Source organism: Panulirus ornatus, chromosome 58 (genome assembly GCF_036320965.1).
Source record: "Panulirus ornatus isolate Po-2019 chromosome 58, ASM3632096v1, whole genome shotgun sequence".
Classification (NCBI taxonomy): Eukaryota; Metazoa; Arthropoda; class Malacostraca; order Decapoda; family Palinuridae; genus Panulirus; species Panulirus ornatus.
In genome coordinates, this window is record NC_092281.1 from 28,925,106 (window position 1) to 28,996,275 (window position 71,170).

Genomic DNA, 71,170 nt, shown 5'->3' on the forward strand with positions numbered 1-71,170 from the left:
CCAGCTCTGCAGATATCGCCAACCAAGCTGCAGCTCAGGCAAGTGCTGCTGCCGCAGGTCTTCAGGGAGCTTCAGGTGCAGCTGCGGGAGCCGCAGCTAACCAGGCAGCAGCAGTTGCAGCAGCTGCAGCGCAGACAGCGAAGGCCGCAGCCGCCCAGAAGCAGTCCCAGGCCGCACAGATCACACAGGCTGCCCAGGGAGCGCAGGCCGCAGCCTTCGCAGAGTCTTCACTCTCTGGACAAGCCTTCGCCGCCGAGCAGGCGGCAGAGAACGCTTACAACTTGGCCTTAAAGGTAGCCAACGACTTGGCCGCCGCCCGGCAGGAGGCTAGGGCAGTTGTCGCTCAAGCTTTCCAAGCTCTGCAGGCTTCCAGAGCAGTACGGGCTGTGCAGGCAAACATGGCCGCGCAGGCTCAACAGGCCGCCAACTCCCTCCAACAGCAGCAGGTTGTTGTTATCAGTGACCTGCGCTCGGCACAGGGAGCAGCAGCACAAGCCCAGGGAGCAGCGGCCAAGGCTCTGGCTAAGGCCAAGGGCACCGGCGGGGGCTACGGCGGCGGATACGGCCATGGCTACCACTGAGGGCGTAATGCCTGAAGTACTGTTGATCTAGAATTTCCATACGTTTGCAAACCTGTGAAGAGGACAGGTGTGTGTGGCTGCGGACGTAAGAAAGGGTGGGGAAGTTGGTGTGTGTGGCCGCTACGGATAATAACACCAGTTGGTCCCTCGTAGATGACAATGTTCTGTATATATTATGTGAGGAATAAATAAAGACATATATAAGAAATAGCCTGTACACCTATATGAATAAACAAACACGTCTTAGTACAGCATTTTCTTCCCTTCCATGAGTCTATATACTGACTGTCCCGTTGATGTGGAGAGCCCTTGCTATTAGCGTTATAAACAGATCTTCTATATACCGGTAGTTATCATGGCTGTTCTTTACCCTCTTTTTTGTTTCACTCACCCAACCTTGCTGAGAGTAACTGTCGGTGAATGGAAATTTCATTTAAAAAAATGAAAAAAAAAAAAAAACCCTGATGGGGCTCCTGAAACTCACGAGGCCTCCATGCGGGAGCAAGGTAAGGGCTCCTTTGGGGCGGAACGATCCTCACTGTTGGTCTTTTTTTTTTCCTCTCCCTGATGATGATACAAATTGAAGGTGATTTGTAGCTAGTGGTGTGACTGTCTGCAGGCAGAGTCCGGAGGGGCACGTAAAAGGAGAGAGATGAGAGTAAATGTGTACACGTAAAGTAACGAGTTATAGCAAGGCGATGAGACAGGATGGTTCGAGTGGAGAACCTGAAGAAAGTTGAGTGCTATAGATATGTGGCAGTGGACATAACAGCGGTTGGAGCCATGGTGGCTGAACTGAGCCCCAGATGGCTCCTTGAGGCTTGATATTTGTGGTCTTAATACGTTTTGCTATATGATAAACGCTTATGATAACTAAATGAATGTGATATTTCTGGATGAATGTTTTATCAATGTCTATCTGTGAAAATGCGCAAAAACAAATTTCACATAATTCATGTAATGAATAAAATGTTAACATTATTATAAAGGTCCTGAGTGCACTACGAAGCGTGTGAACGGAGCTCAGCGTTTGCTAGCAAAAAGATGAGTATGTATGACGGTATAGCAGTCCCGACATTGTTGGACCTTGAATGTGAAAGAAAGGAAGACGGTGGATGTGTTGGGATGATATGCCAGAGGATTATACGTGGTGTAAGCTAGGTTGATCGTGCAAAGAATAACTGTGTTAGACAGACGTGTGGCAGTAATGGCAGTCGGATCGAGAAAGCAGACCAGGGTTTGCTGAAATGGTTAGGACTCATGAGTAGGAAGAGGGTAAGGAAGAAAAGATTGGCTAGAAGGATTAATGTGCTATAAATGGAGGAACGAAGGGGCAGGGGGAGACCGAGGATATGGAAGGATGAAGTAATGGTGGGAATGGGAGGTTAATCTTGCCTGAGCATTCATGAGGATAAAAGGTATGCACATGAGTGAACTGGATCGACGAGGTGTATGTATGTGGGGTGACGTGCGATCAAATGGCTGAACTTGGGCGTGTGAAGTGGTCAAAGTAAAACTTGGTATAGTCTATAGGGTTTGGCTGTGAATGGTAGGCGCTTGTTTCAGTACTTACACATGATAGATAAAGAGCTGGTGTGTGCAAGCGAGGCTACTGTTTGTTTGTTCATGACATTACCTCACTAAAGTGGGAAAAGCAATCACGTTAGTGTGTGTGTGTGTGTGTGTGTGTGTGTGTGGTTTCATACATATCTGTCATTCCCCACGTTAGCGAGGTAGCATCAAAAACAGATAGCTAGGTCTCAGTGGGAAAAATTCTCATTTGGCCCGAGACTCTGTTCTTTTTTTGGAAAAGTAAAACTGGAACTGAGGATTTCCAGCCCCAGCTCCCACCCCTTTTAGTCGCCTTCTACGATACGCAGAGAAAAAGTGGGAAGTATTTTCTCCCTTATCCACTAGCGCCAGGAAACAGACGAAACCCCATCCCCTCATATACACACATATACATACTCGCACATATACATATACATGCACATACGCACATATACATATATACACATGTATATATTCATCCTTGCTCGCCTTCATCCATTCCCGACGCCAACCCGCCCAAAAGGAAACAGCATCACTACCCCTGCAACAGCGAGGTTGCGCCCAGAAACAGACGAAAAAAGGCCATATCCGCTCATACTCTCTCTACCCGTCATGTGTAATGCACCGAAACCACAGCTCCCTATCCAAATCACAACTCCCTATCCTCATTCAGGCCCTACAGGCCTTTCCATGGTTTACCCAGACGTTTCACATGGGGGCATGTGAAACTGACAGCTAGTCGACCCCAGTATACCACATCGTTCCAATTCACTCTATTCCGTGCACGTCTTTCACCCTCCTGCATGTTCAGGCCCCGATCGCTAAAAGTCTGTTTCACTCCATCCTTCCACCTCCAAGTTAGTCTTCCGCTTCTTGTTACCTCCACCACTGACATATATATCCTCTTTGTCAGCCTTTCCTCACTAATTCTCTCCATAAGTCTGAACCATTTCAACACACCCTCTTCTGTTCTCTCAACCACACTTTTTATTACCACATATCTCTCTTAGACTCTTCGTCGTATATCAACTGAGTTATATTTCTCTTTTGTGTCTCCCCCGATGATGCAATTATTACCCGAAAGTGCACCTGGGAACTTATCGTGTTTCATTTTCCCCGTGGACTCATAGGAATATATATATATATTTATATATATATATATATATATATATATATATATATATATATATTTTTTTTTTTTTTTTTTTTTTTGCTTTGTCGCCTTGAATAGCGCCTCAGTTGCTCGTGCGGTCTTAGGTAACAGAAAAAACAAAAGATCGCAGCTAGTGATTACCTTAAAGATTTTACTTTCATAATTTGAATGTCAAGTGTTTTACGCAAGATAAATCGTCAGCCTATTTCGGGGCTTGTAACTTTATACTTACAGCAAAAAACTGTTGACTAATGAAAAACAATTTATCTTAAAGTAATAATCACCATAAATCTAACAGGCTAACAAAATTTCTAGGGAAAAAATCGTTAATTTGCTTGTGACAGGGAGTCAGGTACAGAGAGATACATATTTAGCCAATTGTATACATGCAATAGCTATCGAGGCTTCCCGACTAGCCCGCTAATGACAATGAAGCCTAGAATAATATTTCACAAAACAGCTGCCTCGCAAACGCGGGAGACAGCGACAAAGCAAAAAAAAAAAAAAAAAAAAAAAAAAAAAAAAACAGCTGCTGTAACTTTAGGGTGGCTGGGCTTCGCCATTAGTACGAGTGACTTGGCGGAAGAAAGGCACCTGAGGCCTCCCAGCCAGCTTGCTAAAGACGGGGGCTACGTTTTTCAAATAACTACTGTAACTTCAGGGTGGCCAGTCCTTCGCCGCGCATACAAGAGACTCCCGAATGGACTCTAAAGAAGAAAAGGTGATTGTGTAAAAGTGAAAGAGAAACACTCAGTTTCTTTGGTTGACAATGGTGACTAAATAGGTGCTATTGTATGAGGTGGGATTGTAGAATATGCCCAGTTTGGGCATCTATACGTGTCTCTTCGCCACATAGGAAACTAGTACAGTAGAGAACCTAAGATAAATGGGTAAGGGAAACATGTATATGGCATCTTGTCAGCAAAAATAAATCGAAAGGTAAACAAGAGGCTGTCAAAGAAACAAAACGGTTGCAAAGGACCCGGTGTGTTGGCATGGGAAAATCAAAGTTATGACATACTAGCATGACGAAACAAGCTCTAACTGCGGAAAACGAAAAATGACAACTCAATACAAAGTTAAAAAACTAACTTTCCTATAACAGCAAAATCAAGGTAATATTGCAGGGAACACGAGAATCTTACTACAAAAGCATAGCAAATCTGACATCCTAAAAGTCATCTGGCATTCAATCCAAGGGAAAATGAGCAAGAATATAATCTGACAAGTGAAATAAATTGTATTGCAACTTGACGGAAAATGTTGGTTAATGCAGACTGCATAAAGGAAATCAAGAATGTCCACCTGAGGAATAAAACAAGATACTATCTTAGTGAGAGACGGGGAAAAAAAAGAAAAAGGGAAACTTCAAAAGGGAAGCCATATCTAAACCTTTGTGATGTTTATCTGACATTCTACGTGCCAAGTCATATAGTGCCGTCTACTGTTACTTTCACAATGTCATATCAGGATACTTACGGTATATCTGTCACCAACGAGTACTTGAGGCAGCATAACACTAGCACTACTTGCATTAACTCTCGTATTTTCTCTATTTTCTTTTCAAAATCAATTTTTCACACACGGTGTATCACTTAAACAAGACGTGTTGTTTCCACGTGATTGGCTTGCCCGTTTTCGTGGTCAGATTAAGATCCATACTATATAATGATGATATATGTATAAGATGAAATATTGTGAAAGAAAAATAACTATTTGACTTTAAAAAACGATTGATATTACATTCTTGATACTTTGCTCAAGTTTGTCTTTTTTGAATTGATGATGATATTTTCAAATACATATGATTTGATTATTTACACGAGGGGTACCAGGGTCCCACCAAGCGGTTTTTCGGTTTCAAGATTGAGTCTTTACCTCTAGTTCCTCTGGTGACACACAGGCCCGAAGAATTTATGTGCACAACAGACATGATGCTCTGAAGAATAATGGCTACGTACTGGTTAGTCAGAACCATTTATCTTGTTTACAGTTGACGAACGAGGAATGAACAGTTTCTAGTTGCGTTGTGAGAGCGCGTGCTCTGAAAAATGAGTCTAGGAAAACAAGAAAATGACCCAAAAATTGCTAGTGTGACGCCGCCTTTAAGGTATATTTGTCACCGACAACTTTTCATAACTTTTGCATAATGCTTGCACTTACGTAATTCTACCTATGTCGTACGTTACGCGCTTTTCTTTGTTACATCATACCTCAAGTGCTGTTCCTTCTGCCATAAATCACTTGATATGCATGTATCTCTCTCTCATTTATTTCATGAACTATCTTTCTGCATGTGCAAGTGTCTATAGCTTTTGAATAGAGACCATGTATATCTTTTAGTGTGTTTATGTGTGTCAGCATATGTATCTTTGTATTTTTGTACTTTTAGGGAGGAAGCTTTCTTAAAGTATTTTTTGATTTTTCGATTTTCCAATGCTTCTTTTGTTTCACTTTCTCTTCTTTTAGCTTGTTCCCCGTGTTCTCGAATTTTGCTCAAACAATACCTCCTAACGCCCTCTATGCACTTTTCTTGCCGAGCTTTTAAGTGGGTCCCCTCGCTTTCATTCTCGGTTATATGCAAAGAACAATTCTATTTGTACTGAATATATTATTGACTCGTTATCAGTAACCGTGTGTTTGTGTGTAATTACTCTTTGAGTGTTACACGGGGAAAGGGTTGTCCCGTCTCTTAACTTTGCCGAGCTTTTAAGTGGGTCCCCTCGCTTTCATTCTCGGTTACATGCAAAGAACTATTCTATGTGTACTGAATGTATTATTGACTCATCAGTAACCATGTGTGTGTGTGTGTGTGTGTGTGTGTGTGTGTGATTACTATTTGAGTGTTACACGGGGAAAGGGTTGTCCCGTCTCTTAACTTTGTATGTATGTATGTATGCACACATGCACACACACCCTGACTTTTTTTTTATTCAACCTTTCTTCTCTGATCATCCCTCACCTGTGTCCCAACACCATGATAAAGAATTGCATGTGTCTGTTTAAAAATGTACCCGTTTCCATGCTTTGCATAGGACATATATATAGCATCTCAGAGCATCCTTCTGTAGATATAGATGTACTAGAACGTTATTCGTTTTCTTTTGAGCGAGACAATTTGAGTTGAAGCTTCAGCCACCTAGAACTGAGGTCTGAGGTAACTAGTGAAATGGATGGAGCCAGGTTTACAATCTATTGAGATCACCACAATTGGCGCACAGAATACGCTGGATCCTTTTTTCCGCAACGTAAATGAATGATTTGGAAATACGAGTTTGGAGCGCCGCTAAGTTTTCTTGGCCTATTTCATTGTTGCGTACTTTGGATGAAAATAGTGTGTCAGCTTTCTGTTTTCATTTTTGTTAGAAGACGAGTTAAGTTTTCACGTTTTCAAATTCGACCATAAGTTAAGAATTCCAGCAGCTTGGTAAAAGTAAAAATAGCGTTGCTTGTTTAAACCTATCATCAGGCCTGCTAGTGTTATATGAATTGTTTTTTGATAATATTTTTTTCATTCCTATGCGCTCCAGCTATTACATGAGCAATTGATAAAACGCTTGGATTTAAGTTGATGTTATCACTTTCTCTGGATGTCTTCAACTGGCTGGATTTCAGCGATACTGAGAACGATTAGGGGCCCATGTTGGGCGAATTTGAAATTAACAAACATTCGGTTTATCTTTTGCAAAAATATTGGGAACATTTAACGTAAACTAAATGGAAATCTATATCAGGTAACGGTTTCGTAGTACCAGAATAAGAGTATGAGCGGGTGGTTTCAAATGAATGTTGGAATGTGTCTTGGTTTTGTAACACACCATGGTTATCTACCGTTTTTATGGATGGAGCACTGCGTGAGTTGAGAGCGAGGTGCAGAGATTGTCTCGTAATACACAGGGTGATGCAGTGGATTTTGACGAAGCTGCCGTCTGTAGATGATGCTGTGTTGTTCACTAAATCAGAGAAAGAGCTGGATAGTATGGTCCGCCGTTTTAATGATGTTTGTGGGAGGAGGGTGCTGAAAGTGAATGCGAGTAAAAGCCAGACACCAGTTTCTGTAGGGAAGGGGAAATCACAAAGTAATATCGGTTTGTATGGTAAAGAACTGGATGTTTGTGAATGAGTCTACATATCTAATACTGCAGTTTAGTATGGAGGTGGTAGGATGGTTGAGTTGTAAGAGTCATGCGAAGGCGAAAAATTAAAGGTGCACTGAAAGCTCTGGAGAATGGGAAAACTGAAGCTGGAAGTATGCAAGAAGTTTGCTCGGAGTAATCGTCCCAACGGTGATGCATTGATATGAAACCGTATTCGCTAGAGTTAACGTCAGGATAGTTGAAGAGAAGACGTGAGTAACTAGTATAATGGACATTAGGAGGATAAAAAGAATACTGAATGAAGGTATAAGATAAATATGTGGTGTGAAGAGATCATTAGATAGGTAAATGGGTTGAAAGTCCTATAAAGCTGTTTGTAATTGCAGAAGAGATGAAAAACTCATAGATTGGTGTGGCAGGAGTAGAGAGGCATACAGATGGTTCAGAAAGAAATATCTGTCGACATTTCATCTAACTAAGGAGACGCACATGTCGGTTGTGGACTTGATGCATTATGATCTAGTTTATAGTTTGACCTAACCATGTTGCTGCTCTCAACTACTTCAAATGGTAAATTATTCCATGTGTTATCAATCCTGGTGAAGGATAAATATTTCACTTCATTCGAGGTTGAAACGTTTGCTAAGAGTTTTTATCCACAACTATGGGAGAATCCATGCGAATCCATCCTTAGGTATTTGTTACGTCGAATTCATCAAAGCCTTTGATAGTTTTGAATACGTTTATTAGATCACCTCTCCACCTTCTATCCTCTAGGCTAAATAAAGTTAAATCGTTTAAGCAGCTTTCACAGGATTTGTTTCTAAGTTTGAGAATCATCTGGGTTGCTCGCCGCTGTGCTACAGTCTGTCCATCTTTCTTCAAGTAAGGTGACAAAAACTGAATACAGTATTCAAGGTAGGAACGCACCAGTGAATTATAGCTAGCGATGATAATTACCATAGAAAGACCTTCCTATGAAATCAAGAATTTTGTCCACCCGTTTTGTTTTACTGCTTCTATTCATTACTTGGTTTAGAACACTAGAGATTAACCAAAGTCTTTTCCCTCATTTGCCTCTTGTAGTTCAATAGGATTCATATTGCAGATTGCGTTTTCATTTTTGATACCGATATATAAAGATGTTAAGATTAGCTAGCTTCTGCCGGCCTGAACCTGGCTTCGCTACATGATTCCCACTCCAAACACGGCCCCTCCATGACTCACAACCTCGCCGCCCGGTCTTCGACCCAGACACCTTGCCACGGCCCTTCACTCCCCCGACTCCAATGCCTCTCCTTCCCCTGACCCTCATCTCCTGTACTGTTCTCCCCTTCCGAGACCCTGTCTCCTAACGGCCTTCCCCTGACCCTCATCCCCTGCACTGTTCTCTCCCGAGACCCTGTCTCCGCACGACCTTCCCCTGACCCCCACCCCCTGCACTGCCGTCCCCCTCCCCCGCACGGCCTTCAACTCCCCCGGATTCACACCCACTGCACGGCCCTCCCGTTCCCCAACCTTGTTTCCCCTGCAGATTTGTCAGACATGGACGATTTCGTCGAAAACCATTTTGAGCATCGTTTATTATGTGATAATATTAAAATTCATTTTACATTTTTTCTTCCTGAATAAGGTTTGTAGAAGTTAACCCACTACAGTCAAACTAATATGACTAATTTCTGAGCAGGTACTTATTACATTTTTTGAATATCAGTGTTACACCGGCAAACTTCCAATCCTCTAGAATTTTTCTTATGGCAATTAACTTAATGAAAAGAAATCAAGGATTAACCATCTAATTTTTGCCTCTCATTGGTCGTGGATAAAACTTGTCTGGGTCTGCCGTGTTTTTCACATATGATGTTGAAAGCATTTGTAGTAGGTTTACTCTCATAGCAATGGAGATGGATTCCGGACTTGAGCTGTCTACAGTCGTACATTAAGATTTTTGCAACTGACTCGTAGTCCAATTGAACCAATTCACTCACCGTCTTCCTTCTATTTTCAACAATATAAGCTTCATGCTGAGGTTTGATTTGATGTACGACTCTCTTATTTGCTCTATGCAAATTTATGTAATTCTCTTATCATGTTGCTTACTGGTTGGTCTCTTTCAGTCTATTATAAGCTACTTTCTTGAAATGAAGGCTCTTCTTTACGTCATCGTTCCACGAATTCGGCTTCATTTTGCTAAAGGACTTTCCCAAGTTACATCCATATGGGTTTCAGTGGCGATATCATCCCAGATTTGCCCGGTAAAGTTAAACTTGGCAAGTTTAAAATCTGATATATTTTTCACGACTTTTATGTTGACCAGCATTACAGGCTGTGTTAAAAATCTACCTCAAAAGTAATTTGTCGATGATCACTTGTACCGAACGTGTCTCAGATTTCAAGATAATTAACGAGATGTTCATTTGCAGGCTGAACTAAATATAATAAGTTTCGTCGAGAGTTAGGTCTCTTAGTTGAGGCATTACCAAGCGAGCAGAAACTTAACATTTTATCTTTCTCAGGCCATACCTAACCTCTCAAAACACATCAATACTGTACCAAACGTTTTAAAGATTCTCATTACTTATTAAGATTCTTATTACTTATTAAGATTATTATTACATAGCTCTTGAACTGATCAGATATAACAAATGAAGAAGGCTTGCTTCACAATCTCCCATTTGATTAATTTCAACTTAGTAATACGTCCCCAGTGACTTAAAAACGTTTACGACACTCCCTAAAACTCATCTTGTATGTCTTGATTTGAACCTTCACTCAATATCTCAAGACAAAAGGTTAGTAAACCAGTTGAATGTCTGTCTCATAAGTTCTATGACTGGAGGATGTTTAACCTTTACTTTGTACAAGTACGGAGAGGACTGTTTTTGTCGACGCTCTAGAGAACATAGATCGTGATCCTTCCTCCACAACTGCCGGTTCGCCTTTCCATGATACTGTTATCATGATCGTATAGTTACAAACAGCAGTTGAGATTGGTATATGTCAGGAACCAATGTTACATGATACAAATGATAAATGTGAGAAAGTACTTCTGGATTTGAATATCATAATCCCTGCCAGATCTGTGAGTCCATCCTCTGCCGTATCTGTGAATCCATCCCTCTGCTGTATATGTGAATTCATCCTAGACGCATGAACTCGCAGCTCAATTGGGGTTATCACAATAGAGCAATGACTGGTGAGTACATCTGGTCTAAACAAGCAACATATGACGACAGTTATAGTAAAGGATGAAACAATCACTTGGGCTTCTTTTATCACCACACTGTAACCCCTGGTGCTAAATACAGGTGCTTTCATGTCACTGCTGCCTCTCTTCTTTTGAAAGACAACTTCTCAGCCATAATCAGGTAATCGTTCCTAATAGCTACTATCAACAACTTTTAAAAGGCAAGTTTACCGTGATGCAAAAGGCTCATAAACCGTTCCTTCTCCTCGAATCAGTTATCTACCTCTTTAACCCATTTTTATATTTCACTTAAGCTGGCCTCGATGAGGACTTGATTTCGTCGTGAAGCCTTACCATTAAGGCATTAAAGACAGTCTTAAAAAAGATTATCTCTATCATAATTATCACCAACAGATTCATCGAAGTTTCTAATCACCACCCATGAGATATTTGCAAATTTAGGTCTTAGGGAATTGTTAGATAAACTGTCATAATTTTGGCTGAAAAAATATTGAAGTACATTACAACTGAAATCATTCAGAATTCAACCAAGTTCTCCACCTCTGTCCACCTCTCTACCATCCCTAAGATTTATACTTCAGTCTTGGAACTTAGATTTGTCAATTGATTCAAAGTCTTAAGTGATTCTCCGACCTAATTTATTAAACACATACACTGGCAAATCTCATAGAGAAACAAGGATATTCTGTACATTCACGAAAGGAAGATTTTATTACTGCTAGAAGCCGTTCCATGGGTTACTTCACATCACAGATATGTAACACAAGCCTTCCACCTTAAAGTTACCTGAGGACACATGTACTCTAGCGTCCGTACCCGTGGCCAGAGTTGCCCTTGGCCCTGCTGATGGCCTTGGTAGCGGCGGCCTGAGCCTGCGCGGCCGCGCCTGACGCATCCTCCAGGTCGTTGAGTGCTACGTATTGCTGTTGGTTCAGGGAGTTGGCCGCCTGCTGAGCCTGCCAGGCCATGGTCCTCTGGGCAGCCAGGAAGTTCTGCTGCTCGGCCAGGCTGTTAGCTGCCTGGTTGGCCAGAGCCCTGGCCTCGGAGAGGATCTGAGCGATGTTGGCGGCCAGACTGTGGGCCATGGAAGCTGTTACCTTGGCCGCCTGATAAGCGATGTTGGCTTTAGAGGCCAGAGAGCCCTCGGCGAAGGCTGCGGCCTGCGCTCCCTGTGCCGCCTGCGTAATTTGTGCTGCCTGAGCCTGCTTGCTGGCTGCCGCTGCCTGAGCCGTCTGTGCAGCAGCACTGGCTGCAGCTGCGGCACTCGATGCTGCTCCTGAAGCTGCGGCGTGGGCTGCACCTCCTAGACCTGCGGCGGCTGCGGTGGCTTGAGCGGCAGCTTGGTTGGCAACATCAGCGGCACTGGGACCATGTCCACCGCCACCCCCGCCGCCGACCACCAGGTAGCTGCCTCCACCACCATGGCCGCCAATACCGCCACCATAGCCACCATGAGAACCGGACGAGTACCCTCGCTTATCCTGGAGAGGAGGAAAGTCATGGGTCATTACAGAAGATATGGGTCTGTGGTATCATTGTACTAAGGACCATAATTTCTCAAAGGCAAATAGTAAAGATGAAGACCAATTTTCTGTCGGACAGGTCCTGGTGAAGGCGAGATGTCAACCGCCATCAATTTTGATTGAGATTATTTAGGATTTCGTTTCCGGTTGGTAAGATAAAGAATCTTACATCTGGAGACGATCTATATTGTTACAGTTAAGTAACACCAAGTCGCAGTGCCATCACTGGCTATTAGTGAACGCATTTCACCTCCACTAGTCCGCTCTAACACTACATCCACAGTTAATATCGCGCGGATGTCCAAGATACATTCTGATTAACGCCGTCGGACTGGCACACCAAACTACATTCATCTTGAGGGCATTAAGTAAAATCTGTTGACATGAGTTTTTGTTGGTCATTACTGATCAGCAAACGAGGACGTCAAACTGTTCGTGTAAGTGGTTGAGGTTAAGGATGAGGATGAAGAGCAAGTGACCTGGAAGCCGAGTAGAAACATAGTATGACTCAGTAGAGTCAGGTTGACGCGTCGCACATGTAAGGCTACACAGTGTGGCATAAGAAAACTCCAACATTCAAAAGTTAAAAGGTGTCACTCATCAAACCCCGTTTACGGTATGTTAACGCGAGCGCCAACCATATGTTAACTTAATTCCGTTTAATATGATGGAGTTCCTCTGGATTTTTCTTTATGAGAAACGACACGAGGGTATTATTCTAAAAAAAAAAAAAATCGTTACGTGAGCAGGCATTGACAGTTTGATGAGAACACTCGTCAGACTCAAAGGTGAATTTGGTGGTTTCGTCAGTCTAATTACGTATCATGGAATTTTCTTATTCCACCTCTTACACACATTTATGGAAATATGTTGATGGTGACTTTCTCAAAGTTCATGAAAACGTTCTTGTTCACAACCTGAAACTATGCATTATCAATTAACGCCGATAAACTTAAGTTACAAACGTTAATGAAAAATAAACCGATGATGAATCGATGAATATACCTTAACTTTATGAATATATTAGTGATACCTCCAAATATCCATCATTCTGCCGTTTGCATGGAGCAGGCATTCGATTTTATCACCGGTCTCACATAATGGGCATCTCAAAAGCGAGAACCCACAGGCAGAATTCATGATTTACCTACAGCTCGACAAACGTCCAAATTGGATGACGAACCTACATCTCCGTGATGCCCATTAGTCCAGATGACGTATGGACATATGGAAGAATCACCAGTTACCAGTGCCTACAGCGTCCAACACTGTCAGAGTCTTCGATCACCATCGCCATTTGACACCCAGCATTACAGTTCCCACCATCAGCAAACACACATATCGCCCTACATCCTATTCTGCTGCTCCTCACTTTAAAAAGACAAACTCACCCTCGTAGCGTTAGTCTTCTTTTCCTCTCCAATCACCCCTGAAAAACAGAAAAAAATTGTTTCTGACTTTTAAGGTTCAAAACAATAAAAAGTTTAGATTAAGATACAAAATATCTTCAGCTTATCATGAGATTATCTAAATCATAAACATACATGATCTACACTTGCATCAATGTGAATATATGTATCTTGACGTATGATAAAATATATGGTGTTACGATTATCCTTCACAGAACATAAGCACTTGTTGGTACTTTGAATATTTTAGGTTACCTTCAGAACTTTAAGGGTTCAGAAGAGGAGCCAAAGGAAGCTGAATGTGAATGCTCGAGAGAGTGAAATGGCTCTGTTTAAAGTTGGATACTAAAAGTGTGAGATAGGACAATAAAAGTCTGGAATGAACTAAGATGTTTTTTATATGTTTAAAGATTATATTCAGTGAGAACGAAAGACACTGGAACACTAAACACTAAAGACAAGTGGCTGGAGCTTGATAATTACGACTAGTTTTATGTTACAATAGTCTGGCGCTATGAACCAGACTGATGACAACAGCAGTTCAACATACCCAGAAGTAGGCCTACACAAGTGCAAGACGAGTTTGGAGAAATTTAGTACTGTACTGTAGACGTAGATTATGGGTTAGGTATGACTGGATTAGGGAAAAATGAAAGATGGGAGTTCTGAGATGGAATGCGAATATGGAAAGGATTAGTGGTAACAGGATAATGAAAGGGTGTATTTGTAAGTAAGATAAGAGTGAAATAAATACCAAGAAAGAGTTGGACGGGGTATCGTAGAGAGGATGTGCGAGATTTTTCTTACTGCGCACCAGTGTATGGAGTCGTACAAAGACGGAAGTACGAAGAATTGTGAGAAGTTTACTACTGTATACAGATAGATGGTAATTATGTAATCCCCTCTTCTAAACCTTAAGGTTCTCTAATAATATCCCTGACTTGACTCACCAACAACAAGGACGGCGCACAAGACAACTTTTAACATCATGAAAGTGAACTGTTAACAGGTGGAAGGCAAGACTATCTGTGACTCTGTCGGCGCCTCCCTTCGCTTTATATACCCGACTAAGCTGCGTCTCGCCCAGAATGAGTTTACTGAAGCACAGAGAACTCCCATGAAAGTCTCTTGCATCACTGGGCATTGTAGTACTGTGCGTGTCGTTGACCGACCCTCTATGAAGCTATTGTCTTTTTCCTTTTAAACAGACGATGTTTCAGTGGTCGTGGCTCGGGTTAACGTTAGGTACGAAGTTACGATTAAAGTAATGATTGACTGTTCTTCAAGCTGGACTTGCAAGATAGCTTATCGGTAGGTTATGATTTCTCATTCTGAAGTATAGGGCAGTTTCTCCTCATTACATTTATATGAAAAAGCAACCATGAGGGAGATTTTAACGATTCAGTTTAGTATCTACGATAATTTTTTTTTGGATGATAAAGTAGTGTCCAGGGAAAATTGGGAACTATAGGAATAGAGATGTTCATCAAACCTTGAGAGAAGTACAAGGTTAACATGGGATATGTTTACCACACCCAGGACGACATGGTTATCGAGCGATTACTCATTTACACAGCTCACCGCGAGAGAAGTTCGATAGCTGCTTTGTCACAGTCGTTCTGAAGCTTGGAAGTTCTGATAACTACTTTCCAAGCCAACAAAATCCCTCACAGATTGCCTTCTTCCAATATTCCTTTACCGTTTTCTTTTCTGCAAATTTCTAATTTCTTTTTAACGTTCTTCAACGTTTACCCTTGTGTTTAAGTCTTTAGGCATCTTTCATTCTGTCCACATGTTCCTCCTACAATTGATTTGTGTTGGTAACCCCGGGAAAATTTACTGTGCACCCCATGCTCATCCTGTGAGCGGTAGCGCAAAAGGATTACAGGGGTCACAAAGGGTCTTAGACCCCAGTGGGTTGATATTACATATGATGTCAATTTTAGTAATAGGTATTTCATTACATACTTTACGTAGTTTTATATGGTAAGTTTTACCGATTAGATGCAAAGAGTGGATACAAACTTAAAATTTCAGGTATCTTGTTATTAACAAACAGTAAGTGTTCTGACATTTCTTGCAGTTTGTTTAGATCTATCCCTAAAGGCTCTATTTTTTCACATTCTAAATTTTTGACCACAGACTTTACAATGCACATTATTAACATCTCCAGATAGGCCACAGCCAATAGTACCTGCAGCCGAGCCTTAATGTAGCAGTTACATTATGATGTAAACTGCTGATCCTGTTACTTTCTTCCTATACGTTTTACTTTACACATTTCACTGCGACGGAAAATTTTTCTACTTGTGCTTATCTGAACTCGTCTTCGTGCTTCAAAGAGGTCAGTTAGTTCCTTTCTAGTTACAGTCTTGAGGCTTCTAATTGACAAACCAATGTTTGGCTGAAACATCACCTTTGTCATGCTTACGGAGGCCTATACGAGATGGAATCCATAAGTTTGATTTGATTCCCTTTAACAGTAGTGTCTGAGTATTTGTGTCTGGCTTCAGAAACCAGCATGTTACTTTCTGATCTCAGGGTGTTAAGGGCAAGTAGTGAAGAGAAAGAATCAGAGATAAACTAAGGCAAGGATTTTTACCTGCTCATGAGTGGTAAGCATGGCGAACAATTCAGTTTGTAGAGTAGATTAGGTGCCCAGTTTATTTTAAGATTTTTTTTTTGTTTTGTTACCATTTGGCTGGATCACAGTGGCAGCACTGCCTGCTCTCCCAGTGACAGAATCGCGAGAACCGTGAGTGTAGATACATTAGGCTTATGTTATTGTCAGTCTGGAGTTTCTGTATTAGGCTATGTTATTGTCAGTCTGAAGTTTCTGTATATGTTCAAGATCACTGGTTTTGGCTGTGTTGAAAGTGGAAACTACAGTTCGTTTGCTTTTCTTACAGCCAACCAAAATAAAGAGAAGCGATTTTTTCCGGCGTTACCGTGAGGTCTTCGACACATACAAATGTGATGAGGGTTGGATATCTACCTGCAGAAGACAACGTGGAATGGGTACAAGAATCATCTGCCATAGAGAAGATGATGCAACGTTACAGCAAGAGGTAAATCTACAAGACTCCGAGAGGTAATGAATAAGTAAAAGATTGATCATCAGTCCATAGCAATTCAGCAACAAATATAATGTGTATTTGTCCTTGGAAGACGTAAGTTTAGCCGAACAAATGCTCTTTCGAACTGGGAAACCCGTTCGTTTACCAGAGGGAATTTCTAATGAACCGAGGAAAGGTTTTGCATATTGACCAGCCCGAGATACGTTCTTCAGACTGGTTGCTTCAACTTATACTTTGTTTTTCACAGTAAAAAAAAAAAAAATGCGAACACTTGTGAGGCATCTAAGTCACGCGTCGCCATCCAGAGTAAGTGTATTAAATGAGGTAAGTATTTAGTAAGAGGTCAGCGAAATGTAGATGAACTTTTTCGTCAATGATACAAGTAGACGTGTATTTAATACCTTCATTGAAAAAGGAAACGTCCCATTTAGCAGACATAGTAAAACATGAGACAATTAAAAAAAAAAAAAAAGCTTATGAGACAAAGATGAAAAAATGAATAAAGCTTAGGATACCGTTCAGTGCGAGAGGCTACTTTACAGAGGTAGCCAAAATTTGCTTTCGTATGCAGTGATTTGACAACACCACTTCTATCAATAAAGTTTCCTACACAATGAATTGATGAAAACAATCCAGGAATTGAACCGAGTTGTTGATACTCTACGTGATATCAACATAGCTTGGGAAAAACGAACTTAAGTTTATCATAAATTGGGTTGTAACGATAGTGCGCTCAGCGCAATGTACTGTCCCATGTAAAGTCTAAAAGGTAGTGACTCGAACACGACAGCCTAATACTAAGCCGAGAATGCATATGTGTTTCGTTCCAGACGACCTGAATGTCATTGATTCATTGACTTTATTCAGGGACCCTTGTTTTACAAACTTATTTCCAGTAGTGTCCTTGTGGTAAGATGGAGCAGTCAACAAAGGAGCCACCGCCCCCGTACAAGACAAATGCGCACTATGTACCCCTCTCTTTAGAAGTGAAAAAGTTAAAAAAAAAAAAAAAATATATACATAATTATTTAGTTCAGAGAATCTCTCTTCGTCAGTAAGATGTTTCCTAACTGCTGATCTAAACAGGATTTTGAATTTATACATTGAATGTTATCTGGTATTGAATTCCATTCTTTAATAGCTGTATGATAGAAGGTAAGAGCGGCAGTTCCCTTGGTTCTTTTCACACAAAAGTTAAAATCACTGTGTCTAGTCCTGATTGATTGGTTATTTACTTCACTATGACAATTTTCTGTAAAATATGTGGGCCCTCTATTGTTGTATATGTTAAAGACGTGATTAAGTTTAATTTGCTTAACCGTATTCTCTACACTTAACATGTTCATTTTTCACTTTCTGCTTGGCCATTGTGAGATCTGGGGTCTACTTTTAGAATAAATCTAATAATTTTGTATTGACAAATTTGTAGCTGCTTTTTGGATTTACTGCTTACTCCAGAATACCAGGAACATGTATAGTCAAAATGAGATTGAATTAAAGCAGAACATAAGGTTTGTGTAATTTTCTATATAAAAATTCTAATCTTGCATTTATTCTCTTGATTATGAACTGACACTTTAACTCCCCAAAGGCACATTGGTCCCAATATACTCCTAGGTACTTCACTGACTTTACACACTTTTATTACCTGACCATTATATGTTATTGCAAAATTATTTACCTTCTCTAGTTTTCTAGGTGAAGAGACAGTTTGTTATTGATCATCATTATTACATGATTCAAATTCTTTTCCTAATCACTAATCACTTATCGCCGTTAGTGCCTCCATGTAGATAAAAGATTTGATAATGACAACATTCAAATTCAAAATATGTATAGATATATAGATACAATATTTAAAGGGACGCTCACCCATCCAGTAATAATGACATTAAGGGGCATAAGAAGGGGAAGGAGCGACCGCCCCGAACGGTACTTTTTTTTTGGGGGGGGGGGCAAATCAATGTCAACAGAATTTATTGAACTGCACAATTTAATCTATGATTCTGGATATGCGGCTCAAGCATGTTAGGATTATTAGTTTTTTCCTAGATATGATATGTTTCAGTCATATATATTATTTCATTTCAGTTACTGGCTTGACTTCAGCCAAGAAGCGGTGTAAATGAACCCGGCTGTACAATGTACATATTTACATTTACGTGTCTCCAAATGGCTTCATGGATCTCGCTTCCAGTTTCGTAATTCCGTTTTGGCATTTATATAGGTAGGTTCTGTGCTTTTAACTTGCATATATGATTCAGTATGTGGATGTGGGGAGCTATTATTTTTAGATGATAATGGATGCTTCTCGAAGGACAAAAAATCAATGACAAAAATTGTGTTGACACCTTAGGAAAATAATGACAACTTCAGAGAGCATTTGATATGTATGATTTTGAATTATATGTATATATGCCCAGCGTTACGATTAATGAATTAATCTATATAGTTTCATGTTTGATAAACTAATAAAATGAAGAGTGCGGGTGTACAACAGTTGATGAATGATACGAGGAATGTGTTGGGAAGAAGAAAGGCAACAGAAATATGAAACGAGTACACAGGGGAGAGAAGTAGGAAGGGTATTAGAGGGTATTATAGGATGAGCCAGAGAGGGAAAGAGGGATGAGGTAGTAAACCAAGTAATTCCACAGGAAGGCAGGGCCATTCCAACTCCAACACTTAACCATTACAAACGTGTCTAAAATTGAGATTGTTAGCCAAAAGGGGACAATTTCAGGAACTTTGGGAAGCACAAAAACCCCTTATCCCTCTGAAGCAGGACCAGATATTTAGAGTCAGAAGCTACAGTTTACGGCCTTAATCTTCCACTGGTGGGGAGGGGGGGGGGGGAGGAAATGAATTCTCTGCCAGATTAACATTTATCCTCGTTATGCCACAAAGTTGCCATGAGTTGTTCTTTGATGAGGCTTCCCATACCAGTGACAGTCGGCAAGCTTAACATTCAGAATATTCAGAATTCGAAAATATCATAAATTTAAGTTCCAAGGGGAAGGTAGGTAATGTTTTCATAGATTTTGTTATTGTTCCAAATCTACTACTTTTATTATTACCATGATGTGTCCTCGTAGTATAGAATATAACTCATATCACATTCCCCCAGTCTACATCACTACTTTTAAGTACAAGGAGGTATTTGATGTGCATTTCATGTAAATCCGTAAGTTATATCACTGGTGCCCTTAAACTGGCATTACACCCCGAATAATGCCAGCAGAATCCAAATAAGCGCTGTGTATGTTTTGTTGCGGCTGTAAGCAGGATATTTACAAATTACCTTGACACTCCGTAAGCAAAATCCTTTTTTAGTTGAATGATATTGGTTGATGAAAGTGATACTAATCATTTCCATAAACAGAACAGTAGGTATTGTGAGCTTACCCCCCAAAAAATCCCCTTTCAAAGCTCCGCCGACTTCGTGAGGACTTGAAATTGAACTCTTCAGAGTATATTTTCCTTCAGTACAATTCACTGCAGTTAAAGCAGATAGAATCACTATAATTTACGAACATCATTTTTAAAGAATATTGCGTTTCCTATATGACTATGTATGAAATTTTTTCCGAAAAATTATTTTGAGCGCATTGCTAGGAAAACTGATGCCTCATGAGAGTGATAAGTTTGATAAGTTTGCTGAATGATCGTTATTATTAACGTGCTCATAAGCTTAAAATCCATCGTTTTTCAATGCTCAGTATCCTCTTTTCGTAATGAACTCGTAATCTACTTAAAATTAGCTCACATTAGGTCAGATATCGATGACCCAATTTATTCATTTTTACTGTATCGTTAAATTTCATTAGATTCACAATATAGAGACTATGGTGGCTAATGACATAACTGTACTTGATAAGCATTAGAATCATAACGTTTCCAAATTTCATAGGCTTATGTCTATGGCGAGTAGTCTCAGTGAGGCTGTGGTTTGTTTAGCTCCTACCTAAATTTGTTTTGTATGACTCCTAGGAAGGAGAAGTTGGTTGCATTATCAACCGATATGTGAAAAGAAAATAGAAGTTATTATCGGAGGTAAGATGAATAGAGATGATATTACGATAACTCCCGATCGCAACGGGAGTTGACATTCTAATGTACATGTGCAAGATATTTTCCGGGATGAAGTAGAGCATAAAAGTACATGGATTATATAATGTATTTTCATAACATTCTTTATCATTCAGTTAGTGTTTACGAACAAGTATATCTTATTTTTTTTTCGCTTATTTTTTTTTGTCAGTTTGAAAAAGGAAACGCTGTTATCTATCACTCGTTAGATAAGCAATTTAGGAGCATTTTTGTTCATGTTACCCATAGGGTTCATTGTTGATTAATATCTCCTGATACTCAGGTTTTTTGAGATGAAGAGTGTAATTCTAAGGTGAGTGTTTTCATTAGTCTCTTACATGGGTACTTAGATAACAGTTTCCATTAAGATATATGATGATAGGATTAAACATATGAACAGTATCTTCACAAGATGTTTATTAAGATAAATCTTCAGTTTTTGTTTTTGATAGAGATTATATACAATAACTGTATTACGGCAGTAAAAGTGTTACAGTTCCACAGACAAGACCCTGCAAGCTCTGCTGTTGACTTTCGTTATACTGCTGCTTCTGCTGAGATGATCCACAGAATTCTCCAGTTTCTCCAAATCGTTGGATGTTGAGTTTTCTTCCTTAGTGAAACTTCCCATTATATGCATATCCATGTCCTGCTTCATGGCTCCCAAACCTCCCGCTATTAGCCTCTTGCCGGAATTTGCTTTCGTATGCGGTGATTTGACATTGACAGCAACTTTATTATTAAAGTTTTCTACACAGTGAGTTGATGAAAACAAACCAGGAATTGAACCGAATTTTTGATACTCGGTGTACATCACGTGATATCAGTACAAAGCTTGCCTACAGTATTTATTGAACTGCCCAATTTAATCTATAATCCTGGATATGTCTGCTGTAGCATATTAGTATTATTATCAGGATGTTTTTTTTCCTAGATATAATCTGTTTTAGTCATGTATATTATTTCATTTCAGTTACTGGCTTGACTTCAGCCACGAAGCGGTGTAAATGAACCGGGCTGTACAATGTACAAGTTTACATTTACGTGTCTCCAAATGGCTTCATGGATCTCGCTCCCAGTTTCGTAATTCCGTCGTGGCCTTCATATAGGTAGGTTCTGTGCTTTTATCTTACATATATAATTCATTATGTGGATGTGGGGAATTATTATTTTTTAGATGATAGTGGATGCTTCTCGAAGGACAAAAAAATTAATGAGAAAAATTGTGTTGACACTAAAAGAGAATATTGACAACGTCAAAGAGCATTCGATATGTATGATTTTGAATTATATGTAGATATGCCCACCGTTTGGGTTAATCAGTTAATTCATTTATATAGTTTCATGTTTGATGAATTAATGAAATGAAGACTGTAGGTGTACAACAGTTGATGAAAGATACGAGGAATGTGGTGGGAAGAAAAAAAAGCAACAGAAATATGAAACGAGTACACAGGGGAGAGAAGTAGGAAGGGTATTAGAGGGTATTATAGGGTGAGCCAGAGAGGGAAAGAGCGATGAGGCAGTAAACCAAGGTAAGTCCACAAGAAGACAGGGCCATTCCAGCTCCAACACTTAACTATTACCAACGTGTCTAAAATTGAGACTAAACCAAAAGGGGACAATTTCAGGAACTTTGGGAAGCATACAAACCTCTTATCCCTCTAAAGCAGGACCAGATATTTAGAGTCAGTCTCACTGTGAGGCTGAGATTTGTTTAGCTTCTATCTAAGTTTATTTTGTATGATACCTAGGAAGGAGAAACGGGTAAACTACGTTATCAGCCGTTATGTGAAAACAATATAGAAGAGTTATTATCGGAGGTAAGTATGAGTAGAGGTGATATTACGATAACTCCCGATTGCAACGTGAGTTGACATAAAAGTCCATGGATTATATAATGTATTTTCATAACGTTCTTTACCATTTTGTTGGTATCTATGAACAAGTATATCTTAAGCTTTTTTTTCGCATATTTTTGTCAGTTTGAAGTAAACTATTATCTATGTCATTAAATAAGCGATATAGAAGCATTTTTGTTCATGTTACCCATAAGGTTTATTGTTATTTGATATCTACTGATACTAAGGTTCTTTGAGATGAGTGTAATTCTAAGGTGAAAGTTTTCATTAATCTCTTACATGGGTACTTAGAAAACGGTTTTCATTAAGATATGTGATGATAGGATTAAACATATAAACACAATCTTCACAAGAAGTTTATTAAGATGAATCTTGTTTTTGTTTTTAATACAAGGAGGTTATATACAATAACTGTAATACGGCAGTAACATATAGAGTTACAGTTACTTGCACAGACAATACCCTGCAAGCTCTGCTATTGACTCTCGTTATACTGCTGCTCCTACTGACGCGATCCACAGAATCCTCCAGTTTCTCCACTTCGTGGGATGTTGCGTTTTCTTTTTCCTCAGTGAAACTTCCCATTAAATCCATACCCATGTCCTGCTCCATAGCCCCCAAACCCCCCGCTATTTGCCCCTTTTGCCTTAGCCAGGGCTTTGGCAGCCGCGATCTGAGCCTGGGAGGCCGCTCCTGCGGCGGAATGCAGGTCGTTGATGGCAACGCTTTGCTGTGTGCGCAGAGAATTAGCTGCTTGTTGGGCTTGCCACGCCATGGAATTCTGGGAGTTTAGGACACCTTCCTGAGCAGCCAGACTGTTAGTAGCCTGACCTGCCAGAGCGTCAGTCTCACCAGAGACTTGGCCTAAGTTAGAAACCAAAGCAAGAGCCATGGAGTGGGCCACCTTAGCTGCCTGTTCGGCCTTGTGGGCCTTGCCAGCTAGTGAGGCTTCCTGGAAGGCTGCAGCCTGAGCTCCTTGTGCTGCTTGTGTAATCTGTGCGGCCTGTGCATGCCTGTTAGCTGCGGCAGCCTGCGCTGTCTGTGCGGCAGCAGCTGCAGCAGCTGCGGCTCCTGAGGCGGCTCCTGCTGCTGCAGCATGAGCTGAACCTCCTAGACCAGCGAAAGCAGCAGTAGCTTGAGCTGCAGCCTGATGAGCGATGTCGGCGGCGCTGGGGCCGTAACTACCATGACCATGGCCACCCACCACCAGGTAGCTCCCGCCGTGACCGCTAACACCGCCGCCTCCGTAGCCGCCGCCATACCCGCCAGCGAATCCACGCTTCTCCTGTCAACATGATGTAAGGTTATGTGGATATTGTTGAGCATAACATCCAAGCTATTGTGTTACAAGCAACTCCAATTAATAAGATACTAGAAAAGTTTATAAAACAAACCTGAGAAATGTTTTCTCTGAGTAGCTCTTTGCTGGGGATTATGAGCTGCATAAGGCTAATATTTGATATTGGAGTAACACTATATTTCAAAACTATGTTCATATGCTGTATCATATAACATTCAGTAACCTTACCCTTGCCTGTTCTTCACTGTCGCTAGCAAGAGCCGATCCTGTAATAATAGAGTCCTTGTATTAGCATTTCTTTATAGAAGAGACGGATACTTTTTTCTGTTCTTGACAAAAGGAAAAAAGTAAATACTTGAGCATACAGTTTGCCTGCACTAGCTCAACACTGTCATTCTACTGGTGGAATTTTGACGTTTTATACAGGACGTGTTTGATAATCTTTAATGGGGCTCCTGCAGCTTCAAGGCTGCGCTATAGTTGATTAGTAGTGAGATCTTCGTAGAGACTGTACTCGTTTACGTCTAGAGACAATGATACAGCCTCGCCGAAGGTGACTTTAAGCTCGATGTTTGATAAGATGCAGGTGGCGTCCGGTAGAGCTATTCTGTTTGAAGGGAAGTATACAATCCCATCAGTTCTCTTAGAGATGTGGTTTTTGAATAAAACAAAACGAGTGTTTACTGATTACTTTAGCATTAAAGAAGCTATTCAGTTTATTGAAAATAAGGTAACATTTCCAAACCTAGGAAATAAAACCTTACCTTACAAGCATCCCTGATAGAAGTTAACCCATAACAATGAAGAGAGGCTGTAATATAATAATCACACCAATACATCATTCAAAATTATATAATGCTTCACTAAAAAGAGTTCAGGTGGGCCTATATTTCATTTGTTTTCGTATATGTGGAACGGGCTACCGATGTAGAGACTGAGAGACTTTTGATAGATTTATGATTTTGTGAACCGATCATGAATCCATGAGAAAAAATATGTGAAAGGTCTTGTACAAATAAGTGAAAGGTCCTGTACACGTGGATGAACATCATGTATATCATTTTTACAACGGCAGATATTTTTGCGCAATCAGAACTGTTAACCCTGAAGTGTTATGGCTAAGCATCATCTTATGAACAGTATGGGAAACTATATAAACATAACATTAAAGAGTAGATAATGATAACCATTATTGTCTGTCCATTCTTCAGCTGTTGGATTTTGAATACAAAACCTTGGGAGAAAACTGCCTCAAAGCAAGAGCGTTACATTTATATCATACTTTGTGCGAAATCAATTCTTTCACTTCAATGATGAAGTTGTACTACAATGAATATTTTCGCCTTTATGATATAAATGTTAGTATTATGAGTTTAGTTACAAATCTTTCAAATTCCAAGCATTCGATCAAAAGATTTGCGTGAGTGTTTGTGTGTGTGTATGATTACTATTTGTGTCAGCGGAAGAGAAAAATTGCACTCGTATTGCTTCGTCTCAACCTTTTTTATAGGGATAATGTCGTAACACACACACACACACACACACACACACACACACACACACACACACCGCAGTCTAAGCCAAGGACCCATTTGTCGACCAGCCTCTTGGGGAGGATGAACTCCTGGTTTGGGTATAGACCGACTGCCATGCTCAGGAGTCGAACCTGCGACCCCGGGCTGGCCCGTGCTGACTCATGGTCATTCACGCTGACCTCTTCACTGGGGAGGCCCTTGTGTACGTTTGTATAAGTGTAATTCAAGGAATCACTTCGAAAGTAAAAATATCCACTAAGTGAACACGAGAGACTTACCCAGACAGAGGGCTACGATGAGACACTTGTTAAGAAGCATGACTGGATCAGCTGTGGTCTCCTTTCCGGTAGAGGTGGAAGTGATGCTCAGGTGAGCGGAAGCACCGCTATTTATTCCCGAAGACTCTCGCTACCTCCTGAACAGTTGCCATTGTTCCTTTTATATGTCTTGCATTGTGGTGTCATAATGGGGTCTTGTGGCACTGTGAATAGTACTTGTATGCTTACTATACAATGCACTGAAATTGCTCTGAATCATAAGTATTTCTAGTAATCGTCGGTAAAATCAATCGAAAAATTTGGTCTTAGAGATACGATCATTGATAAATGCTAGTATTCACTAATTTAGACTTTTCAGATTACCAGTTATAAAGTATTTGAGTTAAAGATAACTTTATGAGTATCTAATGGCTATACCGGAACTTTCCCAAAGGTTTCACGGCAGTAGATATACTGAAGACTTAGGCAATCAAAGATTTACTTACTTAGGGACCATGGAATAGCTAGTTTTTTGGGATGATAATAGTTCAAGTGACAGGCGTAGCACAGTTTATATGAAAGCCAGTTTCTTTAATTCATAAGCTTATCAGGTTAAGACAAGGTCAGTAAAGATTAGTACGCGTAATGATAAGGGCAAAGGAAGTAATGATTAGTACACGTGAACGTAAGGAAAAAGGAACCTAAACAGACACATTGTGATGAATTATACGAAGGCAAAATGGTGCTCAATGTCCTCTATAGCCAGGAGCAATGAAGTGCCTAGTGGTGAAGTGAGGAGGTGGAGTGAGTATTTTGAAGGTTTGTTGAATGTGTTGGATGATAGAGTGGCAGATATAGGGTGTTTCGGTCGAGGTGATGTTCGAAGTGTGAAGGTCAGGGAGAATGGTTTGGTAAACAAAGAAGAGGTAGCAAAAGCTTTACGGAAGATGAAAGCCGGCAAGGTGGCGGTTTTAGATGGTATTGCAGTGGGATTTATTAAAATAGGAGGTGACTGTGTTGTTGATTGGTTGGTAACAATATTCAGTGTATGTATGGTTCATGGTAATGTGCCTGAGGATTGGCGGAATGCATTCATAGTGCCATTGTATAAAGGCAAAAGGGATAAAGGTGAGTGTTCAAATTACATAGGTATAAGTTTGTTGAGTATTCCTGGGAAATTATATGGGAGGGTATTGATTTGAGAGGGTGAAGGCATGTGCAGAGCATCAGATTGGGGAAGAGCAATGTGGTTTCAGAAGTGGTAGAGGATGTGTGGATCAGGTGTTTGCTTTGAAGAATGTATGTGAGAAATACTTAGAAAAATGGATGGATTTGTATGTAGCATATATGGATCTGGAGAAGGCATATGATAGAGTTGGTAGAGATGCTTTGTGGAAGGTATTAAGAGTATATGGTGTGGGAGGTAAGTTGCTAGAAGCAATGAAAAGTTTTTATTTATCAAGGATTTGTTCTCAGGGGTACGTGATGTCTCCGTAGCTGTTTCACTTGCTTATGGATGGTGATGTTAGGGAGGTGAATGCAAAAGTTTTGGAGAGGGGCAAGTATGCAGTTTGTTGTGGATGAGAGGGCTTGGAAAGTGAGTCAGTTGTTGTTTGCTGATTATACATCACTGGTGGCTGATTCAGGTGAGAAACTGCAGAAGTTGGTGACTGAGTTTGGTAAAATGTGTGAGAGAAGAAAGTTGAAGTAAATGTGAAAAAGAACAAGGTTGTTAGGTTCAGTGGGATTGAGTGACAAGTTGAATGGGAGGTAAGTTTGAATGGAGAAAAACGAGGAAGTGAAGTGTTTTCTATATCTGGGAGTGGATTTGGCAGCGGATGGAACCATGGAAGCGGAAGTGTGTCACAGGGTGGGGGAGGGGGCGAAGATTCTGGGAGCATTGAAGAATGTGTGGAAGGCGAGAACGTTATCTCGGAGCAAAAATGGGCATGTCTGAAGGAACAGTGGTTCCAACAATGTTATATGGTTACGAGGCGTGGGCTATAGATAGGGTTGTGTGGAGGAGGGCGGACGTGTTGGAAATGAAATGTTTGAGGACAATATGTGGTGTGAGATGGTTTGATCGAGTAAGTAATGAAAGGGTAAGAGAGGTGTGTGGAAATAAAGAGTATGAGGTGGAGGGAATGAGAAGTTAGAGACCAAATTGAAGGTGGAAGGATGGTGTGAAAAAGATTTTGAGTGATCGGAGCCTGAACATACAGGAGGGTGAAAGTCTTGCAAGTAATAGAGTGAAATGGAACGATGTGGTATACTGGGGTCGACGTGCTGTCAATGGATTGAACCAGGGCATGTGAAGCGTCTGGGGTAAACCATGGAAAGTTTTGTGGAGCCTGGATGCGGAAAGGGAGCTGTGGTTTTGGTGCATTATATATGACAGGTAGAGACTTGAGTGTGAACGAATGTGGCCTTCGTTATCTTTTCCAAGCATTACCTCGCGCGCGCGTGGGGGGAAGGGGGGGTGCTTTTTCATGTGTGGCGGGATGGCGATGGGAGTAGATGAAGGCAGCAGGTATTGATATGTACATGATAAATATATGTATATGTCTGTGTATGTGTATGTATGTATACGTTGAAATGTACAGGTATATATATATGTGCGTGTGTGGGCGTTTATGTATATACCTGTGTATGTTTGTGGGTTTGGCCATTCTTTCATGCTTCCTCGCGCTACCTCGCTAACGCGGGAGACAGCGACTAAGTATAATATACATATACTTCCCACGTATTCCCTGCGTGTCGTAGAAGGCGACTAAAAGGGGAGGGAGCGGGGGGCTGGAAATCCTCCCCTCTCGTTTTTTTTAATTTTCCAAAAGAAGGAACAGAGAATTGGGCCAGGTGAGGGTATTCCCTCAAAGGCCCAGTCCTCTGTTCTTAACGCTACCTCGCTAATGCGGGAAATGGCGAATAGTTTGAAAGAAAAATATATATATATATATATATATATATATATATATATATATATATATATATATATATATATATATATATATATGTATGTGTGTGTGTGTGTGTGTTACTGTGGCACATGACGTTCGTATCCTTGAAGCAGGAGGGGATGAATTTCGCCATAGATACACTGAAATGCAATGGGAAAGATATGACTGCACGATGGTGTTCTAAACCTAGCTAACGCAAGAAGTTTGAATGATCCTATTTCAACACTTTAACTTGAGTTTGTAGAGCTCGGCATGTCCACATATCCACAGTCATTGATTCTCAAATGAATACAGCTGCTGGTAAGGCTTTTGACAGTAGTATTAATTCCCAGTAACGCCCCTCGTGCCAAAGTCCACGTATCTTCACAGTTACCCCAAATCTCGTCCACATCACTTAGGTTTCAATTTGTATGGATCACCCAGGAGCTGGATGGCATTGGCCGGCTCGAGTCGACATGGGGACATGACGTGAGAACAATTGTAATGTTTCTACAGTAAGAAGTATGGGTTCAGTATGACAAGGTAAAATAAGGGAAGACCTACCCAGCATAGGAACTCTAGATGAGGCATATCTCGGTTATTTACATTTATCGGTTATTTGTCAGCTCATGCCATCAGTGATGAGACTTTTTGTTTTTGTTTTTTACTGAAATAACGTGCAGCATCAGCCTTATTTAACTAGCATTTTGGAGGGAAAACTCTCTACTCCAGTGTAACATACCGAGTTCCTATCGAATCCCAGCTTCATCTTCACATCCGTATATAGGTACAAACACAAATCTTAAATGTGACCATACGTAAGTGCCAGATGTAGATCTAATAGGGTCCTCCTAGACTAATATCGGCAAACGAGTCTGAGGGTTCCATTATCGTGCTTTGGCAAGCTACCTGGCCACAAAGCGTCCGATTTCGGTATGGTATAAACTCATAAGAAACAGTTGTCATTATTAATTGAATGGCCACATATGCAGATAGTCATTACGGATGCCGTTAATTACAGTCGATTTTGAGTCTCAAAGAAGAAATACTGTTGCAGACAGCTATTTTGTTAACTTATATGATCGCTGAATATAATCTATTAAAGGCTCGAACACTGCCCTCCGCGGAGCAAACTAGTGCACTTAGCTGATCCAATATATGCTAATTACAAAATATCTAAGTCGTCTTCTGACATACCATAGTACATAGGTTACCTTATTCCCTTATTTTTTGGATTATTATACTCAAAATATGAGACATTGCAATATTGCTGGTTATTGTTGGTGGCGGATTAATTGACAACACATGAATGGCAGCTGAAGGCGGGAAAGCTGGATGTTGGCAGCCGAAGTCCGGACTTACCTCCTCATTTTCTACCAGCTGCACGATGCTACATTCACCCATAATTGTTAGGTATGTTGGAGGAAATGTGTTATTTATTTATTTCATATAGTATTCCTCTAAATCCTGCATATTTTTTTTTTTTACTGAGATTTAAACTTCAACGTTAACGAAATCCGAGGTGTTGGAGTGTTTAGCTGCTTAGTACAATGAGTGACGAACAGTGAACATGTCACTGTTAGGCTAGCAATGACGGGAGCACACAGTTCAGATGAACAAGAATAGCTGACTGCTACATTACTTATTCTCTGAAACTTAAAAACCGAGTGCATTAACCGTATTCATTTCTACTTGCATATTTGGTCATTCACATAATCCTGACAACTGTTTCATATGCGTATCATGTTATTCACGAAATCGAACGCACTGTGAACCGGTAGGTTGCCAGGGCACGATAGAGAAACCAGAATCGCGAGCAGCGAGTATAGAAACTCTGCCAAATATCTACTGCCGTTATATGCGTTAAGGGAGATCATGAAATACATGAAAACAATGTCCAGGTTGAAGCTCCAGTGTAGGACTGCTGGTGGTAGAGAGACAGCATTAGCTGCATTCATGGATCCACTGTCGCTTACTGCCGCTTAGTACATAGTGTCTCCCTCACTCACAACTACGATGACCTGCTACACTTTTACGTAAAAAAAAAAAATATCTAAAGAAATAGCTAAAATACCTCATGTTTATGGGTAGGTAGCATACTTGCACATCACATGACCGAGATCTTGACTGCGAAGTAAATTCATATCAAAAGTACAACCGTAAATGGTATCCATAACGGTTCTGAGGCAACCAGAGTTTGTACTGGTGGTGAAGTTATGAGGCAACTTCACCTAGCATTAGCTGTGTTCATGGATCCACTGTCGCTTACTTGTGAATGAATGGAGAGTGACAGTTTTACTTGCAAACAAAACACACGGTAAAGAAAGGAATTCACGCGTCACCACAAGTGTACACAAGTTAGGTAGCAGGTTGAAGGCGAAAACAAAATACCTTTAAAAGAGGATTAATTCGGCAACCTTATTTCTCTAGACTTTAATGACTAAATGTATCTTCAGTAACCTGAACATTTTTACAGAAAATTAATTATAAGGAATCTTTTACTGGTCTTACAGTTCTTGCTGTTTCACCTGGAATATATTTCCTCAATTTTGAATGAATCAATAGCAGTAAAAAAAAAACAAGCTATTTGTTATGAGAGTGACATTCGTCATCGAGAGAAAGCACCAAATCAAGCCTAGCCAACGTTGGAGTGGATGCGGTCCACTACTATCAGAGTATGATTGGCTATATTATTGTGGCAACAGTAAGCCACCATAAACTATCTTACATTCTAAGATACCAGTGGATATGTACTAGGGATATTGTCTTGATGCCTTGATAGTTTTTATCACTGGAAATTACATTACGGCATACTTTCTTCAACGCTTGGGAGAATATAAATTATTTCGGCAATTCCATCACCTTTAAAAACGAAAAAAAAAAAAAGGAAAATCTTAACGGTAAAGAACATCAAGAAACAACATTGGGTTCCAGCAGGTGATGGTGTAGTTTTATAACTTGTGTATTGTGTGGCAATTACATCGACCTCGATTTCTACTTTCGTTTTAGAAATGCGAATCAAAAGACAACTGGGTTGCATTCTACAAATGATGGGTGAGAAGGCAGCGATTGGTTAGGCTGGTTTTGGTAATGGATCTCCAGTTGAAATTAAAAGAGCAGTTTTTTAATTACACATAGAAAGCATTTAAGGAAATGTGAAGGGTGCTTGGTGGATAAAACAGCTTGGAAACTTAGCTGATCAAAATGTCGATGTAGGAAATTATCAACGGCGTTTTTTAAATCTAATAGAATATATTTTCTATTAAGATACACCCAAATCCATTGACTTAGTTTAAAAGTATTAGCAAACATCAAACCTGAAAAGCAAAGTAGAGCCATAGGAGTCAAGTAAATTACTGACAAAGTTACAACATATATCTAGGCGTTGTTGAACCATGGCGGAGTCAAGAATTCTTTACACACTGGAGGAGCAGCGGGAGCTATGCAATGCTTATCATTGTCACCACTTTCCTTTAGGCCATACGAAAACCTTAAGATGTGGAGGTACTTTGATTTGAGGCCCTGGGAAGGGTGGGTGTGGTGACCGTAGAAATTTCGAAGTGTCTACCCCTGGCTTTCGTATCAACAAGCATTGGATGTTTACCTTCTAACATGCAAATTTTGACCAACGCTGTGATGTGCCATATGTATCATTATTGTATAGTCTTACCAGAATAGCTCACTGATTTTTGGTGGTGAACATTCGAAGTGAAACGACATTTGAATGCTTTGTATTTTTACCCCGGTACAATATTACCCTTTCAGTCTTTGGGACTGGAAAACCTGCCGATCAGACAAAAGTCTTTGGGTTAAACATTGTTAAGCAGTCTTTCTGCTTCGATTGTGCATTGAATACTACGTTCCCTCAGATTTATTCTGCTGCGAAGCTCCAACACGATTTACATAAGACATATGGAAGTTTCCTGGTAGAATTAAGAATTTAAACATCTTTTGCCCTTCCCTAACTTATTCATCTGGGCTTTCTATGACCCGCACCTCCCAGTCCTCCCCTTGACCCTCGCCATCAGTACCCATAGCGCAGATGACGATGTGTATAGACATAGACACCGTTCTTTCTTCATTGTCAGCACTAGGCGAGGGCTTGAGCGCTACTTCCCCCAAGAGAAATTCATCATTTTTAGTAAGATAAAACGTTTAAGTGTAGAAGTATCAGATGTAATATAATGGAAGGTATGACGTAACTAGGTAGACGTGGACTCTGAAGACTTCCGCTTAAACAGTTAATGAGAGGAAATAAACACAGGAGATGCTTCAAAACATTTAGTAAAATATAAGAAGATCACTTTCGGAGTTAAGCAAAAATTTAGACAATACAGGAGCAAAGTCCTTTTCATCTTGCGAACAATCTGTGCACCGAAATGAGAGGACACAGCGACATTGTGGGAGTATTGCGGTAACGCTGGGAATTCTGACTCGGACAAAGACGTGTCTTACGTGCAGAATCACTCTGCTCAAACTGCTGGGAAAAGGACGACCGAGCTCAAGCGACAGAGCCTTTCAGTCCGGCGAATCAACGAGGAACTTACAAGTTGATCTGGTGCTTACATCGACAAAATTGATTAAGATCTGCCTCTTTACAATACACACTAATGTTTTTCATGAAATCAATCCCATGAAATTTAGTAGAATATACTTTTATATACATGTCAGTTTGAGAAGTCATCACATTTAAAACGATATTATTTGACAACCTTCCGCCATTGTTCAACTCCGTAGCGGCAAATAACATTTAAGACCATACTCGATAACGCTCCTCTGATGAAAGCTTCTGTGTTGTTATGAAGTGCTTATCCTGCCACATATAAAACAAAATCGGATATATAACATTATATCCACCGATAGCAACCCCATGAACTGAGTGCGCAGCCACGTCACATCCAAAGATTAAACGAACTTTCTTTATTTTCCATTTATTAGATCTATTAGCAATAGAAAAGTGTTACAATGGCGACTGTAATTACATAAATATCACTCGAAAATAAAGTTAACCATAACATTTTTATTTTCATCGTTTCATATTTTGCTCATAATTCCCGATTGAGCAGTCGGATTTTTTTTTCTTTTGAAGTAGTAATTAAACAGATTTCACACTCTTTCCAGTTGTAGACAACTGGGGAACTTCACATTTTTCTCTGTGTTAACTGAATTATATTAAGTTATTTGTCGTGCGTATAAAACTGAGAAGTGAGCATCTACATTGGCAAAAGCATCTAGCGCGATGTGTCTATTGGTGAATGATAATGATAAAAAAAGACTTCTTTAGCAACAGATGAAATAACTCAGATTTCATGTCATACTTTCCATGGGTTTGGTAAACCGAGTTAAGACCTACGATTTCGGAGAGGAAGTTTCTATAATCTGTAAAAGTTAACTTGTGAAAGGTTATATTTTCTATATGCTAAGAGAATATTTCCCTAGGGAAGTGTTAGTGCCAAATCATCAGTGGGAAAAGAAGATAGGTGTCATAGTTGCTATGAACCTGGCATGGCCCCTGCATATCGGATGGTAATGGATAAACTATGGATGTCAAGAATGACGTGACGATCATTTCGTGGGGCATGGATGGTGACGTCTGGAACACAGCATGAACTGCTTGTTGTTATGAATGACAGGTTGGACTCAGGGTGTCACTGAGCACGAAGAGAACAACATTGGACTGTCACTGGTGGAAATGGTGGATAAAAGCAACTAATCACCGGGGATTCATCCACTGCTAGTCACTAAATCTTATATCTTGTGACCTAGGATTGTATTGCTGCACAGTGTTGTGATCTAGAGACCCAGAACTATTTTAGCAGTTTTGATCTAGTGACCCAGGCCAGTATTTTAGCAGTGTTATGATTGACCTGGGACAGTTATTTCATCACAAATCTTATGATATAGTAACCCAGGACAGTACTTCAACACAATCTTATGATTTAGCGACCCAGGAAATATGGTGTAGCCCAACGCACTGACTGAAGTTATTTTATTTCCTGTTCATCTTTAATAGCGCCACAGTCTTAAATGCGATATTATGCTGGCCATGGCCACTGCAGTATCAGGGCCTGTGAACAGGCTTGCATTACACCCGACCAGTAGTCGAAAGCATTGTTATAAAGCATGTCGAGAGTAAATTCAACATTGTGGTCTTTGGTATCTGATTATATGGGAAAGATGCAAAATTATGAATTAATTGTAACACGATTAAGGGTATTTTGAAATGCTGAAAAATACAGAGAAGATAACATATCAATTTCAGTGGTAAGAAATGTGTTGTACATCATCGAGTAATTCAATTGTATACGATGTAATCGTCGGATATATTGTCATACTGTTTATTGTGTCCTGTAATTGCTTTTTTTTTTTTTTTGACCGACTTATCATATGAGAGTTAACTACCGAATTAAACGTGTTATTCGCCTTTTCAAACACTGCCAGCTTATGTTCAAATGTTTGCTTTACTCACAGACGTGTGCCTGGTACTGCTGAGACCTTTACGGAAACGTTTGTTCCAACCGCAAAACAATTTCCCACTTTGAAACGTTACATGACATGCTTTCTTTAGTGATTGCAGTGTTTCTTCCTGCTCATGGAATTTTTCCTCCAGTTGTTGAAGCATTTTACATCAGTTTTCGAACATTTTTTTTCCGAAAGTGAAACTGATTTCTTCAGCGGCTAAAACGCCACCATCTTATCAGGCTTGTTCCCAAAGCAATACAATTATTTTTTTTCATCAGTTTCGTAATGTATTTGATACGGACAGTCAAACATTGTGGAGAGCTGATCGATTGATAATAAAAGCTGCCAAAATGTTTGCTACCGTTGATCAAACATTTTCCGTTGTTTCACAAACATATCTTATAAATGCAGGTGTGAGTCGGTATCAAAAACTATCCCCTGGTTGCACCTACTGAACCAAATAAGCACCAAGCTCCAATGTTTACATGTTTCTTTAACGTCTGGGTTTCCTTTTTCATCGGTACAAATGGAGTCTTGGCTGCTATTGTATCCATACTCCACGAGCGTCCGTAATCTGAGCCAAGTCCAGTCCAAACTTCTGGAGTGAACCGCGGGTCATTTTCACTGGGGTCAACATGAGATATAATAACTGGCATTTACCGAAAAAATGAATTATATATATATATATATATATATATATATATATATATATATATATATATATATATATATATATATATATATATATATATATATTTTATATATTTATTTGCTTTGTCGCTGTCTCCCGCGTTAGCGAGGTAGCTCAAGGAAACAGACGGAAGAATGGCCCAACCCACCCGCATACACATGTATGTACATACACGTCCACACACGCAAATATACATACCTATACATCTCAAAGTATACATATATATACACACACAGGCATGCACACAATTCATACTGTCTGCTTTTACTCATTCCCATCGCCATCCCGCCACACATGAAATAACAACCCCCTCATGTGAGCGAGAGGTATGTTTGAAGGAATAGTGGTTCCAACAATGTTGTATGGTTGCGAGGCGTGGGCTATGGATAGAGTTGTGCGCAGGAGGATGGATGTGCTGGAAATGAGATGTTTGAGGACAATGTGTGGTGTGAGGTGGTTTGATCGAGTGAGTAACGTAAGGGTAAGAGAGATGTGTGGAAATAAAAAGAGCGTGGTTGAGAGAGCAGAAGAGGGTGTTTTGAAGTGGTTTGGGCACATGGAGAGAATGAGTGAGGAAAGATTGACCAAGAGGATATATGTGTCGGAGGTGGAGGGAACGAGGAGAAGAGGGAGACCAAATTGGAGGTGGAAAGATGGAGTGAAAAAGATTTTGTGTGATCGGGGCCTGAACATGCAGGAGGGTGAAAGGAGGGCAAGGAATAGAGTGAATTGGAGCGATGTGGTATACCGGGGTTGACGTGCTGTCAGTGGATTGAATCAAGGCATGTGAAGCGTCTGGGGTAAACCATGGAAAGCTGTGTAGGTATGTATATTTGCGTGTGTGGACGTATGTATATACATGTGTATGGGGGGGGGGGGGGTTGGGCCATTTCTTTCGTCTGTTTCCTTGCGCTACCTCGCAAACGCGGGAGACAGCGACAAAGTATAAAAAAAAAAAAAAAAAAAAAAAAATATATATATATATATATATATATATATATATATATATATATATATATATATATATATATATATATATTAATCATTTATTATGCTTTGTCGCTTTCTCCTGCGTTAGCGAGGTAGCACAAGGAAACAGACGAAAGAACGGCCCAACCCATCCACATACACGTGTATATACATAAATGCCCACACACGCACATATACATACCTATACATTTCAACGTATATGTACATATACATACACAGACATATACATATATACACATATACATACTCATACTTGCTGCCTTCATCCATTCTCGTTGCCACCCCGCCACAAATGAAATGGTACCCCCCTCCACCCGCGCGCGATAGGAAAAGACAACAAAGACCAAATTCGTTCACACTCAGTCTCTAGCTGTCATGTGTAATACACCGAAACCTCAGCTCCCTTTCCACATCTAGGCCCCACAACTTTCCATGCTTTTACCCCAGACGTTCCACATGCCCTGGTTCAATCCATTGACAGTACGACGACCCCGGTATACCACATCCTTCCATTTCACTCTATTCCCTGCACGTCTTTCACCCTCCTGTATGTTCAGGCCCCGATCGCTCAAAATCTTTTTCACTCCATCCTTCCACCTCCAATATGCTCTCCCACTTCTCCTTCCCTCCACATGACACATATATCCTCTTTGTCAATCTTTTCTCAGTCTCTCCATGTGACCAAACCATTTCAGTACACCCTCTTTTGCTCTCTCAACCACACTTTTAATTACCACACATCTCTTACCCTTTCATTACTTACGCGATCAAACCACCTCACACTACATATTGTCCTCAAACATTTCATTTCTAACACATCCACTCTCCTCCGCACAACCTTATCTATAGCCCGTGCCTCGCGACCATATAACATTGTAGGAACCACTATTCCTTCGAACATACCCATTTTTGCTCTCCGAGATAACGTTCTTGCCTTCCACACATTCTTCAACGCTCCCAGAACCTTCGCCCCCTTCCCCACCCTGTGACTCACTTTCGCTTCCATGGTTCCATCCGCTGCTAAATCCACTCCTTGATATCTAAAACATTTCACTTCCTCCAGTTTTTCTCCATTCAAACTTACCTCCCAATTAGCTTGTCTCTCAGCCCGACTGAACATAATAACCTTGCTCTTATTCACATTTACTCTCAGCTTTCTTCTGTCACACAATTTACCAATCTCAGTCACCAACTTCTGCAGTTCCTCACCCGAATGAGCCACCAGCGCTGTATCATCAGCGAACAACACTGACTCGCTTCCCATCCCCTCTCATCCCCACAATAGACTGCATACTTGCCCCCCTCTCCAAAACTCTTGCGTAAACAAATAAACAACCATAGAGTCATCACGCTACCCTGCCGCAAACCGACATTCACTGGGAACCAATGACTTTCCTCTCTTCCTACTCGTACACATGCATTATAAACTCGATAAAAACTTATTACTGCATCTAGCAACTTACCGCTCCCACCATATACTCTTAATACCTTCCACAGAGCATCTTTATCAACTCTATCACATGCCTTCTCCAGATCCATAAATGATACATACAAATCCATCTGTTATTCTAAGTATTTGTCACATACATCCTTCAGGGTAAACACCTGATCCACACATCCTCTACCACTTCTGAAACCACCCTGCTCTTCCCCAATCTGATGCTCTGTACATGCCTTCACCCTCTCAGTCAATGCCCTCCCATATAATTTTCCAGGAATACTCAACAAACCTATACCTTTGTAATTTGAACGCTCACCTTTGTCCCCTTTGCCTTTGTATAATGGCACTATGCATGCATTCCGCCAATCCTCAGGCACTTCACCTCACCAACCAGTCAACAACACAGTCACCCCCTCTTTTTTTTTTTTTTTTTAATAAATTCCACTGCAATACCATCCAAACTCGCCGCCTTGCTGGCTTTCTTCTTCCGCAAAGCCTTCACTACCTCTCCTCTGTTTACCAAACCATTCTGCCTGACCCTCTCACATCGCACATCACCTCGACCAAAGCACCCTATATCTGCCACTCTATCATCATACACATTCACCAAAAAAATACTCACTGCATCTTCTCACTTCATCACTACTTGCTATTACCTCTCCATTAGCCCCCTTCACCGATGATCCCATTTGTTCTCTTGTATTACGCACTTTATTTACCTCCTTCCAAAACATCTTTTTATTAAAATTTTGTGATACTCTCTCACCCTAACTCTCATTTGCCGTCTTTTTTACCTCTTGCACCTTTCTCTTGACCTCCTTCTTCTATCTTTTATATATCTCCCAGTCATTTGCACTATTTCCCTGCAAAAATTGTCCAAATGCCTCTCTCTCATCTCCCTCACTAACAATCTTCCTTCTTCATCCCACCACTCACTACCCTTCTCATGCTACAGGCATCATTTATGCAAGCCATCACTGCTTCCCTAAATACATCGAATTCCTCCTCCACTCACCTAACGTCATTTACTCTCACCTTTTTCCATTCTGCGCTCAATCTCTCCTGGAACTTCCTCACAAGTCTCCTTTCCAAGCTCACTTACTCTTACCGTGTTGATTTAACGAAGTGGTAGAGTGATCAGAGTAGCTGTTCGTGGCATTCATGGGCCGCCCACTTCCGAGCCCATAGGTTCGAATTCACATGAAGTGCATCAGTACTTTTTGGTACATTATTCCTCTCTAATTCTGCTTTGCTTGATAATTTGTTTTTCCCTCCTCCCCCGTATCCTTCCACTGCACCTATGCACTCGCCTATTTTTTCCTCGTGCTTGGTCGGTTGACTTGCTTTCCATCTGAAAGTAGTCAAGGCGTATGACCTTGAAGGGAATACCATTTCGAATCTGAGGGAATGTTCCTCCGAGCAATCTCCAGCCCTTGCTTGAATATATTATGTCTAGAAACACCAAGTTTTACACCTTTTTGGAAATATGCCTTCGTTGCTCTCACTTCCACAATCTCCAGTGCATTTTTAAAGCCACCTAAGATTTCACTTCTTCAAACACTTTGAATCTCATTACCGTCTTTTTTGATCGCCAGTGCGGCTTTCACGTTGCTAGGTCCATTAGTGATCTCTCCTGTGCGACTCAACTCTGGTCCTCATCTCTCGTGGATTTTGATGGATCTATTGTCGTGGCTCTCGACATCTTAAAGGGTGTGGCATAAATCTTTGCCATCCGAACTGCCTTCTTTTCTTTGCTTTTCTGCCTCAATCTGCTGTCTACTACACAGCTTCCCCACAGTTACAGTAACAGTCGATGGAGCGACTCCTTCGTCTTATCTAATCAACAGTGGTGTCCCCCTGGGCTCTGAACTCTCGTCTACTCTCTTTCTTATAAATCCTGTTCACTCTTACGCTGATGATGTCACTTTGCAGTACTCACTTTCTCTTCCCTCCTCACTTTGATACTCATTTTCTTTCTCTTCCATGCTATGGTCGTGTGCATCATTTCTGAATGGAGAAACAGTAGCATGGTGAAATTGATGTGCTAAAACGGAATGTTTACTGATATTTCTAATTGTTAATTTTTCCCTTCTTTTTTTCAAATTTTAAACATCACGAAGCTGTTGCTTCGTCCGTTAACCTTGTATATACGTATATACAATGGCTTTACTCCTCAGTGTATACTGACACACACACACACACACACACTTACACACACACACACACACACACACACACACACACACACACACACACACACACACAGCCTAAGCCAGCTTCCCATTTATCGACTATCTCCAAAAGCAGGTAGAACACCTGGGATGTGTGTGTGTGTGTGTGTGTGTATTACTGGATTTCTGCTTGCAAGTGGCTACACTTCGAAGACGTGTAGTCTTTAGCGGATTGAAAGTAGTAGGCCGTTTTCAAGGATTCCTCCCCAGAGGAGTCCACCTAGCTTTGTTCCTGCTTGTAGCGCACCCTCGTACTTGCATGAGTCCCATGAAATAGTTTTCTGGGCTGCATAGATATATCTTTGGAACTTAATGACCAAGTACTTGTGTAACTGATCTATAATGGGTAACTAACAATCATGGTTTGAACTTTCTTACGTCACAGTGCATGAATACGTCAGCTAACGAGGGTTTTAACTGATACAGTGATAGGCATCGTTTATATAGAAACTGCGCTTTCATGATGTTTTATGTGTGGGTGGAACTTATCATGAACTATGTGGGGCCTGAAGGCCGTGTAGGACATTCTGGCAAACAAGGATGGCTACAAAACGACAGTTTCATAGGAAGACAGTGTTTTGCCGTGTTAAAAAGAATTTCCAACTTATAGGATTTTGAAAATGTGATATATATATATATATATATATATATATATATATATATATATATATATATATATATATATATATATATAATATATATATATATATATATATATATATGTTTACCAAATGGCGTACTAGCTACGTCTCTTCGTTGTATATCAGCTGACTTATATTTCTCTCTTGTGTCTCCCCCCTGATGATGTGATTATTACACGAAAGTGCACTTGGGAACTTATCGTGTTTCATTTTCTCGGTAGACTCATAGGAATTGTATATATATCATCCCTAGGGATAGGGGAGAGAGAATAATTCCCACGTATTCCCTGCGTGTCGTAGAAGGCGACTAAAAGGGGAGGGAGCGGGTGGCCGGAAATCCTCCCCTCTCGTTTTTTTTTTTCTTTTTTCTAAAAGAAGCAACAAAGAAGGGGGCCAGGTGAGGATATTCCCTCAAAGGCCCATTCCTCTGTTCTTAACGCTACCTCGCTGATGCGGGAGATGGCGAATACATATATATATATATATATATATATATATATATATATATATATATATATATATATATATATATATATATATATATATATATATAAACAGCCATGCTCGAACCCGGGACCCCAGCGTAGCAGGTATATACCTCCATGTTGTACAGTTAGGTTCTGTAAATTGCTATCTGCTGGTTGTGTGAGCCTGATGGGATTTGACCAGTGTCGACCCCTTTGCTCACCAACGTGAGACGAAATGTATTCGATTATATATTACTCGAACAATCATTACCCTATTAGTGGCGATCATAGACTAGCAGTAGCACTCCCGCCTGCCACGCAGGGGTTCAGGGTTCGAGCCTGGCTGTTGGAGTTTGTATGTTCTAGGAAAATTTGCTTTTATATGGTTGCGAGGCGTGGGCTATGGATAGAGTTGTGCGCAGGAGGATGGATGTGCTGGAAATGAGATGTTTGAGGACAATGTGTGGTGTGAGGTGGTTTGATCGAGTAAGTAACGTAAGGGTAAGAGAGATGTGTGGAAATAAAAAGAGCGTGGTTGAGAGAGCAGAAGAGGGTGTTTTGAAATGGTTTGGGCACATGGAGAGAATGAGTGAGGAAAGATTGACCAAGAGGATATATGTGTCGGAGGTGGAGGGAACGAGGAGAAGAGGGAGACCAAATTGGAGGTGGAAAGATGGAGTGAAAAAGATTTTGTGTGATCGGGGCCTGAACATGCAGGAGGGTGAAAGGAGGGCAAGGAATAGAGTGAATTGGAGCGATGTGGTATACAGGGTTTGACGTGCTGTCAGTGGATTGAATCAAGGCATGTGAAGCGTCTGGGGTAAACCATGGAAAGCTGTGTAGGTATGTATATTTGCGTGTGTGGACGTGTGTATGTACATGTGTATGGGGGGGGGGGGGGTTGGGCCATTTCTTTCGTCTGTTTCCTTGCGCTACCTCGCAAACGCGGGAGACAGCGACAAAGTATAAAAAAAAAAAAAAAAAAAAAAAAAATATATATATATATATATATATATATATATATATATATATATATATATATATATATATATATATATATATATATATATATATATATATATATATCCCTGGGGATAGGGGAGAAAGAATACTTCCCACGCATTCCTTACGTGTCGTAGAAGGCTACTAAAGGGGACGGGAGCGGGGTGCTGGAATCCATCCCCTCCTTGTATTTTAACTTTCTAAAAGGGGAAACAGAAAAAGGAGACATGCGGGGAGTGCTCATCCTCCTCGAATACTCAGATTGGGGTGTCTAAATGTGTGTGGATGTAACCAAGAAGAGAATAAAGGAGAGATAGGTAGTATGTTTGAGGAAAGGAACTTGGATGTTTTGGCTCTGAGTGAAACGAAGCTCAAGGGTAAAGGGGAAGAGTGGCTTGGGAATGTCTTGGGAGTATAGTCAGGGGTTGGTGAGAGGACAAGAGCAAAGGAAGGAGTAGCGCTACTCCTGAAGCAGGAGTTGTGGGAGTATCTGATATATTTTAAGAAAGTAAACTCTAGATTGATATGGGTATAAACTGAAAGTGGATGGAGAGAGATGGGTGATTATTGGTGCCTATGCACCTGGTCATGAGAAGAAAGATCATGAGAGGCATTTTGGGAGCAGCTGAGTGAGGGTGTTAGCAGCTTTGATGCACGAGACCGGGTTATAGTGATGGGTGATTTGAATGCAACGGTGAGTAATGTGGCAGTTGAGGGTATAACTGGTATATATAGGGTGTTGAGTGTTGTAAATGGAAATGGTGAAGAGCTTGTAGATTTGTGTGCTGAAAAAGGACTTGTGATTGAGAATACCTGGTTTAAAAAGAGAGACATACCTAAGTATACGTATGTAAGTAGGAGAGATGGCCAGAGATCGGTATTGGATTACGTGTTGATTGATAGGCGTGTGAAAGAGAGACTTTTGGATGTTAATGTGCTGAGAGTGGCAACTGGAGGGATGTCTGATCATTATCTTGTGGAGGCGAAGGTGAAGATATATGGAGGTTTTCAGAAAAGAAGAGAGAATGTTGGGGTGAAGAGAGTGGTGAGAGTAAGTGAGTTTGGAAAGGAGACCTATGTGAGGAAGTACTTGGAGAGATTGAGTGCAGAAAGGAAAAAGGTGTGAGCAAATGACCTAAGGGGAGTGGGGGAGGAATGGGATGTATTTAGGGAAGCAGTAATGGATTGAGCAAAAGATGCTTGTGGCATGAGAAAGGTGGGAGGTGGGCAGAGAAAGAGTAGTGAGTTTTATGATGAAGAAGTAAGATTGTTAATGAAAGAGAAAAGAGAGGCATTTGGACGATTTTTGCAGGGAAATAATAGTGCAAGTAACTGAGAGATGTATAAAAGAAAGAGGCAAGGGGTCAAGAGAAAGGTGCAAGAGGTGAAAAAGAGGGAAATGAGAGTTGGGGTGAGAGTGTCGTTAGATTTTAGGGTAAATAAAAAGATGTTTTGGAAGGATGTAAATACATATTTTGAAGGTTTGTTGAATGTGTTTGATGATAGAGTGGCAGATATAGGGTGTTTTGGTCGAGTGGTGTGCGAAGTGAGAGGGAATGATTTTTGAACAGAGAAGAGGTAGTGAAAGCTTTGCAGAAGATGAAAGCAGGCAAGGCGGGGGGTTTGGACGGTATTGCAATGGAATTTATTGAAAATTGGGTGACTGTGTTGTTGACTGATTAGTGAGGATAGTCAATGTATGTATGGTTCATGGTGAAGTGCCTGAGAATTGGCGGAATGCATGTATAGTGCCATTGTACAGAGGCAAAGGGGATAAAGTTGGGTGTTCAAATTACAGAGGTATAAGTTTGTTGAGTTTTCCTGGGAAATTATATGTGAGGGGTATTGATTGAGAGGGTGAAGGCACGTACAGAGCATCAGATTGGGGAAGAGCAGTGTGGTTTCAGAAGCGGTAGAGGATGTGTGGATCAGGCGTTTGCTTTGAAGAATGTATGTGAGAGATACTTAGAAAAACAAGTGGTTCTGTATGTAGCATTTATGGATCTGGAGATATATGATAGAGTTGATAGAGATGCTCTGTGGAAAATATTAAGAGTATATGGTGTGGGAGGCAAGTTGCTAGAAGTGAAAAGTTTTTATCGAGGATGTAAGGCATGTGTGCGTGTAGGGAGAGAGGAAAGTGATTGGTTCTCAGTGAATGTCGGTTTGCGGCAGGGGTGCATGTCTCCATGATTGTTTAATTTGTTTATGGACGGGTTTTTAGGGAGGTGAATGCAAAAGTTTTGGAAAGAGGGGCAAGTATGCAGTCTGTTGTGATGAAAGTTCTTGGGAAGTGAGTCAGTTGTTGTTCGCTGATGATATAGCGCTGGTGGCTGATTTGGGTGGGAATCTGCAGAAGTTGGTGACTGAGTTTGGTAAAGTGTGTGAAAGAAGAAAGCTGAGAGTGAATATGAATAAGAGCAAGGTTATTAGGCTCAGTAGGGTTGAGGGACAAGTAAATTGGGGGGTAATTTTGAATGGAGAGAAATTGGAGGAAGTGAAATGTTTTAGACATCTGGGAGTGGATTTGGCAGCAGATGGAACCATGGAAGCGGAAGTAAGTCACAGAGTGGGGGAGGACGCGAAGGTTCTGGGAGCGTTGAAGAATGTGTGGAAGGCGAGAACGATATCTCGGAAAGCAAAAATGGGTATGCTTGAAGGAATAGGGGTTCCAACAATATTATATAGTTGTGGGTCATGGGCTATAGATAGGGTTGTGCGGAGGAGGGTGGATGTGTTGGAAATGAGATGTTTGAGGTAGTTTGATCGAGTAAGTAATGAAAGGGTAAGAGAGATGTGTGGTAATAACAAGTGTTTGGTTGAGAGAGCAGAAGAGGGTGTATTAAAATGGTTTGGTCACATGGAGAGAATGAGTGAGGAATGGTTGACAAAGAGGATATATGTGTCAGAGGTGGAGGGAACGAGTGGAGGTGGAAGGATGGAGTGAAAAAGATTCTGAGCGATCGGGGTCTGAACATGCAGGAGGGTGAAAGGCGTGTAAGGAATAGAGTGAATTGGAAGGTTGTGGTATACCGGGGTCGACGTGCTGTCAGTGGATTGAACCAGGGCATGTGAAGCGTCTGGGATAGACCATGGAAAGTATTATGGGGCCTGGATGTGGGAAGGGATCTGTGGTTTCGATTTATTACACATGACGGCTACAGACTGAGTGTGAACAAATATGGCCTTTGTTGTCTTTTCCTAGCGGTACCTCGCGCGCACGCTGGGGGAGGGGGGTGCCATTTCATGTGTGGCGGGGTGGGGGTGGGAATGGATGAAGTTAGCATGTATATATATATATATATATATATATATATATATATATATATATATATATATATACACACACACATGTACATACTCATACATGCTAACTTCATCCATTCCCACCGCCATATATATATATATATATATATATATATATATATATATATATATATATATATATATATATATATATATATATATATATATATATATATATATATATATATATATATATTTTTTTTTTTTTTTTTTCATACTATTCGCCATTTCCCGCGATAGCGAGGTAGCGTTAGGAACAGGGGACTGGGCCTTTGAGGGAATATTCTCACCTGGCCCCCTTCTCTGTTCCTTCTTTTGGAAAATTAAAAAAAAAAACGAGAGGGGAGGATTTCCAGCCCCCCGCTCCCTTTCCTTTTAGTCGCCTTCTACGACACGCAGGGAATACGTGGGAAGTATTCTTTCTCCCCTATCCCCAGGGATGAAATATATGTCTGTGTATGTATATCTATGTATACGTTGAAATGTATAGGTATGTATATGTGCGTGTGTGGGCGTTTATGTATATACGTGTGTATGTGAGTGGGTTGGGCCACTCTCTGTCTTTCCTTGCGCTACCTCGCTAACGAGGGAGACAGCGATAACGTATAATACACACACACACACACACACACACACACACACACACACACACACACACACACACACAGACACATATATATATATATATTCCATGTGTGGCGAGGTGGCAATGGAAATGAATAAAGGCAGAAAGTGTGAATTGTGTGCATGGGTATATATGTATGTGTCTGTGTGTGTATATATATGTGTACATTGAGATGTATAGGTATGTATATTTGCGTATATGGACGTGTGTGTATATACATGTGTATGGGGGTGGGTTTGGCCATTTCTTTCGTCTGTTTCCTTGCGCTACCTCGCAAACGCGGGAGACAGCGACAAAGCAAAATAAAATATATATATATAAAATATATATATATATATATATATATATATATATATATATATATATATATATATATATATATATATATATATATATTTTTTTTTTTTTTTTTTTTTTTTTTCATACTATTCGCCATTTCCCGCGTTTGCATATATATATATATATATTACTGGACTCTACCCGCTCGAGGTTAAATCCCAAGGGTTATATAATCACCTTTGGTGACTGGAGCACCATCTCGGCAAAGAACTTTTCATACTAAAGGAGTCCACATTTCACTGGTACTGGAAGTAGCTTTGAAGCTGCAGAAGCATCTTCAGAGAGTGTTTCTAGGGTTATATCATGATAATAATGAAGTACATATACTATATGAGGCTCCTGCAGCATCCAGGAGCCGGTCGGGACCATAGGTCTTAGTGAAGTGGTGATGCGAGGGCAAATGAGCAGTGAGTGCTCAGTTCCTCGTTCTAATGATTGCTTTATTGGCATAAAGGGTCTTTAGATATGTTGCAACGATGTTTATGGTGTTGCAGAAATGAATGATGTCCAGGGCGTAGCCGGTAGAGTGTGAATTGTGTTTGGGGAGTGTGGCATCTGATGGATGGATATTTCGTCTCAAGGGGTCTAAATCTTAATCAATACACATTGTATTAGTCATATTTCGCAGGGACTGAGATGAAACCTTTAAAAACATTAATACAAATCAACTGTTGTGTCACCTGTATCATCGCCCTCGAGGTCATCAGTTGCCTTTAAATATTCCTTGGAATATTTCCTTGAGTCTTTTATGATTATAATACATATTGACGCTCATACCCTGAGTCGCGGCTCATATATCATCCCGTGTGTTGGCAAAACATCGTAGAAAACGAGGCACAGAACATATTGCGATTGCTTGTAGGGTAGCACGGCCTCATTTACCCATTTCCATAAAGTGTTACAGGACGAGACATCATTACAAGGTGTTGCTGTCTCATTGATACTAGGCTGTGAGCTGCATGCGCGCGTCGACGGTAAAGGAAAGGTGGGTATAAAAGGCGGAAGGCCACGGCTGAGACAGCAGTCTCCTCGCCTACTCCCACAGTCAAGATGCGCGCAACCCTCTCTCTTCTCGCCCTCTGCCTCGCTTTCGGTACGAGTTCATCTTGTGATTTTGTTTGGGAATATATATATATATATATATATATATATATATATATATATATATATATATATATATATATATATATATATATATATATATATATATATATATATATATTATCCACATTTCTCATGGTGATATTATATATATAAGATTTTCATAGAAATAAAAAATATCTACATTTCCGACAGAGAACTAGGTTTGAGGTCAAAAGAAACTATTATTTCAGGTTCACTCCCTCGAACAATTGTAAGGCAATCTGTAATTCAGTGAACCTGTTGAATTTCGAAGAGTCTGATTTCTAGATCCTGTTAGAGCGATAAAAAATCTTCAGATAAGCCACAGAAGATCTTGCTTGTAGATCTTGCTTGTTTGCGTTTGCTATTATCGTAATTTGATCAAAATTGCTAATTTATGAGACAGGTCGTTCGTAGAGGTATCGAACCATAATTTTCAGGACTGCTAGTCTTACTTTATTCTGTCTCGCCGATACTAAGCTTCCGGGCTGAAGTTGATATCTTTTCCTTACATTTGCTGTATGTCTTTACTTACACTTATTTTAACGTTATTTTTTCCCCCTCTGCGTTTCCCACCCTTTCCCCATTCATAAAACTCTAGGGACATATTTCCCGGTGGTTGCCCCTCCCCTTTTTCTCCCCCCATTCAAGGCTAAGCCTTACCATAAAAAGAAGTTTGATTCTTGTCACTTTTAAAAGAACGATGCGGCAGACCCCTGAGATGCGGGGATGTCGGATCCATTGAACGATGGCTTATGGATGTCTTCAACAACAGCTCTAGGATGAATACAGGATATGCAGTTGAGGATTTAGGTTTACATACGAGTAATCAGAGTCACTCCAAGACTTCGCGTTACTGGAATCATTCCTTCTTCATAGGAAAATGCGTCTGAGGACGAAACATTACCTGGTTTCTTTTGTAAAGGCGGTTGTGTTAATGGCCATATTCTCTTCCCCATCCTACCAGGCATGGCCGTCAGCTCCTCTGATAAGGAAATTGAGGAAACTCCCAGGGTAAGTCGCACCAACTACTCACTCCAAATGATTATATTGAAATATCTCATGTACGAGAGATAACCATAAGATAAAGAGGCTGATATCATTTTGATATTATATTATGGCCGCCATCAGGAAAAACGAGGATTTAATCGACCCTTCACTGGCGGCCATGGTGGCGTCGGCTACGGTGGTGGCGGCTACCTGATCGTTGGTGGCGGTGGTGGTGGCGGCCACGGAGCCAGCTCTGCAGATATCGCCAATCAAGCTGCAGCTCAGGCTAGTGCTGCTGCCGCAGGTCTTCAGGGAGCTTCAGGTGCAGCTGCGGGAGCCGCAGCTAACCAGGCAGCTGCAGTTGCAGCAGCTGCAGCGCAGACAGCGAAGGCCGCAGCCGCCCAGAAGCAGTCCCAGGCCGCACAGATCACACAGGCTGCCCAGGGAGCGCAGGCCGCAGCCTTCGCAGAGTCTTCACTCTCTGGACAAGCCTTCGCCGCCGAGCAGGCGGCAGAGAACGCGTACAACTTGGCCTTAAAGGTAGCCAACGACTTGGCCGCCGCCCGGCAGGAGGCTAGGGCAGTTGTCGCTCAAGCTTTCCAAGCCCTGCAGGCTTCCAGAGCAGTACGGGCTGTGCAGGCAAGCATGGCCGCGCAGGCTCAACAGGCCGCCAACTCCCTCCAACAGCAGCAGGTTGTTGTTATCAGTGACCTGCGCTCGGCACAGGGAGCAGCAGCACAAGCCCAGGGAGCAGCGGCCAAGGCTCTGGCTAAGGCCAAGGGCACCGGCGGGGGCTACGGCGGCGGATACGGCCATGGCTACCACTGAGGGCACTAAGACAACAGGGGCGAGCACCACCTGACACTCCTCTGCCAACAGGTGCAGGTAGAGTGGGCGAGAAGCAGACAGCCGTCGTCGTCACCAGGGGCCAGGTGGAACATCAATACTGTATACAGAACTGTGAAAAATTCTCCCACTTTTAGAGTAATCCAAAAATTTCTTAATAAAAGTTTGGATCAATGTTTCTTTTACTTGAATATTCGACTTATTGTATAGTTCATATGATAATTCACACATATTTCATGAGGCTTGTCGACTAAGCCTGTTTATATATAAATACGACGGATATGATAATTCCAAGTTCATAGAGCATGGAGTGAATTTGAGCTATGTGGAATATATATACAACATTACACAAATGAAGAATTATGCGAGTCGGTATTTCTCACATAGTTCCACCTGGAAATGAAATAGAATAAGTCTTTCACATGACCATTCTGTAACTGATACCAGTGCCCATAGCACGGTACCAGGTCACGCCCATGGCCAGTATGTATTGATAACCAAGGCACGGGAGTATAGGTATTACTGGGCTTAGTGTAGGGTTGCACCACAAGGCTGTAACATTTGGAGTACAGTTTCTTCAAAGAATTTATCTTTGATGGAATCTACATTTTCCTGCCACGGGAAGCAGCGCAGCCATAGGCTGCAGATTCCTTTAGAAAGGGGACCTCGATGACACTATAGATATTGTTCCTGGTTTAATGATAATTTGATAACTGCAAACAAGGAAATATGTAAATTGTCAGTTACCTTACCCTTTTTGTCACATAACCATCTATACTTAAGAAAAAATTGATTAACCCACACAATCCAACTTTCAGGATATAACCCCTCTAACATGATAAAGAGCGTCTTATGGCGTTGTGTCTAAGGTTCGTGATGAAGTAAGTTGCTTTTAGCTTTGAAATTATGATATGAATTACATAACGACAAACACTATACCGTCAACAACAAAAGATAATGTGATGTATCGTTTAATGTTATGTGTGTGCGTCAGTCCGCCATATATATATATATATATATATATATATATATATATATATATATATATATATATATATATATATATATATATATATATATATATATATATATATATATATATATATGTCATTCATATTATACTTAATCGCTGTTTTTTCTTCGTCAGCGAGGTAACGCAAAGAAACAGACGAAGAATGGCCCAACCACTCATATACACATATATATACATGAACGCCCATACACACACATATATACATACATATACATTTTAACGTATACATGCATAAACATTTCAACGTATACATACATATACATTTCGACGTATGCATACATATACATACACAGGCATATACATATATACACATGTACATATTCATACTTGCTACATTCATCCATTTCTATCCACACCCCGCCACACAGGAAAAAAGCTTTCACCCCTTCCCCTCCAGCGGGGTAGCGCCAAGAAAAGACAAAATGGCCACATTACCTGTTAATTGATAGGCGTGTAAAAGAGAGACATTTTGATGTTAATGTGCTGAGAGGGGCAGCTGGATTGGTCTGATCACTATCTTGTGGTGGCGAAGATGAAGAATTGTAGAGGCTTTCAGGAAGGAAGAGAGAATGTTGAGAAGAGAGTGGTAAGCGTAAGTGAGCTTGGAAAGGAGACTTGTGTGAGGAACTATCAGGAGAGGTTGAGTGTAGAATGGCAAAAGGTGAGAGTAAATGACATGGAGGGAGTGGGTAAGGAATGGGATGTATTTAGGGAAGTGGTGATGGCTTGCGCAAAAGATGCATGTGGCATGAGAAAGTTGGCAGGTGGGCAGATTAGAAAGGGTAGCGAGTGGTGGAGTGACGAATTAAGGTTGTCAGTGAAAGACAGAAGAGAGTCATTTGGACGATATTTGCGTTGAAGTAGTGCAAATGACTGGGAGATGTATTAAAGAAAGTGGCAAGAGGTCAAGAGAAAGATGCAAGAGTTGAAAAAGAGGGCAAATGAGGGTTGGCGTGAGAGAGTATCATTAAATTTTAGGGAGAATAAAAAGAGATAACAGGTAGTGATGAAGGGAGAAGGAGATGGAGTGAGTATTTTGAAGGTCTGTTGAATGTGTTTGATGATAGAGTGGAAGATATAGGGTATTTTGGTCGGGGTGGTGTACGAAGTGAGAGGGTCAGGGAGAATGGTTTGGTCAAGAGAGAAGAGATAGTGAAAGCCTTGCGGAAGATGAAATCTGGCAAGGCGGCGGGTTTGGATGGTATTGCAGTGGAATGTATTAAAAAAGGGGTACTGTGTTGTTGATTGGTTGGTAAGGATATTCATTGTATTTATGGGCCATGGTGAAGTGTCTGAGGATTAGCGGAATGCATGCATAGTGCCATTGTGCAAAGGCATAGGGGAAATCATATGGGAAGGTATTGATTGAGAGGGTGAAGGCTTTGTGAGATGCTTTGTGGAAGGTATTAAGTGTATGTGGTGTGGAGGTAAGTTGCAAGAAGCCGTGAAAGTTTTTACCTAGGATGTAAGGCATGTGTACGAGTAGGAAGAGGGGAGAGTGATTAGCTCTCAGTGAATGTCGGTCTGTGGCAGGGGTGTGTGATGTCCCCATTATTGTTTAATTTGTTTATGGATGGGGTGGTTAGGGAGGTAGATGCAAGAGTTTTGGAGAGAGGAGCGAGTATGCAGTGTGTTGTGGATGAGAGGGCCTGGTCAGTGAGTCAGTTGTTGTTCGCCGATAATACAGCTCTAGTGGCTGATTTGTGTGAGAAACCGCAGAGGTTTGTGACGGAGTTTGGAAAAATGTGAGAAAGGAGAAGGTTGAGAGTAAATGTGAATAAGAGCAAAGTTATTAGTTTCAGTACGGTTGAGGGACAAGTAAATGGGGATGTAATTTTGAATGGAAAAAAATTGGAGAAGTAAAATGTTTTAGATATCTGGGAGAGGACATAGCAGCGGATGGAACCACGGAAGAAAAAGTGAGTCAGGGTGTAGGAGGGGGCGAAGGTTCTGGGAGCGATGAAAAATGTGCAGAAAGAGAGAACATTATCTCGGAGAGCAAAAATGGGTATGTTTGAAGGAATAGTAGTTCCAACAATTTTATAGTTGCGAGGCATGGGTTATAGATAAGAATGTGGAGGACGGTGGATGTGTTGGAAATGAGATGTTTGAGGACAATATGTGGTGTGAGGTGGTTTGGTCGAGTAAGGGTAAGAGAGATGTGTGGAAATAAAAAGAGTGTGATTGAGAGAGAAGATGGTGCGTTAAAATGGTTTGGACATATGGAGAGAATGAGTGAGGAAAGACTGACAAAGAGGATATATGCGTCAGAGGTAGCTTGAAGGAGAAGCGGGAGACCAAATTAGTGGTGGAAGGATGAAGTGAAAAAGATTTTGAGCGATCGGGGCCTGAACATACAGAAGGGTGAAAGGCGTGCAAGGAAAAGAGTGAATTGGAACGATGTGGTATACCGGGGTCGACGTTATACGCAGAAAAACTAACGTAATATTTTACATTAATTTCTTGTTAGGATATCAGTTCTAGGCACTAACTCATCAGGAAAACAAACGAGAGGGAACTCGAGTTTAATTGCTTTGTTTCAGCAGGACGTATCATACGATAATATCTTTCTTTTTTGGAAAAAAAGGCCTCATTGATCTTATGATCACAAGGACAAGCCTTCGTGAACCAGATTACTTTGCTTCCGATGCACACTTCAAGATTTTTTTTTTTTTTTTGTTTGTTATCCACGAGCAGTCCCGTGACTTTTTTGTTGTTGTTCTAGATGAAGTATGAAAAATGAAAAGCTTTGGTGGATGGACCGGGAAGGTGGCCGCCGCCTCATTGTAAAATCCTGGTTATTTATTCGTAAAATGCATTCCATACTGAGAAGAGTATTATATTAGATATGTCCGTTACCCAAACTTCTGATGTCGAACTATATAAAGTGCTTGTGTCCGATATGAAAGACTATTTTTTCTTAATATTTATTGGTATATGAACTCACTTAACTAGTGCTCGACACTTGGAATATCCAATACAGCAGAACCTCAAAAAACTTGAATGATTCAGTTCGTAAACTTGACAGAAGTGTGACTGATTCATTTGGAAAGGGAGAGTACACACTCACAGGAATATCATTCATCCTAATTATTTCCAGAATTCTTACTTTTTATACGACTGTCTGTGTGATAACCTCGTCTACACCTGCCCGGTAATAAATGAAACATCCATCATCAGTTGGTCAAGTGTACATGATAATTATCTAGATTCATTCTGGCAAGGTTCTGGTGCATTCCTCCTTAACGATACTGTTGATCACCTTTAGTGATAGTTGCCGAATCCGCTACTACCTTTGGCCTTGTGCAGAGCCTTGGACGATGCTGCCGTAGCTTGTGCAGCTGCTGCCTGTGCTGATTTTAAATCGTTGATTGAAAGATTCTGCTGCTGGTTGAGGGAGTTGGCTGCCTGTTGAGCTTCCCAAGCCATGGATGCTTGAGAGGCACGAACCGCCCGGGCATGTTGCAGCGCCTGGTATGTTTGGGTAACTAGCGCCTGAGCCTCTGCATGGGCGGCGTCGATGTCGTTAGCCGTCGCTACGGCAAAATTGTATGTGTTCATGGCTTCCTCTTCGGCGACAGTGGCTAGCTGGGTCTTGGCGGCTTCCTGAAAGGCTGCGGCCTGTGCTCCCTGAGCAGCCTGAGTGATTTGTGCAGCCTGATTGAGTTTGCTTGCTGCTGCGGCCTGAGCTGTCCGAGCTGCGGCTGAAGAAACTGCAGCTGCTCTACTAGCTGCAGCTCCATATGCGGCAGCAGCGGATGCCGATTGGCCAGCGGCAACAGCGGTAGCTTGATTAGCTGCCTGGTTGGCGACTTCGGATGCAAAGGCTCCGTGGCCACCACCACCTACCACGTGGTAGCCTGCGCCGCCACTGGTGTAGCTCCCGGAATATTGGCTGCCGCCGTGTCCGCGCTTCTCCTGTAGATTAAGGAAGGACGTATGATGGTGATGACCATAGTCTATTGTATTTAGAAAAGTTTCTCATATAGGAGCAGTATAACATTTGCATGAACAGAACTGTAAAAAGATTAGACAATTATGATTTAATGGATTCCTCGTATCACAACAAACAAAGAAAGAGAAATTACAAAGTGAGGTTTGATTTAGACATTACAGAAAATGGAAAAAGAATGGATTGCTAGGATCGTCCAGGTTCCGTTCTCCAAGACTAAAGCTCGTTCGGTTCCCTCCGACTTCCTGGCTCTGTGCAGTTTGCTCGCGTCTCTGTATTATTAAAGCTTGGATGCCCCAAGAGCGACTTTAAAAAACTTTTAACAGCCTCATCTCATAAAATGAGCAACCTCGTAAACTTATTATTTCTTTCGTACATAAACTTTATCAAGATATGTTTGATTGACCTAAATCATTTCTAATGAATGATATTTTGATATAAGGGTTTTCAATTGAGAGGTGCCAACACTTTGTCAAAAGTACAAGTACTTGTGGTAGTTTTAGTATGCAAGTATCACAGTGGTGATATTTTTTCTTTGTTTATGAAGTTATGAAATTAGTACCCATCACTCGCTCATCCGTCACCCTGTTCATGTACTTACTCGCACTGACTGCTGGACTTCATCGGCGATAGTCACGCCTGTAATAGAAAAAAGGACATATTTGATGAAGATGATATTGAGTCAGTCAGTAAGCATTAGAATGGCATACTAACGAGACTGTAGTCAGAATGGTTTTCAGATTTTTTTTTTCTTGTTTAACTTACCCAAACAGAGGATAGCGACGAGGGTCTTGAGGCAACCCATGTTGGCGGGAGACAGAGCGCGGTGTGTCCACCTCACTAGGAAAGTTGCCTTATATACAGCCCCGCCCAGTCATGCCTGGCTAGCGTACATTGTTGAAGCTCACTTGGTCATTCCATTTTCTTTCTGTTTTTTGAGGACTTCCAGATTAATCAGTTGTTCCATAAGATTATTTCAGTAGTAGTGTTTGTATTGAGAATATATGTCCTTAGCAACATTTACCACATCATTTATCAAACAGCGATGATTTAAGTCCACCTGGCCTATAGCATGAAGGACGTGGGTGTTTAAAGAACAACAGGATTTTGACAAAGGGCGTGTGGTAACTGAATTCTAGTCATTAAGGTACACAAGCGTACATGGACCTCATGCACTGACACAAGTAGTAATCTGGCGACGCTTCACATAATGCAAATCGTTGGACTAGAACAATAATGTTCTGAGGATAAAACAAAAACGGCAGATACATATGGGTAAGATGAGACTTAGGTAGGGTTCAGATGAGGTAGTCTGGAACCTTAATGATACACAGGCTACGCCATTGGTCCTTGCAGACGTTATTCTTTAACTTAGAAGTGGAAACAGAAGACTATCTGGAAACAAAGAAGATTATAAGTTCGCTTTGATGAAGCGTGCAGTAGAGGGTAATTGAGTGTACCTGCAGTCAAGACCATTACGACCAACAGTTTGAAAAAAGATATGAGCTGCGTCACAGGGCTTTTATTCTGAGAAATAACGAACTTGTGGAGGTTAGGTTGCATGAAAGTTGTCTTCTGGAAAGGTAAAGCTGAGGTAAAGCGATACAGGGAAGAATAGTTAGTGGCAAATTAAAAGTGAATGGAGAAAGTTGTGCAGAATAAGCAGATCTGCCTGCATGGTGGAGTTCGTTCTGTAAAATGATACGAAGTGAGAGCTTTTTGGGTATAGATTGGTCCAGAAAGAGAAGGTAGAAATCAGTAAGCAGTAAGATTGTTATAAATCAATAAACAAAAAATGTGTAGGGTGAGGAAGTCAACGCAAAGACATATATGAAAGCCAGTTAAGATGGGTTGATGTGGCCATTCAGAAGTATAGAAGATGAGATTTGTGAAGTTTATCACGGTGTGGTTAAGGGTGGAAGCGGATAGGGAGAACACCACAAGAGGTGGGCAGACTCGGCGACCGAACCGCTTAAAATTTAAGTATTTCTGACGAAATCAGAGTCATGACTATGGATCATGTACAGTGCAAGTATTCTCTATATGTCAGGATGAATCTAAGCATATGTTACACGCGATGTATCAAAAATGGGTTTAGAATTCAGTAGTGTAGAAACCCAGTTTTCTCTTGTTCAAAAAACCGCTGTTATACTGTACATGGCTGAGCTCAGAGGTTTCCTTGACCTGACGCACTCCTTTCGACTGAGAAAGGACAACGGGACAAAAATGTCATTCATATATATATATATATATATATATATATATATATATATATATATATATATATATATATATATATATATATATATAAAGTTGCGTTGTGATGTATGAATGACTCGGACCCTGTCGCTCTATCTCAGTGACATCCGACATCTGTGTTTCATCACCATACTCCTGTTGTTCAAAGTCAAGACTAACACTTATTTAATCAATTTATGCTACATTTATCACTCACACGTATGGTTGTTGGCATTCAGTCTTGAACATAATACTTAACTCTTAACTCACACGATTCATTCTTCTTAAATCTAGATTTTCTTGTGGTGATCGCTACAGATTAGTCCCTGTCTTTTGGTAAAATATCGTCGAAAGTACTCGTAAATCAGTTATGTAAGCAATATTGTACATGATGAGAGTTGAAATATGAACTGCTGAATAAATGTGAGTACATGCTTTTTTAGGAAAAATTTTCATTGTGATATGTTGATAACAGCCTGTAAGTCTCCAGTGGTAAGAGGGTCTACACTTTTTACTTCACTTTCAGAATCTTGGGATTAGTTTACCCTGGAAACATCAGTTTACAGTTTTAAAACCAAAAATTATTTTTTTTTTTTGTCCGAAATGTCATCAAGCCGTAACTCGACATGGAAACTTTTAAAATCAAAATGTACCGAAAACTTATTTGAAAACAGATACATAGTGCGATTTTTATATTGTTCAGTGGAGAATCATCATCCTATTCTCTGATAAAGTATGTCATATCAAACTATTAGAACGTTTTATGCAGCGCATTGAGGTATGAATATTTCATTGACATTTTGGCCATTACTTACACTTGTCTGTCCCAAATTTTAAGGAAGTAAAGACACCTTACAAAGCTACCACACTGAACATGTTTTTCTTTTTGATATCCTTCTTCTCTTGTTCATTCATTTATAATTACTCCAGGTTCTCTTTCAAAGAAAGGATCCAAGGTTGTACTTCCTCCAGTAGCAGGGAAATGTTTCTTTTAGAGAGAGAAGTTCTTTGAAAAGACTTTTCACTCTTCGATGTAACCTGTTGCAGGCTGAGCCCTGTAAGACCAAATATCCCACTAAAACGAGTAGGCCATATTAAGGCCAGATTTCCTGCTCTGTATATCTTAAACCTAAAATACGAAAGGGAATGCCAGAAAAGTAACTGAAAGAGTTTTTCATTCCATATTTTTTTTTCCAAATTTTACGAGCCTTTTAGGTATGTATTTTTTCTTTCCTGTGTTAAATGACTGTTGCCTTTAAGTACTCCCTCAAGGTATTGTACATCATTAATAGTATGTCGTCAGTCTGATGACCATTTTGTGGATTTGTTCGTCAAACTTTTGTTTTTACATAATCTTTGTGTCAAGAAATCGCCCTCTTTCAGTGAATGGATTTCTGTTTTCGACATCATTGGAAGCCTTTTGTTAATCCAAACATCAGCTGCACATGTCTGGTTGGGAAAGTCCCTTTAACACACGACCAGCAGAAGTGATAGCCTCAGTTTCTTGGTTGACTACGGCAACCTTTCAGCTGTCACTTTTAGGGGATAAATTCCATGACATATGACAGGCAGGATAACCTGTCTAACATATGACCTGCAAGGGTAGCGTTCTGGATAAACGTGTTGTTACGAGTAGCCACTTCATATGAACTGATCACTGAAGTAGTCTCGGATATACGGCTAACAGGAAAAGCGTCCCCCGACATTGTTTTTCTTGTACTTTCATAGGCATTATGGTCACTTTGGTATGTCATATATATCATTACTTTTGGCAGTATTTCGTAAACCTGTCGAACTGGGATTAACTCTTAGACACGAAGTTGATTGTAATAGGGTCTAAGATTGACAACTGGCTAGGATAATTTCTTTAGTCCAATGGTTATGTTCCCCCGGGACTTTTTTTTCTATTGTGGGGATTCGTAACTGCATTGTCAAGAGCTACATAAACCATACATATGTAGCGACACATTTCTGTTAAGAAATAGATTATCTAGATTGGTGAGAGGATTCTTCCGACATATTTCGAGTGACAAGTCATTAGATGTATTGTACAAGAGGTTGACGTTCAAAGACAGGATCCCAAGGTGCCCTCAGTTGTCAGTTGTATACAAATACTAGTATGAAAAGCTAGTCTCGGTGTCTAGGCAAGACGACGCACGAACGAGCCATTCAGTCATCCGACGTACTTTCGCAGGTGAATACGGACGATCACCCCAATAGGTGAGACGGTTTTCGAAATTCTACTTTTGCAGGCAGTTGTCAGTTACACCACAGCCTTGGAGACAAGAATAGTAGAGGCCTTATACACGTAACAGTAAAAACTTATGCTTGGGATTCGCAAACCTGCATGTGAACTGGTGTGTTTCTAGTTGGTACGGAACCTGTGTATCGTATTGCCTCTATACACTTTTTTTTTTAAATTGTAGTGTCAAACGTGTACTTTGATATGCATTTTTTTGTATATTCCATTATTGAGCATTTTTAAGATCATGATTGATTTTTTATTCTAATCATATAATTATTCAACCTCCGTTTTGGTCATACAGATATTCATCTTTTTTAATCAACCCAAGACCTGATGATCGTACAGAATTCTCGAAACGTTGTTAAGATGCTTCTAGTGCCCACGTGTGTTGATGTTTATTATAATACTTCGTTCTGTGCCTTTGCAAGCAACCAGTCTGTTTCTGATTATACATATATAATACAACCCCAGAATCCCTTATCCAGGGGCTCCTGTAACTTCAGGGCAGCACTACACATTCTTTGACGAGACTTTACTCTCGTCAGCTGACGATGATACAGTTCGCTAAAGGTAACTTGACTCATTATGAAATCTTAATTGAGTTACATGTAGTGTTCATTGTTGTAAATGGAAATGGTGAAGAACTTGTAGATTTCTGCTGAAAAAGGACTGGTGATTGGGAATACCTGGTTTAGAAAGAGAGATGTACATAAGTATACGTATGTAAGTAGGAGAGATGATCAGATTGCGTTATTGGATTACGTGTTAATTGATGAGCGCGTGAAAGAGAGACTTTTGGATGTTAATGTGCTGAGAGGTGCAACTGGAGGGATGTCTGATCATCATCTTGTGGAGGCGAAGGTGAAAATTTGTAGAGGTTTTCAGAAAAGAAGAGAGAATGTTGGGGTGAAGAGAGTGGTGAGAGTAAGTGAGTTTGGGAAGGACACTTGTGTGAGGAAGTACCAGGAGAGACTGAGTGCAGAATAGAAAAAGGTGAGAGCAAAGGACGTAAGGGGATTGGGGGAGGAATGGGATGTATTTAGGGAAGCAGTGATGGCTTGCGCAAAAGAAACTTGTGGCATGAGAAGCGTGGGAGGTGGGCAGATTAGAAAGGGTAGTGAGTGGTGGGATGAAGAAGTAAGATTATTAGTGAAAGAGAAGAGAGAGGCATTTGGACGACTTTTGCGGAGAAATAGTGCAAATAACTGGGAGATGCATAAAAGAGACAGGAGGTCAAGAGAAAGGTGCAAAAGGTGGAAAAGAGGGCAAATGAGAGATGGGGTGAGAGATATCATTAAATTTTAGGGAGAATAAAAAGATGTTTTGGAAGGAGGTAAATAAAGTGCGTAAGACAAGAGAACAAATGGGAACATCAGTGAGCCGGGGGGGGGGCTAATGAGGAGGTAATAACAAGTAGTGGTGATGTGAGAAGGAGATGGAGTGAGTATTTTGAAGGTTTGTTGAATGTGTTAGATGATAGAGTGGCAGATATAGGGTGTTTTGGTCGAGGCGGTGTGCGAAGTGAGAAGGTTAAGGAGAATGATTAGGTAAACAAAGATGAGGCAGTGAAAGCTTTGCGGAAGATGAAAGCCAGCAAGGCGGCGCGTTTGGATAATATTGCAGTGGAATTTATCAAAAAAGGGGGTGACTGTGTTGTTGACTGGTTGGTGAGGATATTCATTGTATGTATGGCTCACGGTGAAGTGCCTGAGGATTGATGGAATGCATGCATAATGCCATTGTACAAAGGCAAAGGGGTTAAAGGTGAGTGTTCAAATTACCGAGGTAAAAGTTTTGTTGAGTATTCCTTGGAAATTATATGGGAGGGTATTGATTGAGAGGGTGAAGGCATGTGCAGAGCATCAGATTGGGAAAGAGCAGTGTGGTTTCAGAAGTGGTAGAGGATGTGTGGATCAGGTGTTTGCTTTGAAGAATGTATGTGAGAAATACTTAGAAAAGCAAATAGATTTGTATGTAGCATTTCAGGATCTGGAGAAGGCATATGATAGAGTTCATAGAGATGCTCTGTGGAAGGTATTAAGAGTATATGGTATGGGAGGTAAGTTCTTAGAAGCAGTGAAAATTTTTTTCATCGAGGATGTAAGGCATGTGTACGAGTAGGAAGAGAGGAAAGTGATTGGTTCTCAGTGAACGTCGGTTTGCGGCAGGGGTGCGTGATGTCTCCATGGTTGTTTATTTTGTTTGTGGATGGGGTTGTTAGGGAGGTGAATGCACGAGTTTTGGAAAGAGGGGCAATTATGCAGTCTGTTGTGGATGAGAGTTCTTGGGAAGTGAGTCAGTTGTTGTTCGCTGATGATACATCGCTAGTGGCTGATTAATGTGAGAAACTGCAGAAGCTGGTGACTGAGTTTGGTAAAGTGTGTGAAAGAAGAAAGCTGAGAGTAAATGTAAATAGGAGCAAGGTTATTAGGTACAGTAGGATTGAGGGACAAGTCAACTGGGAGGTAAGTTTGAATGGAGAAAAACTGAAGTAGTGTTTTAGATATCTGGGAGTGGATTTGGCAGCAGGTGGAACCATGGAAGCGGAAGTGATTCACAGAGTCGGGGAGGGGGCGAAAGTTCTGTGAGCGTTGAAAAATGTGTGGAAGGCGAGAACATTATCTCGGAAAGCCAAAATGGGTATGTTTGAAGGAATAGTGGTTCTAACAATGTTATGTGGTTGCGAGGCGTGGCCTATAGATAGGGTTGTGTGGAGGAGGGTGGATGTGTTAGAAATGAGATGTTTGAGGACAATATGTGGTTTGAGGTGGTTTGATCGAGTAAGTAATGAAAGGGTAAGAGAGATGTGTGGTAATAAAAAGAGTGTGGTTGAGAGAGCAGAAGAGGGAGTATAGAAATGGTTTGGTCACATGGAGAGAATGAGTGAGGAAAGATTGATAAAGAGGATATATGTGTCAGAGTCGGAGGGAACGAGAAGTGGGAGACCAAATTGGAGGTGAAGGATGGAGTGAAAAAGATTTTGAGCGATCGGGGCCTGAACATGCAGGAGGATGAAAGGCGTGCAAGGAATAGAGTAAATTGGAACGATGTGGTATACCGGGGTCGACATGCTGTCAATGGATCGATCCAGGGCATGTGAAACGTCTAGGGTAAACGATGGAAAGTTCTGTGGGGCCTGGATGTGGAAAAGGAGCTATGGTTTCGGTGCGTTATACATGACAGCTAGAGAGTGAGTGTGAACGAATGTGGCCTTTGTTGTCTTTTCCAAGCGGTACCTCGCGCGCGCGCGAGGGGAGGGGGTTGTCATTTCATGTGTGGCAGGATGGCAAAGGGAATGAATTCCGACAGAAAGTATGAATTATGTACATGTCTATATATGTATGTCTGTGTATGTATATATATATGTATATGTGCATGTGTGGACGTGTGTATGTTTATACATGTATATGTCGGTGGGTTGGGCCATTTTTTCGTCTGTTTCCTTGCGCTACCTCGCTAACGCGGGAGACAGCGACAAAATATGATATATATATATATATATATATATATATATATATATATATATATATATATATATATATATAAATATATATATTTTTATTTATTTTATTTTGCTTTGTCGCTGTCTCCCGCGCCTGCGAGGTAGCGCAAGGAAACAGACGAAAGAAATGGCCCAACCCACCCCCACACACATGCACACACACACACGTCCACACACGCAAACATACACACCTACACATCCCAACGTACACACATATATACACACACACACACACACACACACACACACATACACACACACACACACACACACACACACACACACACACACACACACATATACACACATGCACACAATTCACACTGTCTGCCCCTACTCACCCCCATCGCTACCCCGCCACACACGGAATTACATCCCCCTCCCACCGCATGTGTGCAAGGCAGCGCCAGGAAAAGACAACAAAGGTCCCATTCGCTCACACTCAGTCTCTAGCTGTCATGCAACAATGCCCGAAACCGCAGCTCCCTTTCCACATCCAGGCCCCACAGAACTTTCCATGGTGTACCCCAGACGCTTCACATGCCCTGATTCAATCCATTGACAGCACGTCGACCCCGGTATACCACATCGATCCAGTTCACTCTATTTCTTGCCCGCCTTTCACCCTCCTATATATTCGTATGTGTCCACGGGGAAAATGAAACACGATGGACTCAGGAATAACTTGATCACGCGCAAAATTGTGATCCTTTCCAATATATATATATATATATATATATATATATATATATATATATATATATATATATATATATATATATATATATATATATATATATATTAATGATGTTCAGATGAAATAAAAGAGCATTTGACTTAAAACAAATTTTATTCTATTTTCTGATAGGTACCATGTAAACCGCTTTTTAAAATGTCGGACTCATTATTCAACATCTTAATGGCTAAATTTGGAGATACATATGTATCAGCGTGTAACCGCCACACACCATAGAGGTGTCTGCCGCCACTACAAGGTTGGATCTCACAGGCGTGAGAGTCCAACGGTTGCCAGTGGCGCGATCCACTGACTCTTTTACCGTACACTGCCCAGCATCCACGCCCTGAACCACCGGAGATGTATTACCCCCCCCTCATCAGTGGTAAGGATTATGTCCGTAGCTTTTTAAGTGTTCGCGTCTGTATTGACGGCAAAGGGCTGCCGTGTGTCTTCTTCCTCAGTGAAACTTCCCATTAAATCCATACCCATGTCCTGCTCCATAGCCCCCAAACCCCCCGCTATTAGCCCCTTTTGCCTTAGCCAGGGCTTTGGCAGCCGCGATCTGAGCCTGGGAGGCCGCTCCTGCGGCGGAATGTAGGTCGTTGATGGCAACGCTTTGCTGTGTGCGCAGAGAATTAGCTGCTTGTTGGGCTTGCCACGCCATGGAATTCTGGGAGTTTAGGACACCTTCCTGAGCAGCCAGACTGTTAGTAGCCTGACCTGCCAGAGCGTTAGTCTCACCAGAGACTTGGCCTAAGTTAGAAACCAAAGCAAGAGCCATAGAGTGGGCCACCTTAGCTGCCTGTTCGGCCTTGTGGGCCTTGCCAGCTAGTGAGGCTTCCTGGAAGGCTGCAGCCTGAGCTCCTTGTGCTGCTTGTGTAATCTGTGCGGCCTGTGCATGCCTGTTAGCTGCGGCAGCCTGCGCTGTCTGTGCGGCAGCAGCTGCAGCAGCTGCGGCTCCTGAGGCGGCTCCTGCTGCTGCAGCATGAGCTGAACCTCCTAGACCAGCGAAAGCAGCAGTAGCTTGAGCTGCAGCCTGATGAGCGATGTCGGCGGCGCTGGGGCCGTAACTACCATGACCATGGCCACCCACCACCAGGTAGCTCCCGCCGTGACCGCTAACACCGCCGCCTCCGTAGCCGCCGCCATACCCGCCAGCGAATCCACGCTTCTCCTGTCAACATGATGTAAGGTTATGTGGATATTGTTGAGCGTAACATCCAAGCTATTGTGTTTTGAGGAACTCCAGTTAGAGAGGTACTATAAAAGTTTATAGAGTATGATCATTTACGCTCTTACAAAAAGTACAACAGCCTTACCCTTGTCTTTGCATCAAAATCGCCAGCAAGTGCCGTTCCTGCAATAAGAGCGGTATTAGTCTGTGTCACAGATTGAAAATATTTTGACACATTCACATTTATACCATGTTCGTTTCCTGTTAAGAATCTTGAAGGAACACACTAGAGAAAGAGCATCCTATTGGTCCTATTTGAATTGCCTTTTTTTTGTTGAGACTTACTGTGTATTGGTTGGGAATATGGCTCTTTAGTAAGATTGCTGTAACACACTTTGCCTCTTCTTTCTAATTTGGTTTAATTGTTTAGAATTTATATGATTTACTATTTTTTCTTTTGTGAAAGTTCACTGTATGATCAACAGATTATAATGCCTTTTTCATACATATAAAGGTGATTAAGGTTTAAAAGCTCGTGATTGAAAATCGTCACTGAAACAAAAAGTACAATGTTATTTTTCACCGGTGAGCATGCAGGCGAGAATGACGATCCTGTGCATGGTGGTGGTGTGTGTGAGAGACCAGCGGAGAGATGACGTTCACTTGGCCACGGTCGGCGAGCCTCTGGTAGACGCTGGGGATGAGAGCGCCACCTTTATAACCCGGGTCTCACTGCCTCGTACCCGCGCCGTCTTTAATTGCCTTTCGTTAGTCTCTTCCTTGCAACGGGAAGTGTATTAACCCGACGAAATGTGTTACCGGAATAATGAAATGTGGTTTGTTTTGAATACGTTGGCACAGAGAAAAAAAGTGTGAGGATTAGTACTGTGAAACAGCGATTTCAAGGTGAAAGTTAACTAAGAAAATTTTACTGGTCACAGAATTCGTCAGAGTGACTGTAATAGCAAAATGTCTTTACAGACTAGAAATCGTCAATAACTGGGAATGATCGATTGCTAGAGCAATTTTCTTTTAATAGTACACCGCATTGCGAAACTTAATAAGTAAAGAAGAGGAAATATGTCACATACTTCGTCAAAGACAAAGTATGATGTGTCAGTGGCAATGGTAGTCTTGCAGCCAGCAGGAAAGATGGAGCTAATTTCATAACGATTTTGTCGTCAAATCGTCGTGATACCAATTTTCATTTTTGAAGTTTTATTCTTGAATGTTAATAAAGATTTGATCCATGCCTTTTTCTGATATCGGATTTAAATAATCTTTGATAGAACATAGCTTCTTTTTGATATATATATATATATATATATATATATATATATATATATATATATATATATATATATATATATATATATATATAGAAAGGGTAGTGAGTGGTGGGATGAAGAAGTAAGAGTATTAGTGAAAGAGAAGAGAGAGGCATTTGGACGATTTTTGCAGGAAAAAAATGCAATTGAGTGGGAGAAGTATAAAAGAAAGAGACAGGAGGTCAAGAGAAAGGTGCAAGAGGTGAAAAAAAGGGCAAATGAGAGTTGGGGTGAGAGACTATCAGTAAATTTTAGGGAGAATAAAAAGATGTTCTGGAAGGAGGTAAATAGGGTGCGTAAGACAAGGGAGCAAATGGGAACTTCAGTGAAGGGCGTAAATGGGGAGGTGATAACAAGTAGCGGTGATGTGAGAAGGAGATGGAATGAGTATTTTGAAGGTTTGTTGAATGTGTCTGATGACAGAGTGGCAGATATAGGGTGTTTTGGTCGAGGTGGTGTGCAAAGTGAGAGGGTTAGGGAAAATGATTTGGTAAACAGAGAAGAGGTAGTAAAAGCTTTGCGGAAGATGAAAGCCGGCAAGGCAGCAGGTTTGGATGGTATTGCAGTGGAATTTATTAAAAAAGGGGGTGACTGTATTGTTGACTGGTTGGTAAGGTTATTTAATGTATGTATGACTCATGGTGAGGTGCCTGAGGATTGGCGGAATGCGTGCATAGTGCCATTGTACAAAGGCAAAGGGGATAAGAGTGAGTGCTCAAATTACAGAGGTATAAGTTTGTTGAGTATTCCTGGTAAATTATATGGGAGGGTATTGATTGAGAGGGTGAAGGCATGTACAGAGCATCAGATTGGGGAAGAGCAGTGCGGTTTCAGAAGTGGTAGAGGATGTGTGGATCAGGTGTTTGCTTTGAAGAATGTATGTGAGAAATACTTAGAAAAGCAAATGGATTTGTATGTAGCATTTATGGATCTGGAGAAGGCATATGATAGAGTTGATAGAGATGCTCTGTGGAAGGTGTTAAGAATATACGGTGTGGGAGGCAAGTTGTTGGAAGCAGTGAAAAGTTTTTATCGAGGATGTAAGGCATGTGTACGTGTAGGAAGAGAGGAAAGTGATTGGTTCTCAGTGAATGTAGGTTTGCGGCAGGGATGTGTGATGTCTCCATGGTTGTTTAATTTGTTTATGGATGGGGTTGTGGGGGAGGTAAATGCAAGAGTCCTGGAAAGAGGGGCAAGTATGAAGTCTGTTGGGGATGAGAGAGCTTGGGAAGTGAGTCAGTTGTTGTTCGCTGATGATACAGCGCTGGTGGCTGATTCATGTGAGAAACTGCAGAAGCTGGTGACTGAGTTTGGTAAAGTGTGTGGAAGAAGAAAGTTGAGAGTAAATGTGAATAAGAGCAAGGTTATTAGGTACAGTAGGGGTGAGGGTCAAGTCAATTGGGAGGTGAGTTTGAATGGAGAAAAACTGGAGGAAGTGAAGTGTTTTAGATATCTGGGAGTGGATCTGTCAGCGGATGGAACCATGGAAGCGGAAGTGGATCATAGGGTGGGGGAGGGGGCGAAAATTTTGGGAGCCTTGAAAAATGTGTGGAAGTCGAGAACATTATCTCGGAAAGCAAAAATGGGTATGTTTGAGGGAATAGTGGTTCCAACAATGTTGTATGGTTGCGAGGCGTGGGCTATGGATAGAGATGTGCGCAGGAGGATGGATGTGCTGGAAATGAGATGTTTGAGGACAATGTGTGGTGTGAGGTGGTTTGATCGAGTAAGTAACGTAATGGTGAGAGAGATGTGTGGAAATAAAAAGAGCGTGGTTGAGAGAGCAGAAGAGGGTGTTTTGAAATGGTTTGGGCACATGGAGAGAATGAGTGAGGAGAGATTGACCAAGAGGATATATGTGTCGGAGGTGGAGGGAACGAGGAGAAGAGGGAGACCAAATTGGAGGTGGAAAGATGGAGTGAAAAAGATTTTGTGTGATCGGGGCCTGAACATGCAGGAGGGTGAAAGGAGGGCAAGAAATAGAGTGAATTGGAGTCATGTGGTATACAGGGGTTGACGTGCTGTCAGTGGATTGAAGCAAGGCATGTGAAGCGTCTGGGGTAAACCATGGAAAGCTGTGTAGGTATGTATATTTGCGTGTGTGGACGAGTGTATGTACATGTGTATGGGGGGGGGGGGGTTGGGCCATTTCTTTCGTCTGTTTCCTTGCGCTACCTCGCAAACGCGGGAGACAGCGACAAAGTATAAAAAAAAAAAAAAAAAAAATATATATATATATATATATATATATATATATATATATATATATATATATATATATATATATATATATATATATATATATATATACATATAATACATATACCCAGTTGAACTTGATCACAACTTTTATTTGTTTCATCAATCCGAAAACATTGCGAGACACCTTCAGGAATTATAGATAATCTTTGTGAAGGGATTAGAACATAAGAAGTTTAACCAGCGCGCTATTGTGAATCATACAGAATTAGGAAGTGCACGCATTTATGCGTCATGTCAAAATGTCAAGTTTGTAAATTATCTGGAACCTCTCACACGGTGTGTGGACTAGGTTTTATATAGTTTCAGCAAGAGTGAAATCACTCAGATCAATAAATAAAACCCAATTTGAATTATGATACATAGCTTCCAGGTATATAAGGATTTTAGCAGGTGAAAGTGCGTATCTGTGTAACAAGTATTTTAAGAAAGGAAGGCATTATCAACAACAAAAAAAAAAAGTAGAGAAAGAGGTTGAATGAGGAAGGATATACCTAATGCTGAATATTGAAAACAAGAAAACCACATTATTACTCTGCACTTCATAATGTATTATGGCACAATGGGTGAAAGATCTCATGAGAGCCTTGAGATGAATATACCCTTATATTCTTTGTTATATTGACTGTGTAGTCTATTTGTGTGACTCAGTAGGTTGTATACAGTAGCAGCACGGAAGTACTACCATCCTGACTTAGGAGTGCTGAAGTGGTGCTCGGTACTAACTTACTCCCTCCGTGTCAGGATTCTTGGTTTTACTTTGTCTCACAGAAACTAAGCTGCGGGTTAAACCTGACTTTTTCTTAAATTAATTCTTGATTCTCACTTCCTGTCGTAACACTCTCGTCAAAGAACACCACACCCCAAAGAAGTCTGCATTTCCCTGCTATTAGAAGTAGCGGAGCCTTGGCTTGCAGGAACCTTTAGAAAGGTCGTGGAATAACAATAGATAAATGAAACACATCCGCCTCCATTGAGGATATCGTTGCCGCCATTCCACTATGTTTTGGAAAACGTACTACTACAATCTGTCTGGTTCGCTTTACGTCTTCCTAGGCCTGCTTGCTGTTTTTTTTCTTCTATTTTTGGGTATTCTTTCCTCTTCCGTTCTCTTCAATGTCTCGGCGATCTCGTCTTATCTTGTTCACTTCTTGTCATTATCGGTATTGCATTTATCTTCCTATTTTTTTCTTGTGTGTTTTGCCTAGGATGATTCATATTGACTTAATTTCCGCAGCTATAAATTAACGTCAGCGGTGGTTGATATCCGTACGTTAATGATGGAAGGAATATAGCGTTGATTATATGAGTTTCTTGGCTTTTGTTGGAAAGCTTTTCTCTATCAGTGATGGCGATAACCATGTTAACCTGTTTCGATAGGTATCTTTGTCTAAATGTTCTCCATGCATGAAGATTTGCATCCAAGCTATTTGAATGATGTTTGTAGTCGTATCTGCTGATATAATCGTATGTTCTAAACTTCTTGATCTCTTCCAGATACTTTAACTTCAGACTTGATTTTGTTCGATTTTACTTAACTGGCGAAGTGCATATGTCAACTGCATATGCAAGTCTCACTAAGATTAGTTATTCTTGAAGTTGGACTACGTATCTAACATTTCTATCTAAGTAAGTTAAGAAAAGTGAAGACAGTTTAATACCTTGTTTCACTCGACTGGTTATTTGAAAAACTTTTTGAGTTTCAAAAAGCTGCATTTACTTTACTTGTGCATGAAGTATAAGTATCTTTTTATTGCTTTTAGTAGCTGGATATTTACCACATATTCTGGAGAGCACTTCCATTGTTTTCATCTCAGCACAGAATCAAAAGCTGTATGCAAGTCGAAGGTAAATCTCATTCATCCTGTATCTGATCTGCTATAATTTTGTCTCGATGTTCCGATAGATGTAAGGACATGATTTGCATATTACTTGTATATAATCCCGGATATCGTAATGATTACATTTTTACTCAAAAATTTCATCAGTTTGTCACAATCTGTTCCCATGAAATGGTATGTACCACAGCATTCGCTTGTTGTCTTCCCTGCCATCGTCAACCCCAGCTCGAGCCCTCCAAGTCTGGTCTAATTCAGGCTGATCTTGTTTGAAAGACCTCGTTCTTCATAGTCTTAGAAGATATTCAGTTTTACTGATCCAACCTTCGTCTATGGTCTATCAGAATGGAACGCATTTTTTTCGGCTGACTTAATTTCTCGCAAATTCTGTTTTTGCTTATTTGCTTCAGTGTTCGTAAAGGAACACTGAAAGATCGGTTCTGCAGTCAGCGATCTCACAGAGCTCGCTCCCATGATCAACTAGAGAACTGCCATTCATTAATGCTTGGTGAAACACACACACACACACACACACACACACACACACACACACACACACACACACACACACACATACTCACATACTCACACACACACACACACACACACACACACACACACACACACACACACACACATACACACGGATATACTTTTACGTATGTCTTAGTTCTTTGAAGACCCTAAAGTATAAATCAGTTTTGTTTCTCTTGCCTCTCGACAGTCTGGGATAAGTAAGTGGTTTGTGTTCCAGAACGATGTGAGATGTTTTTTCCAGCGACAACGTGACAGTCTTATGAATGACTCTGTGAGAGTAACTTGGTGTCAGAACCAGAGACAGGGGATCACCTGAGGTTTTCCTCTGTATGTTCAGTTTTCTTTACCGTGTTTAATCTACCGATGAACAGTTGATAGGAGAGAGATAGGTAAATAGATAGATAGATATATGAGAGAGAGAGAGAGAGAGAGAGAGAGAGAGAGAGAGAGAGAGAGAGAGAGAGAGAGAGAGAGAGAGAGAGAGAGAGAGAGAGTTTACTTTAAACAGATTATCTTTGGTACACCAGTAACTGACATACTACAAACTATGGCGTTCCTCGTGGAGAGTAAATCAGGTTACTATAGAAAGATAGT

General features: G+C 40.9%; 6 protein-coding genes across 6 annotated transcripts in view; 2 read left to right on the forward strand and 4 right to left on the reverse strand.

The window, feature by feature from the left end:
* LOC139766805 (uncharacterized) overlaps positions 1 to 821 on the forward strand; it is a 2,919-nt gene extending 2,098 nt beyond the window's left edge. The window contains exon 3 of the mRNA XM_071695723.1: positions 1 to 821. This exon is cut by the window's left edge and continues 106 nt beyond it. Coding sequence (XP_071551824.1) covers positions 1 to 581 — 581 coding nt within the window. The 3' untranslated portion in view covers positions 582 to 821.
* Positions 822 to 11,222: 10,401 nt separating this feature from the next.
* Positions 11,223 to 14,552, reverse strand: LOC139766806 (uncharacterized). Its single transcript, XM_071695725.1, has 3 exons — positions 14,473 to 14,552; positions 13,505 to 13,542; positions 11,223 to 12,071 (listed from the first exon to the last, which is right to left on the reverse strand). The coding sequence occupies exons 1-3, from the start codon at positions 14,510 to 14,512 to the stop codon at positions 11,394 to 11,396; spliced, it is 756 nt and encodes a 251-aa protein (XP_071551826.1). The 5' UTR covers positions 14,513 to 14,552; the 3' UTR covers positions 11,223 to 11,393.
* Positions 14,553 to 22,911: 8,359 nt separating this feature from the next.
* On the reverse strand, positions 22,912 to 25,736 carry LOC139766807 (uncharacterized). The gene is made up of 3 exons (XM_071695726.1): positions 25,664 to 25,736; positions 24,079 to 24,116; positions 22,912 to 23,835 (listed from the first exon to the last, which is right to left on the reverse strand). Exons 1-3 carry the CDS (start codon positions 25,701 to 25,703, stop codon positions 23,119 to 23,121), a joined length of 795 nt encoding a protein of 264 aa, XP_071551827.1. The 5' UTR covers positions 25,704 to 25,736; the 3' UTR covers positions 22,912 to 23,118.
* A 22,062-nt stretch (positions 25,737 to 47,798) lies between these two features.
* Positions 47,799 to 49,864, forward strand: LOC139766808 (uncharacterized). Its single transcript, XM_071695727.1, has 3 exons — positions 47,799 to 47,866; positions 48,863 to 48,909; positions 49,027 to 49,864. Exons 1-3 carry the CDS (start codon positions 47,824 to 47,826, stop codon positions 49,711 to 49,713), a joined length of 777 nt encoding a protein of 258 aa, XP_071551828.1. The 5' UTR covers positions 47,799 to 47,823; the 3' UTR covers positions 49,714 to 49,864.
* A 3,819-nt stretch (positions 49,865 to 53,683) lies between these two features.
* On the reverse strand, positions 53,684 to 55,537 carry LOC139766810 (uncharacterized). Its single transcript, XM_071695730.1, has 3 exons — positions 55,482 to 55,537; positions 55,318 to 55,355; positions 53,684 to 54,682 (listed from the first exon to the last, which is right to left on the reverse strand). Exons 1-3 carry the CDS (start codon positions 55,519 to 55,521, stop codon positions 54,029 to 54,031), a joined length of 732 nt encoding a protein of 243 aa, XP_071551831.1. The 5' UTR covers positions 55,522 to 55,537; the 3' UTR covers positions 53,684 to 54,028.
* Positions 55,538 to 63,563: 8,026 nt separating this feature from the next.
* LOC139766809 (uncharacterized) lies at positions 63,564 to 65,293 on the reverse strand. The gene is made up of 3 exons (XM_071695729.1): positions 65,198 to 65,293; positions 64,760 to 64,797; positions 63,564 to 64,614 (listed from the first exon to the last, which is right to left on the reverse strand). Exons 1-3 carry the CDS (start codon positions 65,232 to 65,234, stop codon positions 63,898 to 63,900), a joined length of 792 nt encoding a protein of 263 aa, XP_071551830.1. The 5' UTR covers positions 65,235 to 65,293; the 3' UTR covers positions 63,564 to 63,897.
* Positions 65,294 to 71,170: the final 5,877 nt, after the last annotated feature.

What these genes read in the sequence shown, in the direction of transcription:
- LOC139766806 (XM_071695725.1), bottom strand. Translation starts at nt 14,512, where the DNA reads ATGATGTTAAAAGTTGTCTTGTGCGCCGTCCTTGTTGTTG. An exon ending in GTGCGCCGTCCTTGTTGTTG is followed by an intron (nt 13,543 to 14,472) that starts GTGAGTCAAGTC and finishes TCTGTTTTTCAG; the next exon opens with GGGTGATTGGAGAGGAAAAG. An exon ending in AGAAGACTAACGCTACGAGG is followed by an intron (nt 12,072 to 13,504) that starts GTGAGTTTGTCT and finishes CCTCCTCTCCAG; the next exon opens with GATAAGCGAGGGTACTCGTC.
- LOC139766807 (XM_071695726.1), bottom strand. Translation starts at nt 25,703, where the DNA reads ATGCTTCTTAACAAGTGTCTCATCGTAGCCCTCTGTCTGG. An exon ending in CATCGTAGCCCTCTGTCTGG is followed by an intron (nt 24,117 to 25,663) that starts GTAAGTCTCTCG and finishes CTATTATTACAG; the next exon opens with GATCGGCTCTTGCTAGCGAC. An exon ending in ACAGTGAAGAACAGGCAAGG is followed by an intron (nt 23,836 to 24,078) that starts GTAAGGTTACTG and finishes TCATGTTGACAG; the next exon opens with GAGAAGCGTGGATTCGCTGG.
- LOC139766808 (XM_071695727.1), top strand. Translation starts at nt 47,824, where the DNA reads ATGCGCGCAACCCTCTCTCTTCTCGCCCTCTGCCTCGCTTTCG. An exon ending in CGCCCTCTGCCTCGCTTTCG is followed by an intron (nt 47,867 to 48,862) that starts GTACGAGTTCAT and finishes CCATCCTACCAG; the next exon opens with GCATGGCCGTCAGCTCCTCT. An exon ending in AAATTGAGGAAACTCCCAGG is followed by an intron (nt 48,910 to 49,026) that starts GTAAGTCGCACC and finishes GGCCGCCATCAG; the next exon opens with GAAAAACGAGGATTTAATCG.
- LOC139766810 (XM_071695730.1), bottom strand. Translation starts at nt 55,521, where the DNA reads ATGGGTTGCCTCAAGACCCTCGTCGCTATCCTCTGTTTGG. An exon ending in CGTCGCTATCCTCTGTTTGG is followed by an intron (nt 55,356 to 55,481) that starts GTAAGTTAAACA and finishes TTTCTATTACAG; the next exon opens with GCGTGACTATCGCCGATGAA. An exon ending in AAGTCCAGCAGTCAGTGCGA is followed by an intron (nt 54,683 to 55,317) that starts GTAAGTACATGA and finishes CTTAATCTACAG; the next exon opens with GAGAAGCGCGGACACGGCGG.
- LOC139766809 (XM_071695729.1), bottom strand. Translation starts at nt 65,234, where the DNA reads ATGCACAGGATCGTCATTCTCGCCTGCATGCTCACCG. An exon ending in TCTCGCCTGCATGCTCACCG is followed by an intron (nt 64,798 to 65,197) that starts GTGAAAAATAAC and finishes CTCTTATTGCAG; the next exon opens with GAACGGCACTTGCTGGCGAT. An exon ending in ATTTTGATGCAAAGACAAGG is followed by an intron (nt 64,615 to 64,759) that starts GTAAGGCTGTTG and finishes TCATGTTGACAG; the next exon opens with GAGAAGCGTGGATTCGCTGG.